This window comes from Rissa tridactyla, unplaced genomic scaffold, assembly GCF_028500815.1.
Source record: "Rissa tridactyla isolate bRisTri1 unplaced genomic scaffold, bRisTri1.patW.cur.20221130 scaffold_519, whole genome shotgun sequence".
NCBI classification, from domain to species: Eukaryota; Metazoa; Chordata; class Aves; order Charadriiformes; family Laridae; genus Rissa; species Rissa tridactyla.
This window is the reverse complement of record NW_026529728.1, coordinates 1-55,322: the sequence shown is the minus strand read 5'-3', so window position 1 is coordinate 55,322 and position 55,322 is coordinate 1. Positions and strand designations below refer to the sequence as shown.

Here is a 55,322-nt window from a genome sequence, read left to right as displayed (position 1 = left end):
GGGCGGGGGCTTACGGGGAGGGGGGCGTGTCCCGCCGCAGGCCGGAAGCCCTCCTTCACCATCCAGTGCCTGCGGCGCCAGGGCAGCTGCGAGGAACGAGCCCATCCCGGGCACCTACAACCCCTCGGGCCCCGCCCGGCCCCAGGTACCGCCACGGCGGGGACAGCGGGTGGGGACACGCGTCTCACCCTCCACACGCACACACAGTGACACCCTCCGCTCCCCGCAGGGCTACAGCAGCTCCGACACCTGGCGCCTGGGGGGCTCCACGCAGGCTTGGGCCACCGCCCCCCCGCCCCGCAGCCACGTCCTCTACGCGCCCCTCATCCTGGTGGAAGGGGGCCCTCCGCCAGCGGCGGGGGGGGGCGGCGGGAGCCTCCCCCCGCTCTCCCGCTGGTTCCTGGGGGACCGCGGCGCCCCCGGCCCCCTCCGCCTGCGGCCCTGCGCCCCCCGGGGAGGCGCTGGCCCGCGGCTCGGCCGACAGCCTGGTGGAAGCCGTGAGTGAACGGGGAAGCGGGGACACACGCACACGCTGCCGCCACCTCCCGCCCCGCCCCCGGTGACAGCACCGCGTGTTCCCCCCCCCCTTCCCTCCTTGTCCCCAGGTGCTGATCTCGGAGGGGCTGGGGCTGTTCGCCCGCGATCCCAAGTTCGTGGCGGTGGCCAAGCGGGAGATCGCCGACGCCTGCGACATGACGATGGACGAGATGGAGAGCGCGGCCGCCGACCTGCTGACCCGCCGCCGGCACCACCCGCCCCCGGCCCCGGCCCCGGCCTCCGCCGCCGTCTACAGCGACGAGGAACCGCTGCGGCCGCCGGCCGAGGAGGAGCTGGCGGACGAGATGGCCTGTGTGGGCGGGGTGTAAGGGGGGAGCGGGGGGGCGCCGCCAAGGAGGGGCGGCCTCACAGGGGAAAAATAAAAAAAATAAAAATAAAAAAAAAGGGCTTTTTTTTTCCATTGAAATATTCCCGAAGAATGAGGGAGGGGGGGTTGCGTGCTTCAAAAAAGGGGGGGGGATTTGCCTCACAAAAGGGAGGGGTTGCCTCAAAAAAAGAAAGGCTTTTGCCTCAAAAAAAAAAAAAAAAAAAAAAAAGAGTGTTTGCCCTCCGAAAAAAGGTTTACCTCAAAAAAGAGGGGGTTTTCCTCCGAAAAAGGCAGGCGGGGGGGGGTTGCCTCGAAAAAAGGGGGTTTTACTCAGAGAAAAGGGTTGGCCTCAGAAAAAGGGAGGGGTTTACCTCAAAAAAAAAAGGAGTTTTACCTCAAGAAGGATGGGTTTACCTTAGGAAATACCTCAGGGAATGGGGGTTTTACCTTCAAGATAGCCACATTTTACCTCACAGAGGAGGGTTTCGCCTCAAAAGAGATTTACCTTAGGGAGGGGGATTTTACCTCAAAAAAAATGGGGTTTTTGACCTCAGGAAAGGTATATTTTACCTCGCAGAGGAGGGTTTTACCTCAGGGAGGAAGGCTTTACTTCAGCAAAGGGCTTTTTTACCTCAAGAAAGGCAAATTTTACCTCACAGATGCGCATTTTTACCTCAGGGAAGAGGATTTTTCACCTCGTCGAGGAGGATTTCACCTCAGAAAAGGGAAATTTCACCTCAAGAAAGGTGGATTTTCCCTCACGAAAGGTGGATTTTTTTTTTTTTTTTTTTATATCACAATAGATTATTTTTTTTTTACCTCCAAAGCGGGGGGGGTGTGGGGAATCGCTCCAGGCTAATCTCGCCGGAGGAACCAGCCATCGCCGCCACATCCGGGTACTGGCGGGCGCCCGCCCGCGTGCCCGGGACCTCGGCCCCTCCCCGCCCGCCCATTGGCGGAGAGCGCAGCCAATGGGGAAGCGCCTCAGCGCGCTGTGCCCCGCCTCCCCCCCCCCCCCCCCCACGCAGCGCATGCGCAATAGGGCGAGCGCCCCCCCCATAACCCCCCCACTTCCTTTTAGCCTCCAAAGTTTAATAATAATAAAAAAAAAATCATAATACAATAAAATAAGCCCCCCCCCCCCCCCCCCCCACCCCCACCCGCTACAAAGAGCCCGAGACTGTTAGTGTCGGCGGGGGGGAGGGGGGGCGGGGGGGGTGGGGCCCCAAATCCGCCCCCACCCCCCTGAAATCCCCCCCCAAATCCTATAAAAAACGTGATGCGATGGGGGGGGGGGGAAGGGGGGGGGGCAGGCCCTGCTGTGCTGGTTGGGGAACCCTCCACCCCGGGTTTTGGAGGGGGGGGACACACACACACACAAGCCCCCCCCCTCCCGGCCCCTCTCTCCCCCTCCCCCCCCCCCCCCGCCCCCCCCCACAATCTCTGTGTGTGTGCCCCCCCCCCATACCCCCCTCCCCCCTTCCCGGGGGGGCTTAACGATACAAAAGAAATCAACTCAAATAATTACATCGCAGAGGGGGGGGAGGAAGGGAAGGGGGGAGCCCCCCCCACCCCCCCCTGCCCCCACCCTTCCCCAGTCTAGGGGGGTTTTGGGGGGGGCGGTTTGGGGGGGTGAAGGGGGGCCCGACCCAGTCCCGTCCCCGTCCCCCCCCCCCACGCCCCCCCCCCGCCCACGTCCCTCCCTGGCACCGGCAAGAGCGTCCATCCGAGCTGGGGGCTCCGCGTCACGAGTCCTGGGGGGGGGTGAAAAGGTGTTTGGGGGGGGTGAAAAGGTCTTGGGGGGGCCACACACACACACCCCCCCCCATAGCCCTCCACACAAACCCCATGGCCCCCCCCCGTGGTCTTCCTGGGACAATCCCCCCCCACCCATAATGCCCCCCACATCCCCCTATGCTCCACCTGGGGACGCCCCCCCCCCCCATACTCCTCCTGGGACCCCCCCCATACCCCATAACCACCCCCCCCCCCCGTGTTCCCCTGGGACCCCCCTCACCCCATAACCCCCCCCCCGTGTTCCTCTGGGACCCCCCCTTCCCTCACCCCATAACCCCCCTCCCCATACTCCTCCTGGGACCCCCCCCTCAACCCATAACCCCCTGCCGTGTTCCTCTGGGACCCCCCCCTCACCCCATAACCCCCCCCCCCTTACCCCCATAGCCCCCCCATACTCCTCCTCAGGCCCCGCCCCCCCCCCCCCCATTACAGCCCCAGGCAGATGGGCCCCCCTATATCCCCCCCTCCCTCCCCCCAACTCACCCCCCGGGGTGTGGGGGCCGGGCGGGGGGGGGCTGTCCCGGGGGTGTCCCCCCCCTCGGGCCCCCCGACTCCTCTTTGGCTCCAGCTCCTCCTTGGCCAGGGGGGGGGAGGTCGCCCCGCTCCGCCCGGCGTTTCCGACGTTTTTCGGGGTCCCGGCCGCGGGCGCGCGAGCCCCCCGCCGCTCCGCCTGCTCCAGCTGGGAATTCCGGGGGGGGGGGCGGGGGGGGAGAGTAAAACACACACCCCATCAGTGACACCCCCACCCCCCCCAGAATTGGGGGGGTGGGGGGGAAAGGGAAGGGGGAGTTTGGGGTCCCCCGGGGGAGGTTTGAGGCGATTTTGGGGACCCCCATCTTGAGGGGGAGGGGGGAAGAGGGAAAGGGCAACAGCGGAGGGGTGGTTTGGGGGGGGCCCGGGGGGGGTGTTTTGGGGTCCCCCAGTGATGTCTCGGGGTCCCCCGGGGGGGGATTTTGGGGTCCCCAGGGGGTGATTTTGGGGTCTCGGGGACACTATGGGGCAGTTTCGGGGTGCTGGGGGTGGTCTGGGGAATTTTGGGGGGGGGAGGGAGAGGGGTTCTGGGATCCCCAGGGTGGTTTGGGGCAGTTTTGGGGTCCAGAAAGAGACACTTTGGGGGAGTTCTGGCATCCCCAGGGGGGTTTGGGGAAGTTTTGGGGGCTCCTGGAGAGGTTTTGGAGAAATTTGGGGGGTCCTAGAAGTTCTTTGGGGAAATTTTGGGGGACGTGGAGATGTTTTAGAGGCGTTTTGGGGGTCGTGGAGGTGATTTGGAGAAATCTGGGGGGTCCTGGAGGTGATTTGGAGAAATTTGGGGGGTCCTGGAGATCATTTGTGGAAATTCTGGGGGTCCTGGAGATGTTTTAGAGGAGTTTTGGGGGTCCTGGAGATGATTTGGAGAAGTTTTGGGGGGTTGTGGAGGTCCTTTGGGGAAATTCTGGGGGTCCTGGAGATGTTTTAGAGGCATTTTGGGCGTCCTGGAGGTGATTTGGAAGAGTTTTGGGGGTCCTGGAGGTGATTTGGGGAAATTTTGGGGGATGTGGAGATGTTTTAGAGGCGTTTTGGGGGTCCTGGAGGTGATTTGGAAGAGTTTTGGGGGACCTGGTGGTGATTTGGAGAAGTTTTGGGGGTCGCGGAGGCGATTTGGAGAAGTTTTGGGGGGGGGTCCCGGAGACGCTCGGGGGGAAATTTGGGGGTTCCCAGAGGTGTTTCGGGCCTGGGGGGGTGGTGATCCCAAAGGTTCTCCATGAGTTTTGGGGGTCCCGGAGTTGATTTGGGGAGGTTTTGGAGGACCCGGAGATGCTTCGGGCAAGTTTTTGAGGTTCCTGGGCTGCTTTAAGTGCCCCGGGGAGGTTTTGTTGGGTTTTTTGGGGAGGAAGGGGGTTAATTTTGGGGGGGTTGGGGGTTACCTCGAGGAGGAGGCGGAAGAGAGGGCAGCGGCGGGGGGCGGGCGGCCTGCAGCAGCCTCCAGATGCTCTGGGCCTCGTCCAGCGTCACCTCCAGGAGGTCGCCCTCCATCATCAGCTCCTCCAACGGGCGCCGGGCGCCTTCCGCCAGCTCCAGCACCGGCCCCTGCAGCCGCGGCAGCGCCGCGCTCAACGCCTCCAGCTCTGCCGGGGGGGGGGGGGGGGGGGGGGGGGGAAACAGGGACAGGGCGTCACCAAGGGGACACCGCGTCACCAACAGAACACCGCGGAACCACGGGGGACATCACGTCACAAGGGGGACATCGCGGCACGAGGAGGACACCGTAGCACCATGGGGGACGTCGCACCATGAAGGGGACACTGTGGCACCAACAGGACACGACGGCACCATGGGGGACATCGCGGCACCAACAGGACACCATGGCACCATGGGGGACACCACATCGCCAATGGGGACATTGCGGCACGAGGAGGACACCATGGCACCACAACAGGACATCATGGCACCATAGGGGACACCGCGGCACCACGGGGGACATTGCATCACCAACAGACACCATGGGAGACATCACGTCACGAGGAGGACACCGTGGCACCATGGGGGACGTCGCACCATGAAGGGGACACTGCGGCACCAACAGGACACCACGGCACCAACGGGGGGACATCGTGTCATGAGGAGGGACACTGTGGCACCATGGGGGCCATCACGTCACGAGGGGGACACTGTGGCACCAACACGACACCACGGCACCACAGGGGACATCGCGTCACCAACAGGACACCGTGGCACCATGGGGGACATCGTGTCACCATAGGGGACATCACGTCACGAAGGGGACACCGCGGCACCAACAGGACACCGTGGCGCCATGGGGGACATCACGTCACAAGGGGGACACTGTAGCACCAACAGGACATCGCGGCACCAACAGGGGGACATCGCGTCACCAACAGGACACCGGGGCACCATGGGGGACATCACATCGCCAACAGGGACACCGTGGCACCAACAGGACATCATGTCACCATAGGGGACACCGCGGCACCATGGGGGACATCACGTCACGAGGAGGACACTGTGGCACCAACGGGGACACCACGGCACCATGGGGGACATCGCGGCACCAACAGGACACCATGGCACCATGGGGGACACCACATCGCCAATGGGGACATTGCGGCACGAGGAGGACACCATGGCACTACAACAGGACATCATGGCACCATAGGGGACACCGCAGCACCACGGGGGACATTGCATCACCAACACACACCATGGGGGACATCAGGTCACGAGGAGGACACTGTGGCACCAACGGGGGACACCACGGCACCATGGGGGACATTGCATCACCAACAGGACACCGTGGCACCAACGGGGACATCACGTCATGAGGGGGACACCGCGGCGCCGACAGGACACTGCGGGACAATGGGGGACATCACGTCGTCAACGGGGACATCGCAGCACGAGGAGGACACCGTGGCACCAACAGGACACCATGGCGCCATGGGGGACACCGCGGCACCACGGGGGACGTCACGTCACAAGGGGGGACACTGTGGCACCATGGGGGACACCATGGCCGACATCACGTCACCAACAGGATACCGCGGCACCATGAGGGAAATCGCGTCACCAACGGGGCATCACTGCACGAGGGGGACACCGCGGCACCAACAGGACACCACGGCACCATGGGGGACATCATGTCATGAGGAGGACACTGTGGCACCAACGGGGACACCGCGGAACCACGGGGGACATCGCGGCACCAACAGGACACCGCGGAACCACGGGGGACATTGCGTCGCCATCGGGGACATCACGGCACAAGGAGGACACCGTGGCACCATGGGGGACGTCGCACTATGAAGGGGACACTGTGGCACCAACAGGACACCACGGCACCAACAGGGGGACATCGTGTCATGAGGAGGACACTGTGGCACCAACGGGGACACCGCGGAACCACGGGGGACATCGCGGCACCAACAGGACACCGCGGAACCACGGGGGACATTGCGTCGCCATCGGGGACATCACGGCACAAGGAGGACACCGTGGCACCAACAGGACACCGTGGAACCACGGGGGACATCGCGTCACCATCGGGGACATCACGGCACTAGGAGGACACCGTGGCACCATGGGGGACGTCGCACTATGAAGGGGACACTGTGGCACCAACAGGACACCACGGCACAACAGGGGGACATCGTGTCATGAGGAGGACACTGTGGCACCATGGGGGACATCACGTCACGAGGGGGGACACTGTGGCACCAACAGGACACCACGGCACCACAGGGGACATCGCGTCACCAACAGGACACCGTGGCACCATGGGGGACATCGTGTCACAATAGGGGACATCACGTCACGAAGGGGACACCGCGGCACCAACAGGACATCACGTCACAAGGGGGACACTGTAGCACCAACAGGACATCGCGGCACCAACGGGGGGACATCGCGTCACCAACAGGACACCGTGGCACCATGGGGGACATCGCGTCACCAACAGGACACCGGGGCACCATGGGGGACATCACGTCGCCAACAGGGACACCGTGGCACCAACAGGACATCATGTCACCATAGGGGACACCGCGGCACCATGGGGGACATCACGTCACAAGGAGGACACTGTGGCACCAACGGGGACACCACGGCACCATGGGGGACATCGCGGCACCAACAGGACACCATGGCACCATGGGGGACACCACATCGCCAATGGGGACATTGCGGCACAAGGAGGACACCATGGCACCACAACAGGACATCATGGCACTATAGGGGACACCGCGGCACCACGGGGGACATTGCATCACCAACACACACCATGGGGGACATCATGTCATGAGGAGGACACTGTGGCACCAACGGGGACACCACGGCACCATGGGGGACATTGCATCACCAACAGGACACCGTGGCACCAACGGGGACATCACGTCATGAGGGGGACACCGCGGCGCCGACAGGACACTGCGGCACCATGGGGGACATCACGTCGTCAACAGGGACATCGCAGCACGAGGAGGACACCGTGGCACCAACAGGACACCATGGCACCATGGGGGACACCGCGGCACCACGGGGGACGTCACGTCACAAGGGGGACACTGTGGCACCATGGGGGACACCATGGCCGACATCATGTCACCAACAGGATACTGCGGCACCAGGGGGAACATCGCGGCACCAACGGGGACATCACGGCACGAGGGGGACACCGCGGCACAACAGGACACCATGGCACCATGGGGGACATCATGTCATGAGGAGGACACTGTGGCACCAACGGGGACACCGCGGAACCACGGGGGACATCACGTCGCCATCGGGGACATCACGGCACGAGGAGGACACCGTGGCACCAACAGGACACCGCGGAACCACGGGGGGACATCGCATCGCCATCGGGGACATCACAGCACTAGGAGGACACCGTGGCACCATGGGGGACGTCGCACCATGAAGGGGGACACTGTGGCACCAACAGAACACCACGGCACCAACGGGGGGACATCGTGTCATGAGGAGGACACTGTGGCACCATGGGGGGACATCACGTCACGAGGGGGACACTGTGGCACCAACAGGACACCACGGCACCACAGGGGACATCGCGTCACCAACAGGACACCGTGGCACCATGGGGGACATCGTGTCACCATAGGGGGACATCACGTCACGAAGGGGACACCGCGGCACCAACAGGACACCGTGGCACCATGGGGGACATCACGTCATGAGGAGGACACTGTGGCACCAACGGGGACACCGCGGAACCACGGGGGACATCGCGGCACCAACAGGACACCGCGGAACCACGGGGGACATCGCGTCGCCATCGGGGACATCACGGCACGAGGAGGACACCGTGGCACCAACAGGACACCGCGGAACCACGGGGGACATCGCGTCGCCATCGGGGGACATCACGGCACTAGGAGGACACCGTGGCACCATGGGGGACGTCGCACCATGAAGGGGACACTGTGGCACCAACAGGACACCACGGCACCAACGGGGGGACATCGTGTCATGAGGAGGACACTGTGGCACCATGGGGGACATCACGTCACGAGGGGGACACTGTGGCACCAACAGGACACCACGGCACCACAGGGGACATCGCGTCACCAACAGGACACCGTGGCACCATGGGGGACATCACATCGCCAACAGGGACATCGTGGCACGAGGAGGACACCGTGGCACCAACAGGATATCATGTCACCATAGGGGACACCGCGGCACCATGGGGGACATCACGTCACGAGGAGGACACTGTGGCACCAACGGGGACACCACGGCACCATGGGGGACATCGCGGCACCAACAGGACACCATGGCACTATGGGGGACACCACATCGCCAATGGGGACATTGCGGCACGAGGAGGACACCATGGCACTACAACAGGACATCATGGCACCATAGGGGACATCGCGGCACCACGGGGGACATTGCATCACCAACACACACCATGGGGGGACATCACGTCACGAGGAGGACACCGCGGCACCATGGGGGACGTCGCACTATGAAGGGGACACTGTGGCACCAACAGGACACCACGGCACCAACAGGGGGACATCGTGTCATGAGGAGGACACTGTGGCACCAACGGGGACACCGCGGAACCACGGGGGACATCGCGGCACCAACAGGACACCGCGGAACCACGGGGGACATTGCGTCGCCATCGGGGACATCACGGCACAAGGAGGACACCGTGGCACCAACAGGGACACCGCGGAACCACGGGGGACATCGCGTCACCATCGGGGACATCACGGCACTAGGAGGACACCGTGGCACCATGGGGGACATCGCGTCACCAACAGGACACCGGGGCACCATGGGGGACATCACGTCGCCAACAGGGACACCGTGGCACCAACAGGACATCATGTCACCATAGGGGACACCGCGGCACCATGGGGGACATCACGTCACGAGGAGGACACTGTGGCACCAACGGAGACACCACGGCACCATGGGGGACATCGCGGCACCAACAGGACACCCATGGCACCATGGGGGGACACCACATCGCCAATGGGGACATTGCGGCACGAGGACGACACCATGGCACCACAACAGGACATCATGGCACTATAGGGGACACCGCGGCACCACGGGGGACATTGCATCACCAACACACACCATGGGGGACATCATGTCATGAGGAGGACACTGTGGCACCAACGGGGACACCACGGCACCATGGGGGACATTGCATCACCAACAGGACACCGTGGCACCAACGGGGACATCACGTCATGAGGGGGGACACCGCGGCGCCGACAGGACACTGCGGCACCATGGGGGACATCACGTCGCCAACGGGGACATCGCGGCACGAGGAGGACACCGTGGCACCAACAGGACACCATGGCACCATGGGGGACACCGCGGCACCACGGGGGACATCACGTCACAAGGGGGACACTGTGGCACCATGGGGGACACCATGGCCGACATCATGTCACCAACAGGATACCACGGCACCAAGGGGAACATCACGGCACCAACGGGGACATCACGGCACAAGGGGGACACCGCGGCACCAACAGGACACCACGGCACCATGGGGGACATCATGTCATGAGGAGGACACTGTGGCACCAACGGGGACACCGCGGAACCACGGGGGACATCGCGGCACCAACAGGACACTGTGGAACCACGACGGACATCGCGTCGCCATCGGGGACATCACGGCACGAGGAGGACACCGTGGCACCAACAGGACACCGTGGAACCACGGGGGACATCGCGTCACCATCGGGGACATCACGGCACTAGGAGGACACCGTGGCACCATGGGGGACGTCGCACTATGAAGGGGGACACTGTGGCACCAACAGAACACCACGGCACCAACAGGGCGACATCGTGTCATGAGGAGGACACTGTGGCACCATGGGGGACATCACGTCACGAGGGGGACACTGTGGCACGGCACCACAGGGGACATTGCGTCACCAACAGGACACCGTGGCACCATGGGGGACATCACGTCACGAGGGGGACACTGTGGCACCAACGGGGACACCGCGGCACCACAGGGGACATCGCGTCACCAACAGGACACCGTGGCACCATGGGGGACATCGTGTCACCATAGGGGACATCACGTCACGAAGGGGACACCGCGGCACCAACAGGACACCGTGGCGCCATGGGGACATCACGTCACAAGGGGGACACTGTAGCACCACAGGCATCGCGGCACCAACGGGGGGACATCGCGTCACCAACAGGACACCGTGGCACCATGGGGGACATCATGTCATGAGGAGGACACTGTGGCACCAACGGGGACACCGCGGAACCACCGGGGACATCACGTCGCCATCGGGGACATCACGGCACGAGGAGGACACCGTGGCACCAACAGGACACCGCGGAACCACGGGGGACATCGCATCGCCATCGGGGAGATCACAGCACTAGGAGGACACCGTGGCAGCAACAGGATATCATGTCACCATAGGGGACACCGCGGCACCATGGGGGACATCACGTCACGAGGAGGACACTGTGGCACCAACGGGGACACCACGGCACCATGGGGGACATCGCGGCACCAACAGGACACCATGGCACTATGGGGGACACCACATCGCCAATGGGGACATTGCGGCACGAGGAGGACACCATGGCACCACAACAGGACATCATGGCACCATAGGGGACATCGCGGCACCACGGGGGACATTGCATCACCAACACACACCATGGGGGACATCACGTCACGAGGAGGACACCGCGGCACCATGGGGGACGTCGCACTATGAAGGGGACACTGTGGCACCAACAGGACACCACGGCACCAACAGGGGGACATCGTGTCATGAGGAGGACACTGTGGCACCATGGGGGACATCACGTCACAAGGGGGACACTGTGGCACCAACAGGACACCACGGCACCACAGGGGACATCGCGTCACCAACAGGACACCGTGGCACCATGGGGGACATCGTGTCACCATAGGGGACATCACGTCACGAAGGGGACACCGCGGCACCAACAGGACACCGTGGTACCATGGGGGACATCATGTCATGAGGAGGACACTGTCGCACCAACGGGGACACCGCGGAACCACGGGGGACATCGCGGCACCAACAGGACACACGCTGGAACCACGGGGGACATCGCGTCGCCATCGGGGACATCACGGCACTAGGAGGACACCGTGGCACCATGGGGGACGTCACACCATGAAGGGGACACTGTGGCACCAACAGGACACCACGGCACCAACGGGGGGACATCGTGTCATGAGGAGGACACTGTGGCACCATGGGGGACATCACGGCACGAGGGGGGACACTGTGGCACCAACAGGACACCACGGCACCACAGGGGACATCGCGTCACCAACAGGACACCGTGGCACCATGGGGGACATCACATCGCCAACAGGGACATCGTGGCACGAGGAGGACACCGTGGCACCAACAGGATATCATGTCACCATAGGGGACACCGCGGCACCATGGGGGACATCACGTCACGAGGAGGACACTGTGGCACCAACGGGGACACACCACGGCACCATGGGGGACATCGCGGCACCAACAGGACACCATGGCACCATGGGGGACACCACATCGCCAATGGGACATTGCGGCACGAGGAGGACACCATGGCACTACAACAGGACTCATGGCACCATAGGGGACATCGCGGCACCACGGGGGACATTGCATCACCAACACACACCATGGGGGACATCACGTCACGAGGAGGACACGGCGGCACCAACAGGACACCACGGCACCATGGGGGACATCATGTCATGAGGAGGACACTGTGGCACCAACGGGGACACCACGTCATGAGGGGGACACCGCGGCGCGACAGGACACTGCGGCACCATGGGGGACATCACGTCGTCAACGGGGACATGGCAGCACGAGGAGGACACCGTGGCACCAACAGGACACCATGGCACCATGGGGGACACCGCGGCACCACGGGGGACGTCACGTCACAAGGGGACACTGTGGCACCATGGGGGACACCATGGCCGACATCATGTCACCAACAGGATACTGCGGCACCAGGGGAACATCGCGGCACCAACGGGGACATCACGGCACGAGGGGGACACCGCGGCACCAACAGGACACCACGGCACCATGGGGGACATCATGTCATGAGGAGGACACTGTGGCACCAACGGGGACACCGCGGAACCACGGGGGACATCGCGGCACCAACAGGACACCGCGGAACCACGGGGGACATCGCGTTGCCATCGGGGACATCACGGCACAAGGAGGACACCGTGGCACCAACAGGACACCGCGGAACCACGGGGGACATCGCGTCACCATCGGGGACATCACAGCACTAGGAGGACACCGTGGCACCATGGGGGACGTCGCACCATGAAGGGGACACTGTGGCACCAACAGGACACCACGGCACTAACGGGGGGACATCGTGTCATGAGGAGGACACTGTGGCACCATGGGGGACATCACGTCACAAGGGGGACACTGTGGCACCAACAGGACACCACGGCACCACAGGGGACATTGCGTCACCAACAGGACACTGTGGCACCATGGGGGACATCATGTCACCAACAGGACACCGGGGCACCATGGGGACATCACATCGCCAACAGGGACATCGTGGCACGAGGAGGACACTGTGGCACCAACAGGATATCATGTCACCATAGGGGACACCGCGGCACCATGGGGGACATCACGTCACAAGGGGGACACTGTGGCACCATGGGGGACACCATGGCCGACATCATGTCACCAACAAGATACCACGGCACCAAGGGGAACATCACGGCACCAACGGGGACATCACGGCACAAGGGGGACATCATGTCATGAGGAGGACACTGTGGCACCACGGGGACACCACGGAACCACGGGGGACATCGCGGCACCAACAGGACACCGGTGGAACCACGGGGACATCGCGTCGCCATCGGGGACATCACGGCACGAGGAGGACACCGTGGCACCAACGGGGACACCACGGCACCATGGGGACATTGCATCACCAACAGGACACCGTGGCACCAACGGGGACATCACGTCATGAGGGGGACACGCGGCGCCGACAGAACACTGCGGCACCATGGGGGACATCACGTCGCCAACGGGGACATCGCGGCACGAGGAGGACACCGTGGCACCAACAGGACACCATGGCACCATGGGGGACACCGCGGCACCACGGGGGACATCACGTCACAAGGGGGACACTGTGGCACCATGGGGGACACCATGGCCGACATCATGTCACCAACAGGATACCGCGGCACCAGGGGGAACATCGCGGCACCAATGGGGACATCACGGCACGAGGGGGACACCGCGGCACCAACAGGACACCACGGCACCATGGGGGACATCATGTCATGAGGAGGACACTGTGGCACCAACGGGGACACCGCGGAACCACGGGGGATATCGCGGCACCAACAGGACACCGCGGAACCACGGGGGACATCGCGTCGCCATCGGGGACATCACGGCACAAGGAAAAGGACAAAAAAGGAGACACGTGGCACAACAGGACACCGTGGAACCACGGGGGACATCGCGTCGCCATCGGGGACATCACGGCACTAGGAGGACACCGTGGCACCATGGGGGACGTCGCACCATGAAGGGGACACTGTGGCACCAACAGAACACCACGGCACCAACGGGGGGACATCGTGTCATGAGGAGGACACTGTGGCACCATGGGGGACATCACGTCACGAGAGGGGGACACTGTGGCACCAACGGGGACACCGCGGCACCACAGGGGACATCGCGTCACCAACAGGACACCGTGGCACCATGGGGGACATCACGTCACCAACAGGACACCGTGGCACCATGGGGGGACATCACGTTGTCAACAGGGACATCGTGGCACTATGGGGGACACCGTGGCACCAACAGGACATTGTGTCACCATAGGGGACACCGCGGCACCATGGGGGACATCACGTCACGAGGAGGACACTGTGGCACCAACGGGGACACCACGGCACCATGGGGGACATCGCGGCACCAACAGGACACCATGGCACCATGGGGGACACCACATCGCCAATGGGGACATTGCGGCACGAGGAGGACACCATGGCACTACAACAGGACATCATGGCACCATAGGGGACACCGCGGCACCACGGGGGACATTGCATCACCAACACACACCATGGGGACATCACGTCGTCAACGGGGACATCACAGCACGAGGAGGACACCGTGGCACCAACAGGACACCATGGCACCATGGGGGACACCGCGGCACCAGGGGGGACATCACGTTCACAAGGGGGACACTGTGGCACATGGGGGACACCATGGCCGACATCATGTCACCAACAGGATACCGCGGCACCATGAGGGAAATCGCGGTCACCAACGGGGACATCACGGCACGAGGGGGACACCGCGGCACCAACAGGACACCACGGAACCATGGGGACATCATGTCATGAGGAGGACACTGTGGCACCAACGGGGACACCGCAGAACCACGGGGGACATCGCGGCACCAACAGGACACCGCGGAACCACGGGGGACATCACGTCGCCATCGGGACATCACGGCACGAGGAGGCCACCGTGGCACCAACAGGACACCGCGGAACCACGGGGGACATCGCGTCCGCCATCGGGGACATCACGGCACTAGGAGGACACCGTGGCACCATGGGGACGTCGCACCATGAAGGGGACACTGTGGCACCAACAGGACACACGGCACCAACGGGGGGACATCGTGTCATGAGGAGGACACTGTGGCACCATGGGGGACATCACGTCACGAGGGGGACACTGTGGCACCAACAGGACACCACGGCACACAGGGGACATCGCGTCACCAACAGGACACCGGGGCACCATGGGGGACATCACATCGCCAACAGGGACATCGTGGCACGAGGAGGACACCGTGCACCAACAGGATATCATGTCACATAGGGGACACCGCGGCACCATGGGGGACATCACGTCACGAGGAGGACACTGTGGCACCAACGGGGACACCACGGCACCAATGGGGGACATCGCGGCAACCAACAGGACACCATGGCACCATGGGGGACACCACATCGCCAATGGGGACATTGCGGCACGAGGAGGACACCATGGCACTACAACAGGACATCATGGCACCATAGGGGACATCGCGGCACCACGGGGGACATTGCATCACCAACACACACCATGGGGGACATCACGTCACGAGGAGACACGGCGGCACCAACAGGACACCACGGCACCCATGGGGGACATCATGTCATGAGGAGGACACTGTGGCACAACGGGGACACCACGTCATGAGGGGGACACCGCGGCGCCGACAGGACACTGCGGCACCATGGGGGACATCACGTCGTCAACAGGGACATCGCAGCACGAGGAGGACACCGTGGCACCAACAGGACACCATGGCACCATGGGGGACACCGCGGCACCACGGGGACGTCACGTCACAAGGGGGACACTGTGGCACCATGGGGACACCATGGCCGACATCATGTCACCAACAGGATACTGCGGCACCAGGGGAACATCGCGGCACCAACGGGGACATCACGGCACGAGGGGGACACCGCGGCACCAACAGGACACCACGGCACCATGGGGGACATCATGTCATGAGGAGGACACTGTGGCACCAACGGGGACACCGCGGAACCACGGGGACATCGCGGCACCAACAGGACACCGCGGAACCACGGGGGACATCGCGTTGCCATCGGGGACATCACGGCACAAGGATGGACACCGTGGCACCAACAGGACACCGCGGAACCACGGGGGACATCGCGTCACCATCGGGGACATCACAGCACTAGGAGGACACCGTGGCACCATGGGGGGACGTCGCACCATGAAGGGGACACTGTGGCACCAACAGGACACCACGGCACTAACGGGGGACATCGTGTCATGAGGAGGACACTGTGGCACCATGGGGGACATCACGTCACAAGGGGGACACTGTGGCACCAACAGGACACCACGGCACCACAGGGGACATTGCGTCACCAACAGGACACTGTGGCACCATGGGGGACATCATGTCACCAACAGGACACCGGGGCACCATGGGGGACATCACATCGCCAACAGGGACATCGTGGCACGAGGAGGACACTGTGGCACCACAGGATATCATGTCACCATAGGGACACCGCGGCACCATGGTGGGACATCACGTCACAAGGGGGACACTGTGGCACCATGGGGGACACCATGGCCGACATCATGTCACCAACAAGATACCACGGCACCAAGGGGAACATCACGGCACCAACGGGGACATCACGGCACAAGGGGGACATCATGTCATGAGGAGACACTGTGGCACCAACGGGGACACCACGGAACCACGGGGGACATCGCGGCACATCGCGGCACCAACAGGACACCGTGGAACCACGGGGGACATCGCGTCGCCATCGGGGACATCACGGCACGAGGAGGACACCGTGGCACCAACGGGGACACCACGGCACCATGGGGGACATTGCATCACCAACAGGACACCGTGGCACCAACGGGGACATCACGTCATGAGGGGGACACCGCGGCGCCGACAGAACACTGCGGCACCATGGGGGACATCACGTCGCCAACGGGGACATCGCGGCACGAGGAGGACACCGTGGCACCAACAGGACACCATGGCACCATGGGGGACACCGCGGCACCACGGGGGACATCACGTCACAAGGGGGACACTGTGGCACCATGGGGGACACCATGGCCGACATCATGTCACCAACAGGATACCGCGGCACCAGGGGGAACATCGCGGCACCAATGGGGACATCACGGCACGAGGGGGACACCGCGGCACCAACAGGACACCACGGCACCATGGGGGACATCATGTCATGAGGAGGACACTGTGGCACCAACGGGGACACCGCGGAACCACGGGGGATATCGCGGCACCAACAGGACACCGCGGAACCACGGGGGACATCGCGTCGCCATCGGGGACATCACGGCACAAGGAGGACACCGTGGCACCAACAGGACACCGTGGAACCACGGGGGACATCGCGTCGCCATCGGGGACATCACGGCACTAGGAGGACACCGTGGCACCATGGGGGACGTCGCACCATGAAGGGGACACTGTGGCACCAACAGAACACCACGGCACCAACGGGGGGACATCGTGTCATGAGGAGGACACTGTGGCACCATGGGGGACATCACGTCACGAGGGGGACACTGTGGCACCAACGGGGACACCGCGGCACCACAGGGGACATCGCGTCACCAACAGGACACCGTGGCACCATGGGGGACATCACGTCACCAACAGGACACCGTGGCACCATGGGGGACATCACGTTGTCAACAGGGACATCGTGGCACTATGGGGGACACCGTGGCACCAACAGGACATTGTGTCACCATAGGGGACACCGCGGCACCATGGGGGACATCACGTCACGAGGAGGACACTGTGGCACCAACGGGGACACCACGGCACCATGGGGGACATCGCGGCACCAACAGGACACCATGGCACCATGGGGGACACCACATCGCCAATGGGGACATTGCGGCACGAGGAGGACACCATGGCACTACAACAGGACATCATGGCACCATAGGGGACACCGCGGCACCACGGGGGACATTGCATCACCAACACACACCATGGGGACATCACGTCGTCAACGGGGACATCACAGCACGAGGAGGACACCGTGGCACCAACAGGACACCATGGCACCATGGGGGACACCGCGGCACCAGGGGGGACATCACGTTCACAAGGGGGACACTGTGGCACCATGGGGGACACCATGGCCGACATCATGTCACCAACAGGATACCGCGGCACCATGAGGGAAATCGCGTCACCAACGGGGACATCACGGCACGAGGGGGACACCGCGGCACCAACAGGACACCACGGAACCATGGGGGACATCATGTCATGAGGAGGACACTGTGGCACCAACGGGGACACCGCAGAACCACGGGGGACATCGCGGCACCAACAGGACACCGCGGAACCACGGGGGACATCACGTCGCCATCGGGGACATCACGGCACGAGGAGGCCACCGTGGCACCAACAGGACACCGCGGAACCACGGGGGACATCGCGTCGCCATCGGGGACATCACGGCACTAGGAGGACACCGTGGCACCATGGGGGACGTCGCACCATGAAGGGGACACTGTGGCACCAACAGGACACCACGGCACCAACGGGGGGACATCGTGTCATGAGGAGGACACTGTGGCACCATGGGGGACATCACGTCACGAGGGGGACACTGTGGCACCAACAGGACACCACGGCACCACAGGGGACATCGCGTCACCAACAGGACACCGGGGCACCATGGGGGACATCACATCGCCAACAGGGACATCGTGGCACGAGGAGGACACCGTGGCACCAACAGGATATCATGTCACCATAGGGGACACCGCGGCACCATGGGGGACATCACGTCACGAGGAGGACACTGTGGCACCAACGGGGACACCACGGCACCATGGGGGACATCGCGGCACCAACAGGACACCATGGCACCATGGGGGACACCACATCGCCAATGGGGACATTGCGGCACGAGGAGGACACCATGGCACTACAACAGGACATCATGGCACCATAGGGGACACCGTGGCACCACGGGGGACATTGCATCACCAACACACACCATGGGGGACATCACATCACGAGGAGGACACTGTGGCACCAACGGGGACACCACGGCACCATGGGGGACATTGCATCACCAACAGGACACCGTGGCACCAACGGGGACATCACGTCATGAGGGGGACACCGCGGCGCCGACAGGACACTGCGGCACCATGGGGGACATCACGTCGCCAACGGGGACATCGCGGCACGAGGAGGACACCGTGGCACCAACAGGACACCATGGCACCATGGGGGACACCGCGGCACCACGGGGGACATCACGTCACGAGGGGGACACTGTGGCACCATGGGGGACACCATGGCCGACATCATGTCACCAACAGGATACCGCGGCACCAGGGGGAACATCGCGGCACCAATGGGGACATCACGGCACGAGGGGGACACCGCGGCACCAACAGGACACCACGGCACCATGGGGGACATCATGTCATGAGGAGGACACTGTGGCACCAACGGGGACACCGCGGAACCACGGGGGATATCGCGGCACCAACAGGACACCGCGGAACCACGGGGGACATCGCGTCGCCATCGGGGACATCACGGCACAAGGAGGACACCGTGGCACCAACAGGACACCGTGGAACCACGGGGGACATCGCGTCGCCATCGGGGACATCACGGCACTAGGAGGACACCGTGGCACCATGGGGGACGTCGCACCATGAAGGGGACACTGTGGCACCAACAGAACACCACGGCACCAACGGGGGGACATCGTGTCATGAGGAGGACACTGTGGCACCATGGGGGACATCACGTCACAAGGGGGACACTGTGGCACCAACAGGACACCACGGCACCACAGGGGACATCGCGTCACCAACAGGACACCGTGGCACCATGGGGGACATCATGTCACCAACAGGACACCGGGGCACCATGGGGGACATCACATCCCCAACAGGGACATCGTGGCACGAGGAGGACACCGTGGCACCAACAGGACATCATGTCACCATAGGGGACACCGCGGCACCATGGGGGACATCACGTCACGAGGAGGACACTGTGGCACCAACGGGGACACCACATCGTCAATGGGGACATTGTGGCACAAGGAGGACACCATGGCACCACAACAGGACATCATGGCACCATAGGGGACACCACGGCACCACGGGGGACATTGCATCACCAACAGACACCATGGGGGACATCATGTCATGAGGAGGACACTGTGGCACCAACAGGGACACCACGGCACCATGGGGGACATTGCATCACCAACAGGACACCGTGGCACCAACGGGGACATCACGTCATGAGGGGGACACCGCGGCGCCGACAGGACACTGCGGCACCATGGGGGACATCACGTCGTCAACGGGGACATCGCGGCACGAGGAGGACACCGTGGCACCATGGGGGACACCGCGGCACCACGGGGGACATCACGTTCACAAGGGGGACACTGTGGCACCATGGGGGACACCATGGCCGACATCATGTCACCAACAGGATACCGCGGCACCAAGGGGAACATCACGGCACCAACGGGGACATCACGGCACGAGGGGGACACCGCGGCACCAACAGGACACCACGGCACCATGGGGGACATCATGTCATGAGGAGGACACTGTGGCACCAACGGGGACACCGCGGAACCACGGGGGACATCGCGGCACCAACAGGACACCGCTGAACCACGGGGGACATCACGGCCCTAGGAGGACACCGTGGCACCATGGGGGACGTCGCACCATGAAGGGGACACTGCGCACCAACAGGACACCACGGCACCAACGGGGGGACATCGTGTCATGAGGAGGACACTGTGGCACCATGGGGGACATCACGTCACGAGGGGGACACTGTGGCACCAACAGGACACCACGGCACCACAGGGGACATCGCGTCACCAACAGGACACCGTGGCACCATGGGGGACATCGTGTCACCATAGGGGACATCACGTCACGAAGGGGACACCGCGGCACCAACAGGACACCGTGGCGCCATGGGGGACATCACGTCACAAGGGGGACACTGTAGCACCAACAGGACATCGCGGCACCAACGGGGGGACATCGCGTCACCAACAGGACACCGTGGCACCATGGGGGACATCGCGTCACCAACAGGACACCGGGGCACCATGGGGGACATCACGTCGCCAACAGGGACACCGTGGCACCAACAGGACATCATGTCACCATAGGGGACACCGCGGCACCATGGGGGACATCACGTCACGAGGAGGACACTGTGGCACCAACGGGGACACCACGGCACCATGGGGGACATCGCGGCACCAACAGGACACCATGGCACCATGGGGGACACCACATCGCCAATGGGGACATTGCGGCACGAGGAGGACACCATGGCACTACAACAGGACATCATGGCACCATAGGGGACACCGCGGCACCACGGGGGACATTGCATCACCAACACACACCATGGGGGACATCATGTCATGAGGAGGACACTGTGGCACCAACGGGGACACCACGGCACCATGGGGGACATTGCATCACCAACAGGACACCGTGGCACCAACGGGGACATCACGTCATGAGGGGGACACTGCGGCGCCGACAGGACACTGCGGCACCATGGGGGACATCACGTCGCCAACGGGGACATCGCAGCACGAGGAGGACACCGTGGCACCAACAGGACACCATGGCACCATGGGGGACACCGCGGCACCACGGGGGACATCACGTCACAAGGGGGACACTGTGGCACCATGGGGGACACCATGGCCGACATCATGTCACCAACAGGATACCACGGCACCAAGGGGAACATCACGGCACCAACGGGGACACCGCGGCACAAGGGGGACACCGCGGCACAAGGGGGACACCGCGGCACAAGGGGGACACCGCGGCACCATGGGGGACATCATGTCATGAGGAGGACACTGTGGCACCAACGGGGACACCGCGGAACCACGGGGGACATCGCGGCACCAACAGGACACCGTGGAACCACGACGGACATCGCGTCGCCATCGGGGACATCACGGCACAAGGAGGACACCGTGGCACCAACAGGACACCGTGGAACCACGGGGGACATCACGGCACAAGGAGGACACCGTGGCACCAACAGGACACCGTGGAACCACGGGGGACATCGCGTCGCCATCGGGGACATCACGGCACTAGGAGGACACCGTGGCACCATGGGGGACGTCGCACTATGAAGGGGACACTGTGGCACCAACAGAACACCACGGCACCAACAGGGCGACATCGTGTCATGAGGAGGACACTGTGGCACCATGGCGGACATCACGTCACGAGGGGGACACTGTGGCACCAACAGGACACCACGGCACCACAGGGGACATTGCGTCACCAACAGGACACCGTGGCACCATGGGGGACATCATGTCACAAGGGGGACACTGTGGCACCAACGGGGACACCGCGGAACCACGGGGGACATCGCGTCACCAACAGGACACCGTGGCACCATGGGGGACATCGTGTCACCACAGGGGACATCGCGTCACCAACAGGACACCGTGGCACCATGGGGGACATCGTGTCACCATAGGGGACATCACGTCACGAAGGGGACACCGCGGCACCAACAGGACACCGTGGCACCAACGGGGACATCACGTCATGAGGGGGACACCGCGGCGCCGACAGGACACTGCGGCACCATGGGGGACATCACGTCGTCAACGGGGACATCACAGCACGAGGAGGACACCGTGGCACCAACAGGACACCATGGCACCATGGGGGACACCGCGGCACCACGGGGGACATCACGTCACAAGGGGGACACTGTGGCACCATGGGGGACACCATGGCCGACATCACGTCACCAACAGGATACCGCGGCACCATGAGGGAAATCGCGTCACCAACGGGGCATCACTGCACGAGGGGGACACCGCGGCACCAACAGGACACCACGGCACCATGGGGGACATCATGTCATGAGGAGGACACTGTGGCACCAACGGGGACACCGCGGAACCACGGGGGACATCGCGGCACCAACAGGACACCGCGGAACCACGGGGGACATCACGTCGCCATCGGGGACATCACGGCACAAGGAGGACACCGTGGCACCAACAGGACACCGTGGAACCACGGGGGACATCGCGTCACCATCGGGGACATCACGGCACTAGGAGGACACCATGGCACCATGGGGGACATCGCACTATGAAGGGGACACTGTGGCACCAACAGGACACCACGGCACCAACAGGGGGACATCGTGTCATGAGGAGGACACTGTGGCACCATGGGGGACATCACGTCACGAGGGGGACACTGTGGCACCAACACGACACCACGGCACCACAGGGGACATCGCGTCACCAACAGGACACCGTGGCACCATGGGGGACATCGTGTCACAATAGGGGACATCACGTCACGAAGGGGACACCGCGGCACCAACAGGACACCGTGGCGCCATGGGGGACATCACGTCACAAGGGGGACACTGTAGCACCAACAGGACATCGCGGCACCAACGGGGGGACATCGCGTCACCAACAGGACACCGTGGCACCATGGGGGACATCGCGTCACCAACAGGACACCGGGGCACCATGGGGGACATCACGTCGCCAACAGGGACACCGTGGCACCAACAGGACATCATGTCACCATAGGGGACACCGCGGCACCATGGGGGACATCACGTCACAAGGAGGACACTGTGGCACCAACGGGGACACCACGGCACCATGGGGGACATCGCGGCACCAACAGGACACCATGGCACCATGGGGGACACCACATCGCCAATGGGGACATTGCGGCACGAGGAGGACACCATGGCACCACAACAGGACATCATGGCACCATAGGGGACACCGCGGCACCATGGGGGACATTGCATCACCAACACACACCATGGGGGACATCATGTCATGAGGAGGACACTGTGGCACCAACGGGGACACCACGGCACCATGGGGGACATTGCATCACCAACAGGATACCACGGCACCAACGGGGACATCACATCATGAGGGGGACACCGCGGCGCCGACAGGACACTGCGGCACCATGGGGGACATCATGTCGCCAACGGGGACATCGCGGCACGAGGAGGACACCGTGGCACCATGGGGGACACCGCGGCACCACGGGGGACATCACGTTCACAAGGGGGACACTGTGGCACCATGGGGGACACCATGGCCAACATCATGTCACCAACAGGACACCGCGGCACCATGAGGGACATCGCGTCGCCATCGGGGACATCACGGCACTAGGAGGACACCGTGGCACCATGGGGGACGTCGCACCATGAAGGGGACACTGCGGCACCAACAGGACACCACGGCACCAACGGGGGGACATCGTGTCATGAGGAGGACACTGTGGCACCATGGGGGACATCACGTCACGAGGGGGACACTGTGGCACCAACAGGACACCACGGCACCACAGGGGACATCGCGTCACCAACAGGACACCGTGGCACCATGGGGGACATCGTGTCACCATAGGGGACATCACGTCACGAAGGGGACACCGCGGCACCAACAGGACACCGTGGCACCATGGGGGACATCATGTCATGAGGAGGACACTGTGGCACCAACGGGGACACCGCGGAACCACGGGGGACATCGCGGCACCAACAGGACACCGCGGAACCACGGGGGACATCGCGGCACCAACAGGGACATCACGGCACAAGGAGGACACCGTGGCACCAACAGGACACCGCGGAACCACGGGGGACATCGCGTCGCCATCGGGGACATCACGGCACTAGGAGGACACCGTGGCACCATGGGGGACGTCGCACCATGAAGGGGACACTGTGGCACCAACAGGACACCACGGCACCAACGGGGGGACATCGTGTCATGAGGAGGACACTGTGGCACCATGGGGGACATCACGTCACGAGGGGGACACTGTGGCACCAACAGGACACCACGGCACCACAGGGGACATCGCGTCACCAACAGGACACCGTGGCACCATGGGGGACATCACATCGCCAACAGGGACATCGTGGCACGAGGAGGACACCGTGGCACCAACAGGATATCATGTCACCATAGGGGACACCGCGGCACCATGGGGGACATCACGTCACGAGGAGGACACTGTGGCACCAACGGGGACACCACGGCACCATGGGGGACATCGCGGCACCAACAGGACACCATGGCACTATGGGGGACACCACATCGCCAATGGGGACATTGCGGCACGAGGAGGACACCATGGCACTACAACAGGACATCATGGCACCATAGGGGACACCGTGGCACCACGGGGGACATTGCATCACCAACAGACACCATGGGGGACATCACGTCACGAGGAGGACACTGTGGCACCAACGGGGACACCACGGCACCATGGGGGACATTGCATCACCAACAGGACACCGTGGCACCAACGGGGACATCACGTCATGAGGGGGACACCGCGGTGCCGACAGGACACTGCGGCACCATGGGGGACATCACGTCGCCAACGGGGACATCGCAGCACGAGGAGGACACCGTGGCACCAACAGGACACCATGGCACCATGGGGGACACCGCGGCACCACGCGGGACATCACGTCACGAGGGGGACACTGTGGCACCATGGGGGACACCATGGCCGACATCATGTCACCAACAGGATACCGCGGCACCAGGGGGAACATCGCGGCACCAACGGGGACATCACGGCACGAGGGGGACACCGCGGCACCAACAGGACACCACGGCACCATGGGGGACATCATGTCATGAGGAGGACACTGTGGCACCAACGGGGACACCGCGGAACCACGGGGGATATCGCGGCACCAACAGGACACCACGGAACCACGGGGGACATCGCGTCGCCATCGGGGACATCACGGCACAAGGAGGACACCGTGGCACCAACAGGACACCGTGGAACCACGGGGGACATCGCGTCGCCATCGGGGACATCACGGCACTAGGAGGACACCGTGGCACCATGGGGGACGTCGCACCATGAAGGGGACACTGTGGCACCAACAGAACACCACGGCACCAACGGGGGGACATCGTGTCATGAGGAGGACACTGTGGCACCATGGGGGACATCACGTCACAAGGGGGACACTGTGGCACCAACAGGACACCACGGCACCACAGGGGACATCGCGTCACCAACAGGACACCGTGGCACCATGGGGGACATCATGTCACCAACAGGACACCGGGGCACCATGGGGGACATCACATCCCCAACAGGGACATCGTGGCACGAGGAGGACACCGTGGCACCAACAGGACATCATGTCACCATAGGGGACACCGCGGCACCATGGGGGACACCACGTCACGAGGAGGACACTGTGGCACCAACGGGGACACCACGGCACCATGGGGGACACCACATCGCCAATGGGGACATTGTGGCACGAGGAGGACACCATGGCACCACAACAGGACATCATGGCACCATAGGGGACACCACGGCACCACGGGGGACATTGCATCACCAACAGACACCATGGGGGACATCATGTCATGAGGAGGACACTGTGGCACCAACGGGGACACCACGGCACCATGGGGGACATTGCATCACCAACAGGACACCGTGGCACCAACGGGGACATCACGTCATGAGGGGGACACCGCGGCGCCGACAGGACACCGCGGCACCATGGGGGACATCACGTCGTCAACGGGGACATCGCGGCACGAGGAGGACACCGTGGCACCATGGGGGACACCGCGGCACCACGGGGGACATCACGTTCACAAGGGGGACACTGTGGCACCATGGGGGACACCATGGCCGACATCATGTCACCAACAGGATACCGCGGCACCAAGGGGAACATCACGGCACCAACGGGGACATCACGGCACGAGGGGGACACCGCGGCACCAACAGGACACCACGGCACCATGGGGGACATCATGTCATGAGGAGGACACTGTGGCACCAACGGGGACACCGCGGAACCACGGGGGACATCGCGGCACCAACAGGACACCGCGGCACCAACAGGACACCGCGGAACCACGGGGGACGTCGCACCATGAAGGGGACACTGTGGCACCAACAGGACACCACGGCACCAACGGGGGGACATCGTGTCATGAGGAGGACACTGTGGCACCATGGGGGACATCACGTCACGAGGGGGACACTGTGGCACCAACACGACACCACGGCACCACAGGGGACATCGCGTCACCAACAGGACACCGTGGCACCATGGGGGACATCGTGTCACCATAGGGGACATCACGTCACGAAGGGGACACCGCGGCACCAACAGGACACCGTGGCGCCATGGGGGACATCACGTCACAAGGGGGACACTGTAGCACCAACAGGACATCGCGGCACCAACGGGGGGACATCGCGTCACCAACAGGACACCGTGGCACCATGGGGGACATCGCGTCACCAACAGGACACCGGGGCACCATGGGGGACATCACGTCGCCAACAGGGACACCGTGGCACCAACAGGACATCATGTCACCATAGGGGACACCGCGGCACCATGGGGGACATCACGTCACGAGGAGGACACTGTGGCACCAACGGGGACACCACGGCACCATGGGGGACATCGCGGCACCAACAGGACACTGTGGCACCAACGGGGACACCACATCGCCAATGGGGACATTGCGGCACGAGGAGGACACCATGGCACTACAACAGGACATCATGGCACCATAGGGGACACCGCGGCACCACGGGGGACATTGCATCACCAACAGGACACCGTGGCACCAACGGGGACATCACGTCATGAGGGGGACACCGCGGCGCCGACAGGACACCACGGCACCATGGGGGACATCACGTCGTCAACGGGGACATCGCAGCACGAGGAGGACACCGTGGCACCATGGGGGACACCGCGGCACCACGGGGGACATCACGTTCACAAGGGGGACACTGTGGCACCATGGGGGACACCATGGCCGACATCATGTCACCAACAGGATACCGCGGCACCAAGGGGAACATCACGGCACCAACGGGGACATCACGGCACGAGGGGGACACCGCGGCACCAACAGGACACCACGGCACCATGGGGGACATCATGTCATGAGGAGGACACTGTGGCACCAACGGGGACACCGCGGAACCACGGGGGACATCGCGGCACCAACAGGACACCGCGGAACCACGGGGGACGTCGCACCATGAAGGGGACACTGTGGCACCAACAGGACACCACGGCACCAACGGGGGGACATCGTGTCATGAGGAGGACACTGTGGCACCATGGGGGACATCACGTCACGAGGGGGACACTGTGGCACCAACAGGACACCACGGCACCACAGGGGACATCGCGTCACCAACAGGACACCGTGGCACCATGGGGGACATCGTGTCACCATAGGGGACATCACGTCACGAAGGGGACACCGCGGCACCAACAGGACACCGTGGCGCCATGGGGGACATCACGTCACAAGGGGGACACTGTAGCACCAACAGGACATCGCGGCACCAACGGGGGGACATCGCGTCACCAACAGGACACCGTGGCACCATGGGGGACATCGCGTCACCAACAGGACACCGGGGCACCATGGGGGACATCACGTCGCCAACAGGGACACCGTGGCACCAACAGGACATCATGTCACCATAGGGGACACCGCGGCACCATGGGGGACATCACGTCACGAGGAGGACACTGTGGCACCAACGGGGACACCACGGCACCATGGGGGACACCACATCGCCAATGGGGACATTGCGGCACGAGGAGGACACCATGGCACTACAACAGGACATCATGGCACCATAGGGGACACCGCGGCACCACGGGGGACATTGCATCACCAACACACACCATGGGGGACATCATGTCATGAGGAGGACACTGTGGCACCAACGGGGACACCACGGCACCATGGGGGACATTGCATCACCAACAGGACACCGTGGCACCAACGGGGACATCACGTCATGAGGGGGACACCGCGGCGCCGACAGGACACTGCGGCACCATGGGGGACATCACGTCGCCAACGGGGACATCGCGGCACGAGGAGGACACCGTGGCACCAACAGGACACCATGGCACCATGGGGGACACCGCGGCACCACGGGGGACATCACGTCACGAGGGGGACACTGTGGCACCATGGGGGACACCATGGCCGACATCATGTCACCAACAGGATACCGCGGCACCAAGGGGAACATCACGGCACCAACGGGGACATCACGGCACAAGGGGGACACCGCGGCACCAACAGGACACCACGGCACCATGGGGGACATCATGTCATGAGGAGGACACTGTGGCACCAACGGGGACACAGCGGAACCACGGGGGACATCGCGGCACCAACAGGACACCGTGGAACCACGACGGACATCGCGTCGCCATCGGGGACATCACGGCACGAGGAGGACACCGTGGCACCAACAGGACACCGTGGAACCACGGGGGACATCGCGTCACCATCGGGGACATCACGGCACTAGGAGGACACCGTGGCACCATGGGGGACGTCGCACTATGAAGGGGACACTGTGGCACCAACAGAACACCACGGCACCAACAGGGCGACATCGTGTCATGAGGAGGACACTGTGGCACCATGGGGGACATCACGTCACGAGGGGGACACTGTGGCACCAACAGGACACCACGGCACCACAGGGGACATCGCGTCACCAACAGGACACCGTGGCACCATGGGGGACATCATGTCACCAACAGGACACCGGGGCACCATGGGGGACATCACATCGCCAACAGGGACATCGTGGCACGAGGAGGACACCGTGGCACCAACAGGATATCATGTCACCATAGGGGACACCGCAGCACCATGGGGGACATCACGTCACGAGGAGGACACTGTGGCACCAACGGGGACACCATGGCACCGTGGGGGACATCGCGGCACCAACAGGACACCATGGCACCATGGGGGACACCACATCGCCAATGGGGACATTGCGGCACGAGGAGGACACCATGGCACCACAACAGGACATCATGGCACCATAGGGGACACCGCGGCACCACGGGGGACATTGCATCACCAACACACACCATGGGGGACATCATGTCATGAGGAGGACACTGTGGCACCAACGGGGACACCACGGCACCATGGGACACATTGCATCACCAACAGGACACCGCGGCACCACGGGGGACATCACGTTCACAAGGGGGACACTGTGGCACCAACGGGGACACCATGGCCGACATCATGTCACCAACAGGATACCGCGGCACCAGGGGGAACATCACGGCACCAACGGGGACATCACGGCACGAGGGGGACACCGCGGCACCAACAGGACACCACGGCACCATGGGGGACATCATGTCATGAGGAGGACACTGTGGCACCAACGGGGACACCGCGGAACCACGGGGGACATCGCGGCACCAACAGGACACCGCGGAACCACGGGGGACATCGCGTCGCCATCGGGGACATCACGGCACAAGGAGGACACCGTGGCACCAACAGGACACCGCAGAACCACGGGGGACATCACGGCACCAACAGGACACCGTGGCACCATGGGGGACATCGTGTCACCATAGGGGACATCACGTCACGAAGGGGACACCGCGGCACCAACAGGACACTGTGGCACCATGGGGGACATCATGTCACAAGGGGGACACTGTAGCACCAACAGGACATCGCGGCACCCACAGGGGGACATCGTGTCACCAACAGGACACCATGGCACTATGGAGGACATCATGTCACCAACAGGACACCGGGGCACCATGGGGGACATCACATCGCCAACAGGGACATCGTGGCACGAAGAGGACACCGTGGCACCAACAGGACATCATGTCACCATAGGGGACACCGCGGCACCATGGGGGACATCACGTCACGAGGAGGACACTGTGGCACCAACGGGGACACCACGGCACCATGGGGGACATCGCGGCACCAACAGGACACCATGGCACCATGGGGGACACCACATCGCCAATGGGGACATTGCGGCACGGGGAGGACACCATGGCACCACAACAGGACATCATGGCACCATAGGGGACACCGCGGCACCACGGGGGACATTGCATCACCAACAGGACACCGTGGCACCAACGGGGACATCACGTCATGAGGGGGACACCGCGGCGCCGACAGGACACTGCGGCACCATGGGGGACATCACGTCGCCAACGGGGACATCGCAGCACGAGGAGGACACCGTGGCACCATGGGGGACACCGCGGCACCACGGGGGACATCATGTCACAAGGGGGACACTGTGGCACCATGGGGGACACCATGGCCAACATCATGTCACCAACAGGACACCGCGGCACCATGAGGGACATCGCGTCACCAACGGGGACATCACGGCACGAGGGGGACAACGCGGCACCACGGAGGACATCACGTCACGAGGGTGACACTGTGGCACCAACGGGGGGACACTGTGTCATGAGCAGGACACTGTGGCACCATGGGGACACCGTGGCACCACGAGGGACACCACGTCATGAAGCGGACACCGCGGCAGTGACGGGACACCGCGGCACCATGGGGGACATCACATCACCAACAGGATACCGTGGCACGAGGAGGACACCATGGCACTACAACAGGACATCATGGCACCATAGGGGACATTGCGTCACCAACAGGACACCATGAGGGATATCGTGGCACCATAGGGGACACCGTGGCACCATGGGGGACATCACGTCATGAAGGGGACACCGTGTCATGAGGGGGACACCGTGGCACCATGGGGGACATTGCGGCACGAGGAGGACACCATGGCACCAGCAGGACATCATGGCACCATAAGGGACACTGCAGCACCAGGGGGGACATCGTGGCACCAACAGGACACCATGGCACCGTGGGGGACATCGCGTCACGAGGGGGACACCGTGGCACCATGGGGGACATCAAGTCACCACGGGGGACATCACATCACCAACAGGACACCGTGGCGCCATGGGGGACATCGCGTCGCCAACGGGGACATCACAGCACGAGGAGGACACCGTGGCACCAAGAGGACATTGTGTCACCATAGGGGACATCATGTCACGAGGGGGACACCGCGGCACCAACAGGACACCGTGGCACCAACGGGGGGGACATCGTGTCATGAGGAGGACATCGCGGCACCACGAGGGACATCACGTCACAAGGGGGACACTGTGGCACCATGGGGGACACCATGGCCGACATCATGTCACCAACAGGATACCGCGGCACCAAGGGGAACATCACGGCACCAACGGGGACATCACGGCACGAGGGGGACACCGCGGCACCAACAGGACACCACGGCACCATGGGGGACATCATGTCATGAGGAGGACACTGTGGCACCAACGGGGACACCGCGGAACCACGGGGGACATCGCGGCACCAACAGGACACCGTGGAACCACGACGGACATCGCGTCGCCATCGGGGACATCACGGCACAAGGAGGACACCGTGGCACCAACAGGACACCGCGGAACCACGGGGGACATCACGGCACTAGGAGGACACCGTGGCACCATGGGGGACACCACATCGCCAATGGGGACATTGCGGCACGGGGAGGACACCATGGCACCACAACAGGACATCATGGCACCATAGGGGACACCGCGGCACCACGGGGGACATTGCATCACCAACAGGACACCGTGGCACCAACGGGGACATCACGTCATGAGGGGGACACCGCGGCGCCGACAGGACACTGCGGCACCATGGGGGACATCACGTCGCCAACGGGGACATCGCAGCACGAGGAGGACACCGTGGCACCATGGGGGACACCGCGGCACCATGGGGGACATCATGTCACAAGGGGGACACTGTGGCACCATGGGGGACACCATGGCCAACATCATGTCACCAACAGGACACCGCGGCACCATGAGGGACATCGCGTCACCAACGGGGACATCACGGCACGAGGGGGACAACGCGGCACCACGGAGGACATCACGTCACGAGGGTGACACTGTGGCACCAACGGGGGGACACTGTGTCATAAGCAGGACACTGTGGCACCATGGGGACACCGTGGCACCACGAGGGACACCACGTCATGAAGCGGACACCGCGGCAGTGACGGGACACCGCAGCACCATGGGGGACATCACATCACCAACAGGATACCGTGGCACGAGGAGGACACCATGGCACTACAACAGGACATCATGGCACCATAGGGGACATTGCGTCACCAACAGGACACCATGGGGGACATCGTGGCACCATAGGGGACACCGTGGCACCATGGGGAACATCACGTCATGAAGGGGACACTGTGGCACCATGGGGAACATCACGTCATGAAGGGGACACCGTGTCATGAGGGGGACACCATGGCACCATGGGGGACATCGCGGCACGAGGAGGACACCATGGCACCAGCAGGACATCATGGCACCATAAGGGACACTGCAGCACCACAGGGGACATCGTGGCACCAACAGGACACCATGGCACCGTGGGGGACATCGCGTCACGAGGGGGACACCGTGGCACCATGGGGGACATCGCATCACGAGGGGGACACCGTGGCACCATGGGGGACATCAAGTCACCACGGGGGACATCACATCACCAAAAGGACACCGTGGCACCATGGGGGACATCGCGTCACGAGGGGGACACCGTGGCACCGCGAGGGAGATCACGTCACGAGGGGGACACTGTGGCACCACGGGGGACACCAAGGCTGACATCACGTCACCAACAGGACACCGTGGCACCATGGGGGACATCGCGTCGCCAACGGGGACATCACAGCACGAGGAGGACACCGTGGCACCAAGAGGACATTGTGTCACCATAGGGGACATCATGTCACGAGGGGGACACCGCGGCACCAACAGGACACCGTGGCACCAACGGGGGGGACATCGTGTCATGAGGAGGACACCGCGGCACCACGGGGGACATCACGTCACAAGGGGGACACCGTGGCACCATGGGGGACATCACGTCACCATGGGGGACATTGCGTCACCAACAGGACACCGTGGCACCACGGGGGACACCACAGCCGACATCATGTCACCAACAGGACAGCATGGCACCATGGGGGACATTGTGGCACCAACAGGACACCGTGGCACCATTGGGGACATCGCGTCATGAGGAGGACACCGTGGCACCAACGGGGACATCATGTCACCACGCGGGACATCACGTCACCAGAGGGACGCCACGTGACGAGGAGGACACCGCGTCACCAGAGGGACACCGAGGGGACACCGCATCACCAGAGGGACACCAGGTCACGAGGAGGACACCGCGTCACCAGGGGGGACACCGAGGGGACACCGCGTCACCAGGGGGACGCCACGGTGCCATGGGGACACCAGGTCACCCCCAGGACACCGCGGGAGACGCCACGTCCCCGAGGGGACACCGAGGGGACACCACGTCCCCAGAGGGGCGCCGTGGGGACACTGTGTCACCGGGGGGGGGTGTCCCCTGAGCTCGTACGGGATCCACTGGGGCCCAGCAACCCGGGGGATCCGTGGGGCTCGTGGGGGATCCACTGGGCCCCCCCCAGCGTCACACGGGATCCCTGGAGTCCCACAGTGTCCCCTGGGCTCCCGGGGGATCCACTGGGCTCCCGGGGGATCCCAGTGTCCCCTGCGCTCCCGTGGGATCCACTGGGCTCACACCGGATCCCACGAGTCCCACAGTGTCCCCTGCGCTCACGGGGGAACCACTGGGCTCCCACAGGATCCCTGGAGTCCCACGGCATCCCCTGCGCTCACGTGGGATCCACAGGGCTCACGTGGGATCCCAGTGTCCCCTGTGCTCCCGTGGGATCCACTGGGCTCACACCGGATCCCACGAGCCCCACAGTGTCCCCTGCGCTCACGGGGGATCCACTGGGCTCCCGGGGGATCCCAGTGTCCCCTGTGCTCATGGGGGATCCACTGGGCTGACACAGGAGCCCGCGAGTCCCACAGTGTCCCCTGCGCTCATGTGGGATCCACTGGGCTCCCACGGGATCCCTGGAGTCCCACAGTGTCCCCTGCGCTCACGGGGGATCCCAGTGTCCCCTGGGCTCATGTGGGATCCACTGGACTCCCACGGGATCCCTGGAGTCCTACGGTGTCCCCTGCGCTCATGTGGGATCAACTGGGCTCCTGGGGGATCCCAGTGTCCCCTGTGCTCCCGCGGGATCCACTGGGCTCACACCGGATACCACGAGTCCCACAGTGTCCCCTGAGCTCATGTGGGATCCACTGGACTCCCACGGGATCCCTGGAGTCCTACGGTGTCCCCTGCGCTCATGTGGGATCCACTGGGCTCCTGGGGGATCCCAGTGTCCCCTGTGCTCCCGTGGGATCCACTGGGCTCACACCAGATCCCACGAGTCCCACAGTGTCCCCTGCGCTCATGTGGGATCCACTGGGCTCCCAGGGGATCCCTGGAGTCCCACGGCGTCCCCTGCGCTCACATGGGATCCACTGGGCTCCCAGGGGATCCCACGAGTCCCACAGTGTCCCCTGGGCTCACGGGGGATCCTGCAAGTCCCACAGCGTCCCCTGGGCTCACATGGGATCTGCTGGGCTCACATGGGATCCCAGTGTCCCCTGGGCTCACGTGGGATCCAGTGGGCTCATGTGGGATCCCCGGAGTCCCACAGTGTCCCCTGGGCTCATGTGGGATCCACTGGGCTCGTGTAGGATCCCCGGAGTCCCACAGCGTCCCCTGCGCGCGTGTGGGATCCACTGGGCTCCTGTGGGATCCCAGGGTCCCCTGCGCTCACATGGGATCCCCAGAGTCCCACAGTGTCCCCTGCGTTCATGTGGGATCCACTGGGTTCACGTGGGATCCCTGTGCTCCCGTGGGATCCACTGGGCTCCCAGGGGATCCCACGAGTCCCACAGCGTCCCCTGGGCTCCCGTGGGATCCACTGGGCTCGTGTGGGATCCCAGTGTCCCCCCACATGAGTGCAGGGGGCACTGTAGGACTCCGGGGATCCTACACAAGCCCAGTGGATCCCACGGGAGCCCAGGGGACACTGGGATCCCACATGAGCCCAGTGGATCCCATGGGAGCCCAGGGGACGCTGTGTGATCCACTGGGCTCCCAGCAGATCCCGCGAGTCCCACAGTGTCCCCTGGGCTCCCATGGGATCCCCTGCGAGCCCCATGGATCCAGAGAGACCCACAGCACCCCCTCTACTCGCGAGGGACCCACTGGATCCCCCTCCCTTCCCCAATCACCCGGGATCCCTGGAGTCCCACAGCCCCCGCTGGGGCCCCCAGGGGATCCACAGGGCCCACGTGGGATCCGGGGGGTCCCAGCACCCCCAGGGGATCCGTAAGGGGCCCCTGCAGGATCTGGGGGATCCCAGCGCCCCCAGGGGATCCGTAAGGGGAGCCTGCGGGATCCAGTGGATCCCAGCAGCCATGGTGCCCCCGGGGGATCCGTAAGGGGCCCCTGTGGGATCCAGGGGATCCCAGCGCCCCCGGGGGATCCGTAAGGGGCCCCTTGCAGGATCCGGGGGATCCTGGTGCCCCCAGTGGATCCGTAAGGGGGCCCTGCGGGATCCGGGGGGATCCCGGTGCCCCCGGGGGATCCGTAAGGGGGCCCTGCGGGATCCGGGGGATCCTGGTGCCCCCAGTGGATCCGTAAGGGGGCCCTGCGGGATCCGGGGGGATCCCGGTGCCCCCGGGGGATCTGTAAGGGGGCCCTGCGGGATCCGGGGGATCCCAGCCCCCACGGTGCCCCCCAGGGGATCCGTAAGGGCCAAGAGGGGATCCAGTGGATCCCAGCGCCCCCCATCGGATCCATAAGGGGCTCCTGCAGGATCCGGTGGATCCCAGCGCCCCTGGTGCCCCCAGGGCATCCATAAGGGCCCCCCCACAGGAGCCGGTGGATCCCAGCGTCCCCAGTAGATCCCAGTAGATCCCACTCACCAGAGGGCAGGGGGCCGTTCTTCTCCGGGCTGGGGGCGTCGCCGTTCTCCACCGCCACCTGGGGGGGGACGGGGGACACGGCGTTATGGGGAGGCCGAGCCCCCCCCCAGCCCCAAGAGCCACCCCATAGCGCTGCCCCACACCTCCCCCAGCCCCACATCCCCCCAACATCCAGCTGAAAACTCAGCCCCACACCTCCCCCAGCCCCACAACCCCCCAACCCACCCCCCAACATCCAGCCGACAACCAGCCCCACACCTTTCTTCAGCCCCACCGCCTGCCCCCTGCCCCACAACCCACCCCACAACCGGCCCCACGCCTCTTCCAGCCCCACAACCCACCCCACAACCCGCCCCACGCCTCTTCCAGCCCCACAACCCACCCCACAACCCGCCCCACGCCTCTTCCAGCCCCACAATCTGCCCCACGCCTCTTCCAGCCCCACAACTGGCCCCACAACCCAACCCAAAACCCGCCCCACGCCTCTTCCAGCCCCAAAACCCGCCCCACGCCTCTTCCAGCCCCAAAACCCACCCCACGCCTCTTCCAGCCCCAAAACCCGCCCCACAACCCACCCCACAACCAGCCCCACGCCTCTTCCAGCCCCAATACCCACTCCCCACAATCTGCCCCACACCTCTTCCAGCCCCACAACCGGCCCCCCACCTCTTCCAGCCCCACAACTCACCCCCCAACCCCACTACCTTCCCTCCAGCCCCACAACCAGCTCCCCCTCCGTCCCCAAACCTTGGTCTGCTCGTTGCGGCTGGCCTCCCGCAAAGCGCCGGCCCCATCCCCGTGCAGGCGATGCCGTAGAGCCGCCAACCTCTCCAAAGGTCCGGCTACGTCGGGAGAAGCCAGGAGCTGCCGGGCCCGATCCTGCCAAGTGATGGCTCGTTCGGTCAAACACTGCAAAGCTTCGCCCTCCGGCAACCTCACAGGCAACTTCTGCAGGGCCACCAACAAGGCCAAGATGGTTTCCAAGCGGGGACGACGCGACCGTTGGCAAAGAGGGCAGAGGAATTTGGCGTCCCACTCCCACCAAGCCGGCGAAGGTTTTTGAGAACCCAAACGGGGCCAAGCTACGCAAGAACCGTGAAACCAGTCTCGGCAGAGCTGACACTGGAGCATGCCGGAGCTCGCCGGTTGCCCGCAGACGCAAGAAGGTGGTCCGGGACCCGGGAGGGGTGGAGCGGCTTTTTGAGAGTTGACGTGCCGGAGCCGGAGCATCCCCTCTTTTTCTTTTTGTTCCCCTTCTTTAAACGCCACGATCTTGGAAAAAGGGAAAAGCGGTGGGTGAAAAAAAAAAAAAAAAAAGAGGGATACGAGGCGTGGGGCGGGAGGCGGGGGGGGCGGGGCGCCCCACAGCGCCCCACAGGATTAAAAACCTGGCTCACCACAGCGCCGGGGTCGCGGAGATCCTGCGCCGAAAGGCCCAAGCTCTCGGCGTCCAGTTTGTAAAGACCCGGCTCCTGGCGCCATTTCAGCCTCTTGCTGCTGTCGGAGCCGGCGTCGGCGCAGGGACACAGCACCTGAGACACGGGGGGCAGCCCCCCAGCCCCTTTATCTCCCCCACAGAGACATGGGGGGCAGCCCCCCCGACCCTTTATCCCCCCCTAGAGATATGGGGTAAAACCCCCCAGCCCCTTTATTTCTCCCTAGAGATATGGGGTAAAACCCCCCAGCCCCTTTATCTGCCCCTAAAGATACGGGGGGCAGCCCCCAGCCCACTTATCTCCCCACAGATACATGGGGTGAAGCCCCCCAATCCCTTCATCTCCCCCTAGAGTTATGGGGGGCAGCCCCCAGCCCCTTCATCCCCCCCTAGAGATATGGGGGGGCAGCCACTAGTCCCTTTATTTAACCCCAGAGATATGGGGTGAAGCCCCCCCACCCCTTTATTTCCCCTTAGAGATATGGGTGAAGCCCCCCAGCCCCTTTATCCCCCCCTAGAGATATGGGGGCAGCCCCCAGGCCCTTTATCCCCCCCTAGACATATGGGGGGCAGCCCCCTGGCCCTTCATCTCCCCCTAGAGACGTGGGGGGCAGCCCCCAGTCCCTTTATACCCCCCTAGAGATATGGGGGGCAGCCCCCAGCCCATTTATCTCCCCACAGATATATGGAGTGAAGCCCCCCAATCCCTTTATCCCCCCTAGAAATATGGGGGGCCGCCCCCAGTCCCTTTATCCCCCCCTAGAGACGTGGGGGGCCGCCCCCAGTCCCTTTATCCCCCCCTAGAGACGTGGGGGGCCGCCCCCAGTCCCTTTATCCCCCCCTAGAGACGTGGGGGGCAGCCCCCAGTCCCTTTATCCCCCCCTAGAGACGTGGGGGGCCGCCCCCAGTCCCTTTATCCCCCCCTAGAGACGTGGGGGGCTGCCCCCAGTCCCTTTATCCCCCCCCTAGAGACGTGGGGGGCAGCCCCCAGTCCCTTTATCCCCCCCTAGAGACGTGGGGGGCAGCCCCCAGCCCATTTATCCCCCCCTAGAGACGTGGGGGGCAGCCCCCAGTCCCTTTATCCCCCCCTAGAGACGTGGGGGGCCGCCCCCAGTCCCTTTATCCCCCCCTAGAGACGTGGGGGGCCGCCCCCAGGCCCTTTATCCCCCCCTAGAGACGTGGGGGGCCGCCCCCAGGCCCTTTATCCCCCCCTAGAGACGTGGGGGGCCGCCCCCAGGCCCTTTATCCCCCCCTAGAGACGTGGGGGGCAGCCCCCAGTCCCTTTATCCCCCCCTAGAGACGTGGGGGGCCGCCCCCAGTCCCTTTATCCCCCCCTAGAGACGTGGGGGGCCGCCCCCAGGCCCTTTATCCCCCCCTAGAGACGTGGGGGGCCGCCCCCAGGCCCTTTATCCCCCCCTAGAGACGTGGGGGGCAGCCCCCAGGCCCTTTATCCCCCCCTAGAGACGTGGGGGGCAGCCCCCAGGCCCTTTATCCGCCCCTAGAGATATGGGGGGCAGCCCCCAGGCCCTTTATCTCCCCCTAGAGATATGGGGGGGGCAGCCCCTAGTCCCTTCATCCCCCCCCTAGAGATAGGGGGTGAAGCCCCCAGCCCCTTTACCCCCCCCTAGAATTGCAGTGGGGCAGCTCCTAGTCCCATTACCCCCACCTCCGAGATATGGGGTGAAGCCCCCGTTATCCGTCCCGTCCCCCCGTGTCCCCCCGCCCCCTTCCCCCTCTCCCCTTTCTCACCCACCTCCAACAAAGTATAGCAGGAATTTTTCTTCAGGAAGGTACGGGACGCTTTATCCCGCCAGGAATGAGCGGTGCCGACCTGTACCTCCAACTGCCGCAGCTCTTCCAGCCGCACGGGTAAATCCCGACCCACCGCCACCAGCCCCTCCAGATCGTCCAGGCAGGGGTAGTGGTCGCCGTTCTGCGGGGAACGATGGCGGAAAAGTTGGGGGGGGGCGGATTGAAGAGTCTGTGTGTCATCATCCCCCCCCTCCCAGGGTGAAAAGTTGTGGGGGGGACATCCCCGGAAGCTCACCTGGATCTCCTCGACGTCGGCGATCCAGGCGCGGGCTTTGGCCAAGGCTTCTTTCAGCGCCTGGATGTTGGGCAGCAAAGCCGGGATGTTTTCGGCTTCTTTGATGATGGCGGCCAAGGTGGCCGGGGGGTGCTTCTGCCTGCGGGGGAGGGGGTGAGAGCCCAAGCGGCCGGCTGCCGGAACCGCCCCCCCCCCCCCACCCCTCAAGATCCCAGAGACCACCACCAAGATCCCGGAGACCCAAGATGCGTCCTGCAGCCCCAACCCCAGGCCTGGCCCCTCCGAGGGTCCGGCTCCGGCCCAGCTTTCCCTTGGGAAGGGAAGAAGCCGAAGCCCAAACCTTTTCTCTCCCTGCCCGGGGATGTGGGGGGCAGCCCCCCAGCCCTAGAGATGTGGGGTGAAGCCCCCCCACACCCTTTATCCCAGCCCCAGTTGAGCCCTGACCCCTTTTATACCCCCCTGGGGGGGCTGCGGGATTTGCCCCCCAGCCCCTTTGTCTGTCCCCCCCCCACACCCCGGGGGGCTGCATCCTGACCTGGCCTCCAGCCCCCCAGCCCCTTTATCCCCCCCAGGAGATGTGGGGCGAAGCCCCCACACCCTTTATCCCCCCCTAGAGATGTGCGGCGAAGCCCCCAGCCCCTTTATCCCCCCCCAGAGATGTGGGGCGAAGCCCCCAGCCCCTTTATCCCCCCCCAGAGATGTGGGGCGAAGCCCCCAGCCCCTTTATCCCCCCCCAGAGATGTGGGGTGAAGCCCCCCACACCCTTTATCCCAGCCCCAGTTGAGCCCTGACCCCTTTTATACCCCCCGGGGGGGCTGCGGGATTTGCCCCCCAGCCCCTTTGTCTGTCCCCCCCCCACACACCCCGGGGGGGGCCGCATCCTGACCTGGCCTCCAGGCACATCTGAGCTTTCTCCTCCCAGCGCTGGGCGATGGTCAGCAGCTCCTGCAGTTCGGCCATGGCCACCTCCACGGCCGGGCTGGGGGCCACCGTCCGGCCGGCCTGGATGAGCCCCCTCATGACAGGGAGGGGGACGCGGGCGCGAGGGGATCGCAAGGTGGCCGTCACCTCTTCTAACCAAGCCGCCTGGGCTAATTGCCGTTCCAATTGCCGGCCCTCCGGTACCTCCACACCCAGCCGGGTCCCTCGTTCCAGTAACCCCCGGAGCGCCCCCGGCCCCGGGGGGGCAGACTCCAGCGCTGCCCGGGCCTCCGCTTGGAAGGCCTCCACGCGCTCCAGTAAAGCCTGGAGGGAGGGGGACAGCACGGGTGACGCTATGTGTCGTGTCCCACCCCCCGGCCCCAGGGGACATCGGTGATGCTGTGTGTCCCCCCCCGGCCCCCCCCGGCGGCTCACCTGGACCTCCCCGATCTGGTGCATGACGCAGGGCAGCTGGTTCATCTGCTCCAGGAAGGTGCGGAGCTCCTCCACCGTCAGCGAGGGCGCTGGCACCCTGCGGGGGCACGGAGGAAGGGGGGGGGGAGACGGGGACGTCACTCCCCGGGTGACCGTGGGGACAGGGTAGGGGACACAGGGGTGGCCGGGGTCCGTGGGGGACGGGGGAGGGTCGGGCCGGGGACACGGAGGTGGTTGGGGTCCGTAGGGGATGGGATGGGACCGGGACACGGAAGTGGCCGGGGTCCACAGGAGACAGGACGGGGACAAGAGGGGGACACGAGGGTGGCCGGGGTCCACGGGGGACAGGACGGGGACAAGAGGGGGACACGAGGGTGGCCGGGGCCCACGGGAGACAGGACGGGGACAAGATGGGGACGCGAGGGTGGCCGGGGTCCACGGGGGACAGGACGGGGACAAGATGGGGACGCGAGGGTGGCCGGGGTCCACGGGGGACAGGACGGGGACAAGATGGGGACACAAGGGTGGTCAGGGGACACGGGGGACAGGACAGGGAAAGGAGCGTGGACGGGGTCCACAGGGGACAGGATGGGGACATGAGCGTGGTCAGGGGACACGACGGGGACACGGGGGTGGCCAGGATCCGTAGGAGACAGGATGAGGACACAAAGGGGCCAGGACGGGGACATGGGGGTGGCTGAGGTCTGTAGGAGACGGGATGGGGACACAAAGGGGACATGGGGGTGGCCTGAGGTCCATAGGAGATGGGACAGGGACAGAAAAGGGGACAGGACGGGGACACGGGCGTGGCTAAGGTCCATAGGAGACGGGATAGGGACAGGACGGGGACAGAAAAGGGGACAGGACGGGGACACGGGGGTGGCTAAGGTCCATAGGAGACAGAATGGTGACACAAAGGGGACAGGATGGGGTCCACGGGGGACAGGATGGGGACACGGGGGTGGCCTGGGGTCCGTAGGAGACGGGATGGGGACACAAAGGGGACAGGACAGCGTCGCCGGGGGACAGGACCGGGGACACGGGGGGTGCCTGGGGTCCACAGGGGACAGGACGGGGACACAAAAGGGACAGGACGGGGTCGCCGGAGGACGGGGTCGCCGGGGACAGGACAGGGACACGGGGGTGGCCCTAGGGTCCACGGGGGACAGGACGGGGACACAAAAGGGACAGGACAGGGACAGAAAAGGGGACAGGACGGGGACACGGGGGTGGTTGAGGTCCATAGGAGACAGGATGGGGACACAAAGGGGACAGGACAGGGACAGAAAAGGGGACAGGACGGGGACATGGGGGTGGCCAGGGTCCACGGGGGACAGGATGGGGACACGGGAGACAGGACGGGGACACGGGGGTAGCTGAGGCCCATAGGAGATGGGACGGGGACACAAAGGGGACAGGACGGGGACACAAAGGGGACAGGACGGGGACACAAAGGGGACAGGACGGGGACACGGGGGGTGCCTGGGGTCCACGGGGGACAGGACGGGGACAGAAAAGGGGACAGGACGGGGACATGGGGGTGGCTAAGGTCCATAGGAGACGGGATGGGGACACAGGGGTGGCTGAGGTCTGTAGGAGACAGGACAGGGACACAAAGGGGACAGGACGGGGACACGGGGGTGGCCAGAGTCCGTAGAAGACAGGATGAGGACACAAAGGGGCCAGGACGGGGACACGGGGGTGGCTGAGGTCTGTCGGAGACGGGATGGGGACACAAAGGGGACAGGACGGGGACACGGGGGTGGCCTGGGGTCCACAGGGGACAGGATGGGGACACGAGGACAGGACAGGGACACGGTTGTGGCTGAGGTCCATAGGAGACGGGACGGGGACACAAAAGGGACAGGACGGGGTCGCCGGGGGACAGGACGGGGACACAAAGGGGACAGGACAGGGACGGAAAAGGGGACAGGATGGGGACATGGGGGTGGTTGAGGTCCATAGGAGATGGCATAGGGACACAAAGGGGACAGGACGGGGTCGCCGGGGGACAGGACCAGGGACACGGGGGGTGCCTGGGGTCCACGGGGGACAGGATGGGGACACAGGGGGTGGCTGAGGTCCATAGGAGACGGGATGGGGACACAAAGGGGACAGGACGGGGACAGAAAAGGGGACAGGACGGGGACAGAAAAGGGGACAGGACGGGGACACGGGAGTGGCCGGGTTCCGTAGGAGACGGGATGGGGACACAAAGGGGACAGAATGGGGTCCATGGGGGACAGGACGGGGACATGGGGGTGGCCAGGTTCCGTAGGAGACGGGACAGGGACACAAAGGGGACAGGACCGGGGACACGAGGGGTGCCTGGGGTCCACGGGGGACAGGACGGGGACATGGGTGTGGCCGGGGCCAGGATGGGGACACAAAGGGGACAGGACCGGGGACACGAGGGGTGCCTGGGGTCCACGGGGGACAGGACACCGATGTAGGGAAGGAAGCAAGAGGGTGACACGGAGCCGCTGGGGACAGAGAGGGAAGGCTGGGGAGAGGCGGGGGGGGGGGGAACACGGGGACAGGACCCGGGGCTGAGGCGGGGGGGGGGGCGACGGGACGGGACCCGGGGGGGGGGACACACACTCACCCCGTCTCCTGAGAGCTGATGAGCCCCAGGGCCTCGGAGACGCAGCGCTCGGCCTGGCCCAGGCAGCCCTTGAGCCGATGCAGCAGTTCGTTTTCCGGGAATTTGCGTTCCCGGGCTTCCGACTCCAAGGCCCGCAGCTCCTCCAACGCTGGCCGGGCAGAGCCGGGGCGGAGAAGAGAGACGGAGGAGGACGGGGGGTGGGGGGGTCAGGGCTGTACCCTAAACCCCCACCCCCGCAACCCCCCTCGGTGTGTCGTGTCCCCCCCCTCCCCCCAAAAAACTCACTCCGCTTCCGACCGTCTTCCACTTCCAGAGCGATCCGGACTTTGTTGGCCCAAGTGTCGAAGGATTCGGCTCGGACTTTCAGCTTGTGCAGCATGGCCGGCAGCTCGTCCAGGGTGTAGCGGTACCTGGGGGGGGGCGGGGGGGGGGGGGGAAGAAAAGGGTTTTGGGGGGGTCAGAAAGGGGTTTTTGGGGGGGTTCACGGTGGGGTGGGGTCGGGAGGAAGCGCCGGGGCCACAGAACCCCCGAATCGTACTCAATTCCCCCCCTGACGGGGCGCTGCGGGGGGGGGGGTGTTGGGGGGGGGTGTTTGGGTGCCCCGGGGTAGGGGGGAAGGGGCCCGCAGCGCCCCCCCCCCCCCCGACACTGGTATGAGGGGAGTGATGAGACCCCCAAAACTACCCACATCTCCCCCTTCCGAGGGGTAAACCAAGACCCCCCCAGCACCCCCCAAACCCTCCCCACGCGCCCCCCCAGGGGTAAACCCAGACCCCCAGCACCCCCAAACCCTCCCCACGCGCCCCCCCCAGGGGTAAACAAGACCCCCAGCACCCCCAAACCCTCCCCACATGCCCCCCCAGGGGTAAACCCAGACCCCCAGCACCCCCAAACCCTCCCCACGCGCCCCCCCCCAGGGGTAAACAAGACCCCCAGCACCCCCAAACCCTCCCCACGTGCCCCCCCAGGGGTAAACCCAGACCCCCAGCACCCCCAAACCCGTCCCACATCTCCTCTTACAGGTCCACCAAGACCCCCAAGCACCCCCAAACCCTCCCCACGTGCCCCCCCAGGGGTAAACAAGACCCCCAGCATCCCCAAACCCTCCCCACGTGCCCCCCCAGGGGTAAACCCAGACCCCCAGCACGCCCAAACCCTCCCCACGTGCCCCCCCAGGGGTAAACAAGACCCCCGGCACCCCCAAACCCTCCCCACGTGCCCCCCCAGGGGTAAACCCAGACCCCCAAACCCTCCCCACGCGCCCCCCCAGGGGTAAACCCAGACCCCCAGCACCCCCAAACCCGTCCCACATCTCCTCTTACAGGTCCACCAAGACCCCCAGCACCCCCAAACCCTCCCCACGTGCCCCCCCAGGGGTAAACAAGACCCCCAGCACCCCCAAACCCTCCCCACGTGCCCCCCCAGGGGTAAACAAGACCCCCAGCACCCCCAAACCACCCCCACACGCCCCCCCAGGGGTAAACCCAGACCCCCAGCACCCCCAAACCCGTCCCACATCTCCTCTTACAGGTCCACCAAGACCCCCAGCGCCCCCAAACCCGCCCCACATCCCCTCATGCAGGCCCCCCGAGTCCCGCAGCACCCCCAGACCGTGCCCGCGTGTGTCGTCCGTCCCCCCCCCTCCGCCCCCTTTACCTGAGGTACTGCTTGCTGCGGGGGCACTTGCAGAGATCGTCCATGTGGTAGAGGCAGACGAGGCACTGGGGACAGTCGTAACAGGCCAGCGCCGAGAGGAAACACGTCGTCTTGCACTTGTCGCACTGTCGCTCGTCGTCGGGCAGCAGCTCGAAAGCCTCCCGCTCCGCCTCCGTGATGCCCTGGGGCGAGAAGAGGCCCCCCCCCAAAAAAAAAAAATTAAAAAAACCAAACCACGCCATAAAACACCACCGTCAACGTCACACACCCCCCCCCCGCCTCGGCTCCTCTTTTCGATATTTTTAGGGTTTTTTTTTTTTTGTTTGTTTTTCTTCTCCCCCCCCCCAGCCCCGCCAAACCTTTTCCAGCAGGGCTTTGCGGAGTTTCCGCTCTTCCTGCACCAGGACGAACATCTCTTTGTGAACGGCAGCCGCTAAGTTGAGGTCGAGTTTTTCGGGGCAAGCCGCCATCTTGCAGATGAGCTCCTCGTGCGAGAAGACGCAGTAACGGCGTAAGCGGCGGTAATGCTCGATGCACTGCCGGCCGGCGGGCAGCTACGTACCGGTTGGGGGGGGGGGGGGGGGGGGGTTGGGGGCGTTAGAAAAGCACCCCCGAATTTTTTTAAGGGGGGCGGCCCAAGTAAGAGCCACCCCCACCCCAAACCGCGGCGGATCGGGGAAAATAAAAGAGAAAAAAAAAAAAAATCCCGACTCGACGCTGGGAGCTCCTCAAAAATCCTGCCCCCCCCCCCACTTCCCCGACCCCGTCCCCGCCTCAAGGAGCCCAAATCCCCGGATTTTGGGGAGGTCACCCCAGCTTTTTTTCTTTTTTTTTGAGGGGGGGAGCTCACCCAGTCAGCGGTGCAGAAGTTGACGGCTTCGGCGAAGTTGTAACCCTGGTTGAAACCGCTGTGATACGCCCGGGGGAAGGTGATGACGAACTCGCCGGCGCATTGGTTCGTCCGGACGACCTAAAATTTCGGGGACGGAGGGGGTTAAATGAATTTTTTGGGGCGCCGAGGGGATCCCCGTTGGGGGGGGGGGGGGGGGGGCGGGGGATGGATACTCACCGGGACGCCGTGGGCCATGAGGGTGTTGGGGTTCATGAGGGTGACGAGTTGGTGGAGGAGGTCGGGCTGGCTCTCGAAGAGCTCCGGCGTCAGCTTCTTCATCACCTCTTCCAGGTGCTCGGCCGCGAAGGAGGGGACGCCGTACCACGTCTTGGGTTCGCCCCTGGGGGGGGGGGGGACGTGGGGGTCAGGGGCACCCCAAAACCCCTCGTCCCACAGCTTGGGGTCACCCCAAAACCTGCTCCCACCCCGTACGACATCTTAGGCTCAGCCCTGGGGCATATGGGGTGGGGACACCCCAAAAACCACCCTCACACCCCACATCACGTCTTGGGTTTGCTCCTGGGGGGGGACATGGGGGTCAGGGGCACCCCAAAAATCCACCTACCACAGCTTGGGGTCACCCCAAAACCTCCTCCCACCCCAGACGACATCTTGGGCTCAGCCCTGGGACATATGGGGTGGGGACACCCCAAAAACCACCCTCACACCCCACATCACGTCTTGGGATCACCCCTGGGGGGGGACATGGGGGTCAGGGACACCCCAAAACCCCTCGTCCCACAGCTTGGGGTCACCCCAAAACCTGCTGCCAACCTGCACCGTGACTTGGGCTCACCCCTGGGGGGGGAATGGGGTAGGGACACCCCAAAAACCACCCTCACACCCCACATCACGTCTTGGGTTCGCCCCTGGGGGGGGAGGTGGGGGTCAGGGGCACCCCAAAAATCCACCTACCACAGCTTGGGGTCACCCCAAAACCTCCTCCCACCCCAGACGACATCTTAGGCTCAGCCCTGGGGCATATGGGGTGGGGACACCCCAAAAACCACCCTCACACCCCCACATCACGTCTTGGGATCGCCCCTGGGGGGGGACACGGGGGTCAGGGGCACCCCAAAACCCCTCGTCCCACAGCTTGGGGTCACCCCAAAACCTGCTGCCAACCTGCACCGTGACTTGGGCTCACCCCTGGGGGGGGAACGGGGTCGGGACACCCCAAAAACCACCCTCACACCCCACATCACGTCTTGGGATCGCCCCTGGGGGGGGGACATGGGGGTCAGGGGCACCCCAAAAATCCACCTACCACAGCTTGGGGTCACCCCAAAACCTCCTCCCACCCCATACGACATCTTAGGCTCAGCCCTGGGACATATGGGGTGGGGACACCCCAAAAACCACCCTCACACCCCACATCACGTCTTGGGTTCGCCCCTGGGGGGGGGACATGGGGGTCAGGGGCACCCCAAAAATCCACCTACCACAGCTTGGGGTCACCCCAAAACCTCCTCCCACCCCATATGACATCTTAGGCTCAGCCCTGGGGCATATGGGGTGGGGACACCCCAAAAACCACCCTCACACCCCACATCACGTCTTGGGTTCGCCCCTGGGGGGGGGACGTGGGGGTCAGGGGCACCCCAAAAATCCACCTACCACAGCTTGGGGTCACCCCAAAACCTCCTCCCACCCCATACGACATCTTAGGCTCAGCCCTGGGGCATATGGGGTGGGGACACCCCAAAAACCACCCTCACACCCCACATCACGTCTTGGGTTCGCCCCTGGGGGGGGACACGGGGGTCAGGGGCACCCCAAAAATCCACCTACCACAGCTTGGGGTCACCCCAAAACCTGCTGCCAACCTGCACCGTGACTTGGGCTCACCCCTGGGGGGGAAATGGGGTGGGGACACCCCAAAAACCACCCTCACACCCCACATCACGTCTTGGGATCGCCGCTGGGGGGGGACATGGGGGTCAGGGGCACCCCAAAACCCCTCGTCCCACAGCTTGGGGTCACCCCAAAACCTGCTGCCAACCTGCACCATGACTTGGGCTCACCCCTGGGGGGGGAATGGGGTCGGGACACCCCAAAAACCACCCTCACACCCCACATCACGTCTTGGGTTCGCCCCTGGGGGGGGACATGGGGGTCAGGGGCACCCCAAAAACCTCCTCCAGCCCCATAACCTAGCTTGGATTTGTCTCTAGGTGGGGGGACGAGGCCAGCGACACCCCAAAAATCCTCCTCCAGCCCCACAACCCAGCTTGGATTTGTCTCTAGGTGGGGGGACGAGGTCAGGGATGCCCCAAAAATCCTCCTCCTGCCCCAAACCACAGCTTCTGCTCGTCCCTAGGGGGTTGTGGCACCCCAAAAATCCCCTCCTGCCCCACACCACCTTGTTTGCCTGTCCCTAGGTGGGGGGGACAAGGCCAGGGACACCCCAAAAATCCTCCTCCTGCCCCAAACCACATCATCTGCTTATCCCTAGGGGGTTGTGGCACCCCAAAAATCCCCTCCTGCCCCATAACCCAGCTTGGATTTGTCTCTAGGTGGGGGGACGAGGTCAGGGACGCCCCAAAAATCCTCCTCCTGCCCCAAACCACAGCTTCTGCTTGGGCTTAGGGGGTTGTGGCACCCCAAAAATCCCCTCCTGCCTCCTGCCCCACACCACCTTGTCTGCCTGTCCCTAGGTGGGGGGATGAGGTCAGGGACACCCCAAAAACCTCCTCCAGCCCCATAACCTAGCTTGGATTTGTCTCTAGGTGGGGGGACGAGGCCAGCGACACCCCAAAAATCCTCCTCCAGCCCCACAACCCAGCTTGGATTTGTCTCTAGGTGGGGGGACGAGGTCAGGGATGCCCCAAAAATCCTCCTCCTGCCCCAAACCACAGCTTCTGCTTGGGCTTAGGGGGTTGTGGCACCCCAAAAATCCCCTCCTGCCCCACACCACCTGTCTGCTTGTCCTTAAATGGGGAGACGAGGCCAGGGGCACCCCAAGAACCTTCTCCAGCCCCATAACCCAGCTTGGATTTGTCTCTAGGTGGGGGGACGAGGTCAGAGACATCCCAAGAACCTCCTCCAGCCCCATAACCCAGCTTGGATTTGTCTCTAGGTGGGGGGACGAGGTCAGGGACACCCCAAAAATCCTCCTCCTGCCCCAAACCACCTTGTCTGCCTGTCCCTAGGTCGGGAGACGAGGTCAGGGACACCCCAAAAATCCTCCCTCCTGCCCCAAACCACAGCATTCTGCTTAGGCTTCGGGGGTTGTGGCACCCCAAAAATCCCCTCCTGCCCCACACCGCGTTGTCTGCTTGTCCTTAGATGGGGAGACGAGGCCAGGGGCACCCCAAAAAACCTCCTCCCACCCCCCCATGACGCCTCCCAGGATCATCCCTGACCACCCCAAACACCCCCTGCCCCGAGCCCCCCCCCTCCCCACCAGTGGAGGTAGTTGATGGAGTAGCTCCAGTGGTCCTCGATGTGCCAGCAGAAGGCGGAGAAGACCATCCCCACGTAGAGCCAGGGCACCTTCATCCCCGAAATATCGGCGTTGATGTGACAAAGCACCGACTGCTTCAACACTGGCATCACGTTCAGGTTCCAACCGCTGCCGGCGTACTCCTACGGGGTGGGGGGAAAAAAAACACATGAAGACGGTGTCACCCCCCCCCTACAGAGGGTGACGGCGACACCCCCCCTGGGGTTGGGGGACGGGGTGGCCCTCACCTCCTCCTCCGGAGAAAGCTTCCTTTTGCCGTCGCTGATGGGGAAACCGCTGCCGAATTCCTTGGAGTGGATGTCGGCGCCGTACTCCACCGTCACGTCCTCCTCGATGCTGTTCACCAGCCGCCAAAATTCCTTCTCCACCAGCTCCGTGGGGACCATCTTGGGGGGCAGGGGCGGGCAGGGAGAAAGAAGGGGGACGTTAGGGATTTGGGGCAGGTCGGGGGGGGGGGGGCTCTCGGGGGTCCCCGTGGGGTTTCCGGGGGTACTCACGTGGACGGGCATGTTGAAATAATCGGCTTTGAAGGAGTCGGGCCATCTCCCCGAAGCTCTTGCAGGGTGTATTCCCGCGTCGCCTGCTCGAAGCCAAAAGCCTCCGGCGGTCGCTTGCATTCCTGGGGGGGGGGAAAGGGGGTCAGGGTATTGAGTTTGGGGGGTCCCCAGCCCCACAGACGTGGTGCGGGGATCCCTAAGGCCACAGACGGGAAAGGAGATGGGGGTACCCAGCCCCACAGAGGTGACGGGACACGAGGTAGGGGGTTGGCTTGGGGGTCTTCAGCCCCACAGAGGTGATACGGGGGTCCCTAACCCCACAGATGGGACGAGGCATTGAGTCTGGGGGGTCCCCAGCCCCACAGAAGTGGTGCGGGGATCCCTAAGGCCGCAGACAGGAAAGGAGATGGGGGTACCCAGCCCCATGGAGGTGATGGGACGCGACGGTAGGGGGTTGGCTTGGGGGTCTTCAGCCCCACAGATGCGATACGGGGGTCCCTAACCCACAGATGGGACAGGGCATTGAGTCTGGGGGGTCCCCAGCCCCACAGATGTGGTGCAGGGATCCCTAAGGCCGCAGACGGGAAAGGAGATGGGGGTACCCAGCCCCACAGAGGTGACGGGACACGAGGTAGGGGGTTGGCTTGGGGGTCTTCAGCCCCACAGATGTGATACGGGGGTCTCCAGCCCCACAGATGGGACGGGGCATTGAGTCTGGGGGGTCCCCAGCCCCACAGAAGTGGTGCGGGGATCCCTAAGGCCGCAGACAGGAAAGGAGATGGGGGTACCCAGCCCCACAGAGGTGACGGGACGCGAGGTAGTGGGTTGGCTTGGGGGTCTTCAGCCCCACAGATGTGATACGGGGGTCTCCAGCCCCACAGATGGGACGGAGCATTGAGTCTGGGGGGTCCCCAGCCCCACAGAAGTGGTGCGGGGATCCCTAAGGGCCGCAGACAGGAAAGGAGATGGGGGTACCCAGCCCCACAGAGGTGACGGGACGCGAGGTAGTGGGTTGGCTTGGGGGTCTTCAGCCCCACAGATGTGATACGGGGGTCTCCAGCCCCACAGATGGGACGGAGCATTGAGTCTGGGGGGGTCCCCAGCCCCACAGATGTGGTGCGGGGGATCCCTAAGGCCACAGACGGGAAAGGAGATGGGGGTACCCAGCCCCACAGAGGTGACGGGACACGAGGTAGGGGGTTGGCTTGGGGGTCTTCAGCCCCACAGATGTGATACGGGGGTCCCTAACCCAACAGACGGGGGTCCCCAGCCCCACAGATAGCTGGGACATGGCCTGAGATAGGGGGGCCCATAGACCCACAGACAGACGGAACACGATGCGAGACGGGGGGGTCCAGAGCCCCACAGATGTGACAAAGGGGTCCCCAGCCCCACAGGTAGGACGGACCACGAGTCAGGGGTCCCCAGCCCCACAGATAGAATAGCCCATGAGTTGGGGGTCCCCAGCCCCAGAGGCAGACGGGACACGATGTGAGATAAGGGGGTCCCCCCAGACCCACAGACAGACGGGACACAATGTGAGATGGGGGGTCCCCAGCCCCATAGATGTGACAGAGCGGTCCCCAACCCCACAAATAGGATGGGCCATGAGTTGGGGGTCCCCAGCCCCACACATAGACGGGACATGATGCGAGATAAGGGGGTCCCCAGCCCCGCAGACAGACGAGACACGATGCGAGATGGGGGGGGGGGTGGGGGTGTCCCCAGCCCCACAGCAGGGACGTGACGCGAGACGTGGGGCCCAGGGGTCCCACGGGTCGCCGTGCTCACCGCCATGACGCATTTGGGGCAGCGCCAGATGCCCTTGGGGATCTCGGGCAGGGGCGGGAGGAGGCAGAAGATGTGATAGTTGTCGTCGCAGCCGTCGCAGAGCAGCAGCTTGTCGTCCTCGTCCCCCCGCGAGCAGATGCGGCAGATGTAGGAATCCACCTGCGGGGAGGCAGAAAAGGGTTGAGGTCGGGGGGCGGGGGGGGGGGGCTCTGCCCCCCGGCGGCGTGTTGTTGTTCCCCCCCCCACTTCCTTCTGCCCCCACGGCGCTTACGAATTGGCTGTTGCTGTGGCTGCGGCGCAGGCGCATGGTCATTTTGGTGCAGGGTTCGGGGCTGTGGCGCAGCTCCTCCTTCCCCTCCAGGTAAGAGCGAGGAGACGGCGGCTCCACCTTGGCCTCGGGTCCCGCCGGTTCCTCCTTCACCACCACCGTGGGGGGACACTCGGGACCCTCTTTATCTGTGGGGTGAAGAGTTAGGGTCGGCGGGGTGTGGGGAGGAAGATAACAGCCGCCCCCCCCCCACCCCGCCAAGTCGTGGGGGACGCGGGGAGGTTTCCTTCCTACCTTTTTTCCGCAGGGTCTTGTCTTTGGCCACCAAACCCAAACCCAACATTTTCGGGCCGGCCCCGTAAATCTGTAGTTTTTTCAACTCCGGGTTTTTTTCGATGTCTTCTTCCGTCGGCTCCGGCTGCGGGACGGTAAAAAAAAAAAAAAAAAAAATCATAATAAATAAATTAAAAAAAAAAAAAAATCGAGGGGGATGTGCGTGTCTGGGGGGGGGGCAGGGCGTTCTCCCTAAAAACTGAAGGGGGATGGGTGTTGTTTTTTTTTTTTTTGGGGGGGGGGAGGTGAGGGGGGGGTTGTTTCTCACCTCTTGCTGCAGGCGTTTAGCCCGTCGGCCGTAGCTGTTGAACTTGGAGGGCTGGACGGATTGGCGCAAGGGGATGCTGTGGGGTTTGTACTCCCCGGTCTTTCTCCTCGCTCTCGAAAGGCCGCGTGTTGCACTGCTGAAGGGGGCAGGGGGGGGAAAGGGGGGGGGGGAAGATGAACCCTCAGCGGGTCTCGGCGAGGGAGGGGGCACCCCATAACCTTCCCTCCTCCCTACCCCCCCTTATTATTTTTTTTTTTTCCCCCCCCCTCTTAAACCCTCTCCGCCGTTTTCTCACCACCAGGTCGGCCCCCCGAGCGGTACATCACGCGTTCGTTTCCCCCCCCCTCCCTTATTTCCCCCCCCCCCAAAACCCCCTTCCCCCCCCCATTTTCTCACCACCAGGTTGGCCCCCCGACTGGTACATCTCGTAAGGGTAGATGATGCGTTCGTAATGAGCGCGCAGTAACGAGCCGATGTTTTTCCCCGAGGGGTAAGCCAGGCGTTGGGCCACCCGAGCCCAGCGCCGGTCCTTGCAGATGGCTTCGTATCCCCCTTCCTCCATCACCACCTTGCGGGGGGGGGAAAAAAACCACATGAAACCCCCCCCAAATTGATTGCACACCCCAGTAACCCACCGGGGCGCCCCCTCACCTTGCTGAGGCTGTAGAGGTCGAGGATGCGGCGCTCGACGTTGGGGATTTTGAGGGAAGAGCCTTGGATTTCCCAAAATTTCGCGATCTGGTCCAGGTAATTCAGCTTCACCCGCGTCTGCGCCTGTGGGGGGGGGGGGTGTGTGTCAGAAAAAATGGGGTGTAAGCGCTGAAATCAGCTGGCGGAGGCGGGGGGGGGAAGGGAAAAATGGGGGCAACCCCCCACCCCCCCCCCCCCCCTTACTCACCTCCAACTCGTTGAGGCGCTGGATGCGGGGGGGTGAATCTGAAGTTGTCCACTTCCACGGCGAAGGGGGGCTGCCAATCCTGGGGGGGGGGGGGAAGGGGGGGGGTCAGCAGGGGGCATTTCTTCCACCCCCATCCCTATGCGGGGAGGGGGACAAGGTGGGGGGGGGGGGGGGTCAGCAGTGACAGTCCCGTTCCCCCCCCCCAAATTCCTATGTGGGGACAGGCAGAGCAGCCCCAAGGGAAGGGGGGGGGGGGAAACATGGCCATGTGCACCCCAAATTGGGGTGGGGGGGCACCCTGTGTTCTGGGACACACGCACAAGGTGGGGGGGGGGGGTCAGCAATGACATTAATCCCCCCCCCCCCCCACCCCCCAATTCCTATGTGGGGACAGGCAGAGCAGCCGCAAGGGAAAGGGGGGGGGGGAACACGGCCGTGTGCACCCCAAATTGGGGTGGGGGGCACCCTGGTGGCATGTGGCAACGGCACCCTGTGTTGGGGGGGGGCCACATGGCTGGTGGAGTCGGGGGGGCGGGGGGGCCAGTGACGCCAGCGCAGCCGGGCCCAGCCCTCCCCGGAAGCCCTTCTCCACCTCCCCAAGCTGGGGGGACCGGATCGGCCTGTTCCCAACCCCCTAACCCC

The 55,322-nt window shown here is 64.2% G+C and overlaps 1 protein-coding gene across 1 annotated transcript; it reads right to left on the bottom strand.

Moving 5' to 3' along the window:
* Positions 1-1,292: 1,292 nt before the first annotated feature.
* LOC128903614 (lysine-specific demethylase 5C-like) lies at positions 1,293-54,816 on the bottom strand (the record flags this gene model as incomplete). Its single annotated transcript, XM_054187628.1, is given in 31 exon segments — positions 1,293-1,312; positions 2,557-2,620; positions 3,148-3,341; positions 4,567-4,767; positions 37,169-37,226; positions 37,916-38,440; positions 38,566-38,700; positions 40,357-40,536; positions 40,651-40,789; positions 41,537-41,895; positions 42,007-42,103; positions 44,612-44,759; positions 44,897-45,021; positions 46,268-46,449; positions 46,627-46,821; positions 47,118-47,237; positions 47,337-47,499; positions 50,566-50,747; positions 50,853-51,011; positions 51,123-51,173; positions 51,176-51,244; positions 52,914-53,072; positions 53,185-53,369; positions 53,476-53,599; positions 53,783-53,875; positions 53,877-53,918; positions 54,179-54,193; positions 54,195-54,350; positions 54,434-54,556; positions 54,681-54,710; positions 54,712-54,816. Coding segments are annotated over 31 exon segments (4,398 nt in total), but the record flags the coding sequence as incomplete, so codon positions are not given.
* Positions 54,817-55,322: the final 506 nt, after the last annotated feature.